The sequence below is a fragment of the Nycticebus coucang genome, chromosome 23 (assembly GCF_027406575.1).
Source record: "Nycticebus coucang isolate mNycCou1 chromosome 23, mNycCou1.pri, whole genome shotgun sequence".
NCBI classification, from domain to species: Eukaryota; Metazoa; Chordata; class Mammalia; order Primates; family Lorisidae; genus Nycticebus; species Nycticebus coucang.
In genome coordinates, this window is record NC_069802.1 from 17,804,432 (window position 1) to 17,876,520 (window position 72,089).

Below are 72,089 nucleotides of genomic sequence, written 5' to 3' on the forward strand. Positions count from 1 at the left end.
CTCTTCTTGGGCTATGGTCATATGGCTTTAATTTACATGAACACAACTAAATATTAGTCCCAGCCACCTTTCACTATTTCACTATTTCAGATATTCATGTACAGTTTTGCTCATTTTTTAATTTCAGAGTATTAGAGGGCTACACATGTTTGGTTACGTGCATTACTTTTGTACTGCTTAAGTCAAAGTTCTAAGCGTGGCCATCACCCAGTTAGTGTACATCATACCCGGCAGGCATGATTTCAGGCATTCTCTCACCCCAAAACATACTTGATTTACATTTAGGTTTACTCCCACCTGTACCCCTGAGTGCTGATAATTTAACTCCAATTTACTGGTGAGTATATCTGGTATTTATTTTATTAGTCGTTTTTCTTTTTAGGCAGAGTTTCTGTCTGTTGCCCTGGGTAGAGAGTGCTGTGGCATCATAGCTCACAACTACTTCAAACTCCTGGGCTCTAGTGATCCTCTTGCCTCAGCCTGCCAAGTAGCTGGAAATGCCAGCAGATGCCTGCTGCACTGCCTGGCTAGGTGTTCTTGTGGGGAGATGGTTTCTATTTCTAGTAGAGATGAGATCTCACTCTTATTCAGGCTGATCTTGAACTCCTGAGCTCAAATAATCCACCTGCCTCAGGGTCCCACAGTGCTAGGATTACAGGTGTGAGCCACGGCGCCCAGCTGGCTTTGCTATTCTTGAAATACTTCACATAGGATTATGGTCTCCAGTTCCATCCAGATTGTTGCAAACAGTATTAGTTCATTAATTGCAAAAGGCTGAGAAGTATTGGAGGTATTTCACATTTTATCAATCCACTAACTAATTGAGGCTCACTGGGGTTGATTGCGCATCTTTGCCATTGTGAAATACGCTGCTATAAACTTTTGAGCACAGGTGTCTTTTTAATAAAATGACTTTTTTTTTCCTTTTGGATAAATACCCATTAATGGGATTGCTGTGTTAAATAAGAGGTATACTTTCAGTTCTTTGAGGTACCTCCATACGACCTTCCATAGAGGTTGTCCGAGTTTGCTGTACCTCCAACAGTGTGTAAGAGTTCCTTTCTCTGCATTAATGCCAATACGTGCTGTTCGGGGATTTTTTTTTTAAAGCCATCTTTACTGGAGTAAGATGATATCTTATTGTGGTTTTAATTTGCATTTCCCTGATGATTAATGACACGGAGCATTTTCTCATGTTTATTGGCCGTTAATTAGTCTATCTTCTTTTGAAAGGCTCCTGTTCATGTCTTTCTCCCACTTTATAATGAAGTGGTTTGATTTATTTATTTATTTTTATTTATTTATTTTTGATTTACTTTTTGATGATTTGGTTGAGTTCTTGTGTCGATCTGGTTATTAGCCCTTTATCAGATGTCTAGTATGTGAAATATTCTCCCATTCTGTAGGTTTTCTATTAGCTCTGTTTACTTGGCTGTGCAGAAGTATTTTTTTTAAACTTAACCAGGTCCCATTTATTTATTTGAGTTGTTGCTATGATTGATTTTGGGGTCTTTTTTATAAATTTGGCTAGCCCAATGTCTAGAAGAGTTTTTTCAACATTTTCTTTTATAGTTCTTATTTTTTTCATGCCTTAGGTTTAAGCCTGTAATCCGTCTTGAGTTAATTTGTGTTCGTGTTGAGAGATAAGATCCAGTTTCAGTCTTTTCCATGTGACTATCTAATTTTCTCAGCACCATTTACTGAAAAGGAATTTTTTCCTCCAGTGTATGTTTTTGTCCACTTTGTCAAAGATGAGAATACAATACATGCATGGATTTAAGGTGCTTATTTTTATAACAATTCCAGATTCATGTGTCTTCTTGAACACTGAATAAACTAATTCTGCTGGTATTTTTATTAAGATTTCATAAAAATCAGTGGACATCTCTGACAGCTATGTATGCGTACAAGTAGAAGCAATCTTAACTTTGATTCAAATAAAAATATTTCTTTTAGTAGCATTTCAAATATAATTTATACATCTGTTGCAGGTATTGTTATTATATAGAAATATTTTCCTGTTAGTATAGCCGAGTTATTTAATCTTTTATTTTTTGCTCATAATAGTAAATTTGCTCATAATAGTATTTTTTGCTCATTTTATCTCTTATTTTCCTTGTATTTAAATTTTTTTAAGTGAGTATCTACAACTATAAATATAATATTGCTTATTGTGATTCACCATTCTTTTGTTCCTGGTGGATCCAGGTGGATATTCTTTTGAATGACCTATTCAATCAATCTTAATAATTTTTTTAGATTAAAAACCAAATGTTGGGTGGCGCCTGTGGCTCAAGGAGTAGGGCGCCGGTCCCATATGCCGGAGGTGGCGGGTTCAAACTCAGCCCCAGCCAAAAAAAAAAAAAAAAAAATCACAAAAAAACAAATGTTACACATGTAATTTAGCCAGAAGGTTATTTTTCATGACATCTAAATCAGATAAGGTTTTGATAACAACTTAATAAAATTATTTTGCATTTTTATATAATCTGGAACATTTTAAATACTTTGGAATTTTCTTGCTTTTCCAAGCAAATGATGCTTTGGAAAAGCATGATGCTTTGTTATGGAAAGTGGGAGATAACTGTCTCTTTGTAATACATGGAAAAGTAGTTTGTTTACATCTTTTTATCTTTTGGAGAGTCAGTTTTAGAGGAAATCATTTTTTCCCAAGTTTTCAAAATGTATGCATTATATTGAACGAATTGGTCTGTTATTCTTTTATCGATGATGATTCTCAGTTCTTTGTATATTTATAGATGCTCTCTTTTTTAATTTATTAAATTATTACTTTTAATTCCAGAATTCATTTATGGGTATATTTTCTTTTTCTTTTCTTTCTTTCTTTCTTTTTTTTTTAGACACAGAGTCTCACTTTGTCACCCACAGTAGACTGCTTTGACATCACAGCTCACAGCAACCTCCAACTCCTAGACTTAGGTGATTCTCTTGCCTCAGCCTCCCGAGTAGCTGGGACCACAGGCACCTGCCACAATGCCCAGCTACTTTTTGTTGCTGTTTGGCCAGGGCCGGTTTTGAACCCGCTACCATCAGTATATGGGGCCGGAGCCCTACTCACTGAGCCACAGGTGCCGCCCTATGGGTATCTTTTCTTTGGATATCTTTATTCTATTTGGTGGCAAGTTAATATATTTTCATTTCTGCTATAACTTTTTAAAAAATGACTTGTAGGGGAATTAATGCATCATTCTTTTCTGTTTATTAAAACAAATGTGTAAAAAAAAAGAGTTTAAATTGTCTCTGCAGACAACATTTTATAAATAGAAAACTCTTAAAAACTGCATAAAAAACCTCATTAGAACTAATAAGTGAATTCAGTAAAGTTGCATGATACAAATTCAGCAAAGAATTGTGCTGGAAAACCTGTATGTTCACATGCAGAAGATTGAAATTAAACCCTCATCTGTCACCATTTATAATAATCAATTCAAAATGGTTTAAAGACTTAAATGTAAGACCAAAACTATAAAACTACAAGTATAAAAACCTTATGACATGTATAGTTTTGAGATTTTGTGATGTGGGCTAATCTTACTGGAGTTAGTTGGTGCGGATGTGAAGAAAAGGGAACACTTCTGGTGGGAATGTAAACTAATACATTCCTTTTGGAAAGAAGTTTGGAGATCACTTATTATTTTAGATCACAGGATCTAAAAATAGACCTGCCATTCAATCCTGCAGTTCCTCTACTAGATATATATCCAGAAGACAAAAAATCACTTTATAACAAAGATATTTGCACCAGAATGTTTATTGCAGCCCAATTCATAATTGCTAAGTCATGGAAGAAGCCCAAGTGCCCAATGACCCATGAATGGATTAATAAATTGTGGTATATGTACACCATGGAATATATCCTTAAAAAAGATGGAGACTTTACCTCTTTTATGTTTATCCGGATGGAGCTGAAACATATTCTTCTCAGCAACCCATACCTGAAAAGGCAACTTTCCTTCTGATTAATAGGCTTTTCTTTAGGTCAGCCTCAGTCTGCAAAGTTGGGGCAGTTTAGATCATCTTCTGGTCAAGACAAATGTCTTTTTCATGTCCTACAAGAAGCACCTTCCCAAAACACAATAAACAGACAAACTATGTTTCATCACAGTAAAATGTAGAAATATACCAAAAACAAACAATGAAAACCCTTCTGACACTGATCTGGACAATGTTATGTAAAAATTAAAAGGTAAAACAAGCAAAAATATGCAAAGGGAAATGTAATAAACTAAAACGAGTCTGCAGAACAACAGAAATGGTAATAGGAGTGAATAGAAAACCCCTAGAAGTGGAGGAAATATTTGATAATCCTACAACTGATAACGGGTTAACACTCAGAATGTATAATTAATAAAAAGAAAAAAATAACGCAATTTAAAAATGAGTCAAGAGCAACCTGCAAGCAAAGGAAGGCCTGTCGTTTACACGAACAAACCTGTAGGACGTTGTATTAAATGAAATAATCCAGGCACAGAAGGAAAAACAGCACACATCTCACATGTTACATCTAAAAAGAAAGTTTAATAAAAGCATAGAGTAGAACAGTGATTGCCAGAGGCTGGGGAAGGGGAGGCTGTATTTTGTTCAAAGGACTCAAAACTTCACAGTTAGGCAGAAGAATAATTAAAAGAGATTTATGATACGATGTGGTGTCTACAGTTCACAAGAATACTATCCAGCCATAAAAAAATGGAGACTTCGTGTCTTCTGTGTTTACCTGGAAGGATCTGGAGAACATTCTCCTAAGTGCTGAATCTCAAGACTGAAAATTAAGCACCCCATGTACTCAATACTAAACCGAAACTAGTAGATTACCAACTGCAGGCCCACATGAGAGAAAAGCACGATTTAAGAAGGAGTTATAGAGGGGGTTAAGTTTCCTCATAATGGGTACAGTGCGTAAGTACATGGGACAGTTTGGAGGATAAGGGTTCAACTACAACTCCCACTTTACCTTAAAAGTGCAAACAATATAACCTAGTCACATGTACCCTCATATTAAGCTGAAATGGTTAAAAAAAAAAAAAGTGAATTGTTTGATTAAAAAAATTTGCTAAGAATAAATTTTAATTGTTCTCATTACAAAAAAAAAAATGAGGAAACATACACCAAATAGCTTGATTGAAGTTTTCCACAACATACACACATACCAAAACATGTTATACCTAATAAATGCACGGGGTGAACATAAAGTTCGTGTTCAATTTAAAACTATGCAGTTTAAAGGTGTCCCTTTTCTAGATGCCACTGTGCATATAATTTTTACTTGTCAATTAAAGTAGAAATGAAACAAAAAATTATACAATCCATGTATGTTAGTCTGAGAAAGTTATTTTGAGACTTTCATGATGTACATGTGGGTGGTAAAGACTAATAGGCAATGCTTTCTTTAATGTTTGTATAATAATACTTTCTCCAACTTCTCCTTTATTTTACTTATTACTTTCTCTGCTTCTCAACTTAATTTTATTGCATCATATTATTTATTTTCAACATTATATAAATATATGTATATAAGAATATAAATTACTAATTTAAATAAAGTACTAGTCATTTTATTTCAAAGTTTACTAATTTTTGACTCTAATGATTTAATACACAATTATATTAATGTATTCAAATTAATGCACATATTTAAATATATATTTTGATATCCACCATAAATGAGAAATTCATGTACTTATGGTGCTCATAAAATCTCCCCTATTCTTTCAGAATTGCTTTATCAGCCTTGATCTTCTTTGACTTATGTTATTTATAGTTTGTTCAGTAGAGATTCCACAGCTGCATTAGTGTTAACTTCACAGTTAAACCAATTTAGTGTATAGTACCAGTGTTCTCTCCACAGCATTTGTGTTCAGTTATTTTGGTGAAAGTTCCTTCTCCAGAAATATGCTTCAAAAACTTTTCATGAGAAATATACATATTTATCCTTCATAGACTTCAACCAACATTTAAGGACACATGGAAATAAATCTCATTGCAAAGCAAGCCGAGGTGGGAAAGGGTAAATTCATACCTGTTGGGTGCAATACACACAGTCTGGGTGGGGCCACAAGTATAACCTTCACTCAGTTAGTGTAAAAACAAAGTATGTGAACAAAACTCATACCTTTAATATTCTGAAATTTCAAAAAAGATGTATAGTTCAAAGGATATACATTCTAATATTTTCCCCCTATAATTCAAATATCTATTAATGCTATTTAAATCAACAATAAACACATCTCAATAAAGTCTTAATATAATACTCCTTATCTCTATAAAACACTATACAGGCTATACACAAATTTTTTTTCATGGCAGGCATGATTCTCTCTGTCATCTTCTAAAAGCCTAGGATCTACCTTAGGAAGTGCTGGGATCAAAGAAGATGGCCAGAGGCCCTTCACAGGCAGAATTGTTTCACTTATTTTCACTTGCAATGGGTAATGTTTGTGAATGTCTTTTTTTCTGTAGAAGTTTCTCTTTTTTTTTTGTATATATATACATATATACACACACACGTATATTATATATGTGTGTGTATATATTTAAATTTATATATAAATTTCAGGTTAACATGAGGGTATAAACAACTAGGTTACCATGTTTGCGTTTGTTACATAGAGTCCTTGTTGTAGTTGTTTCCTGCACCCAGGGGGGTGTACCATATACCTTTACATTGTGCCCATTTAGTGGGAGCACACCAATACTCTCCCTCCCCGTTGCCCCTCCCCACGACTTGAATTGAAATTTTCTTTTATGTGGACATGTATTAGATCATCTACTGGCTTTAGATTAGTGTTGAGTACCTTGGATACTTGCGTAATAAGAATGTGCTTCAGCTCCATCCAGGTTAATAAAAAGGGGTAAAATCTCCATCTTTTTTAATGGCTGAATAATATTCCAGTATACATATGCTAGAATTTATTAATCCATTCCTAGATGGGTAGCAGTTAGGTTGTTCCCATATCTTGGTGATTGTGAATTGAGCTGCAATAAACAATCCAGTGCAAATGTCCTTATGATGAAATGATTTTTTTTTCCTTCTGGGTAGATGCCTAGTAGTGGGATTGCAGGATCAAACAGGAGGTTTAATTTGAGTTGTCTGAGGATTCTCTATACTTCTTTTCAAAGTGGCTGTATAGTTTGCAGTACCACCAACAGTATAAAAATATTTGCTTCTCCCTACACAATGTCAACATCTGTAACTTTGGGACTTTGTGATGTGGGCTATTTTCACTGGAGTTAGGTGATACATGAGGGTGGTTTTGATTTGTGTTTCTCTGATGATCAGGGATCATGAGCATATTTTCAAATGTGTGTTAGACATTTGTCTGTCTTCCTCAGAGAAGGTTCTCTTGCCCAGCGATAGGTGGGATTGTTTGCTATGTTTTTGCTGAATAACTTGAGTTCTCTATAGATTGTAGTTATCAAGCCTTTCTCACATTTGTAACATGCAAATATCTTTTCCCATCCTGAAGGTTGTCTTTTTGCTTTACTTGTTGTACCCTTACCTGTGCAGAAGCTTTTCAGCTTAATTAAATCCTGTCTGTCCATTTTTGTTGGGATGGCCACTGAAGACTTCCTTATAAAATCCTTCCAAGGGGGATATCACCAAGAGATTTCCCCACACTTTCTTTTAGGATTTTCATCACTTCACATCTTAGATTTAAATCTTTTATTCATCTTAAATCAATTTTTATAAGTGGCACCTTCACTGGAGAGCTGAGTAAGCTCTGTTGGCGACGCTTGAGATCTGCAGGGCAGATGTCTACGCTAGGCATTTTGCCACTTTTGTGCAACCTTCACGACATTTGGCAAGTCTTCTTCATATATCATGGTTTACTAGATAATTGGAGATGGGAATTAAGTTAACATTTCTGATCAAACTTGTTATTTGGGGATAATATCCAGAAGATGAAGGGAAGCGGGCCTTCTTCACTGTGCCTTCCTGGAATTGGAAGTTGTTCTTGTTTGTTGTACATGTCATTTTTATTCTTCACTTACTGCTTCATTGAAGTTCTATTTGTTAGAGATATTATTAGTTAGTTGATACGTTAATATTTGGAAATTTCTGAGGAGAATAGTGAATGATGGGTTTGATCAAATGCTACACTGGGTATTGCTGTAAAGATATATTTAGATGAGGTTGACATTTCAATCAGTAGATTTTGAGTAAAGCAGATTAATTTCCATAGCAGGGGTGTTCCTCATCCAGTCAGCTCAAGACCTTATTTAAAAAGGACTGGGTCCCCTGAAGAAGAGGAAAATCTTAGCTCCTTGTATGCATGCCTTTTATTACTCATGACTTTTCAACCCCTCCTTTCTCTACTCCTTGAATCTGGTTCCCCTGAGATTTGATTGGGCTCACTATGAAAGAAGTAATATTTTGCTGACTTTGAGTATAAGCTTCAAGGTATCTTTTACACTCTCACTCTCTCTCTTGAACCCAGTCCAGCCTACTTTGTGGACAAGTCTGGCTAGCCTACCACGTAATGAGTGACTTCAGCCTACCCCTACAACCCATAATCCGGATTGCATTGGCCATCCACCTTGAAACAGCACAATGTTGCCTTCCTGCAGCTGACTTTAGAGATGGGAGGTGACTGGATGACACTCTCTCAGTGTGATCCACATTCGCATAGTCAACCACCTGAAGACAGCCCTACTGTCAACTATTAATTAATACAGGAGATAAATTATTGGCAGATATGTTAGCCCTTTAACTTTTGGGGTGATTTGTGTTACCTCTTTAGACAATTGATAGGAAGTGATGAAGTTTTAGCTTCTCATTTAATTAGTGGTGTTTGGACATATGATTCCTAGAAGTCATAGCATATCACATAATTACTTGTTCATAATTTAAGAATCCATTGAAATGTGTTCCATATGCCAGTGATAAGAAATAAAACACCTCAGTTTTACCTTTGGGAGACCTGGGGAATTTCAAGTGAGAGTATAAAGTACTCTCACTTGAAAGTTCTGGGGCAAAAAAAAAAAAAGTTCTGGGGCTATAATAAAATAGACACTTAAATGAGAGGTTCTTTCCTTCAGCTGGATATAGGAAGCATATTTTCTTTTAATTCCAGAAACTATTAAGCAAAGTCATTTTGCTTTTTAGTTGATATTCTTCTCTGGTTTAATTATTTTATTCATGTTAATAGTTATTTGTTTTAGAAACTGGTTGTCAATTGGTAAATGTGCTTAAATTGTGATGCCCTAGCAAATGAATTAAAATGAAAGCATATTTCTCTTCTGATGAAACACTGTAAGATTTAGTAAAGCTACTGCTTTCTCAGCTGATTCATTAATTGACTTCAGTTAGAAGTTTTGCCAGGAGGAGTAATGACTGCACAATTTTGACCTTGAAATGATTAATCTACAAAAGGGCATAAAAGCAAAGGCAAAGAAGAAGATAAAGGGAAAAAAGAAAGCCTTTGCTTCTTCCCTTTTCTATTCACTGGCTATTCACCTTTAGGTCAGCCAGGCAATGAGGATCTCTTACTTTTCAAACATAAAACTAAGTTTTAATTTGGAAACAATTGTTTAAAGCAAGCAGTTTGTTTAAGATGAGTAACATATAATCTGATTTATATATATTTTAAAAATATTTCTAAGGGGACAAATAAGATGTAAATTAAGTGTATTTAATTTGATAAAAATTGCATCTTCAAAAATATTTCTATCCTGTATTTATATTATCTTACTAGTTTTTATTAAATATGGTTAGTTCTCTCACTATAATCTTATGATTATATATCATAAGTTGTGTTTCTAAAGAAAGGGTCAATATTGTTTAATCAATTTATTTACTTATTCATTGTTTCTTCCCTGAAATCATGTATGTATCTGAGCTGACAATGGAATTTAAAAAAATAAATAATACATAATTATACCTATCCTCTGGAAATTTAGTCACAGAGTAGACATGAACAGATAACACATCAATTACAGTAGTTGTTATGAGTGCTACATTTACAGTCACATAAAAATACGTGTAATGCCACTGATGATCTCAACTTTTATCTTTCTGGAATATTAGCAAGAGCTCTATAGGTCAGAATGCTAAAAAGAAGGCTTCACATTTGAATGTAGACACCAGTCAGAAAGCAGGGAAGAACATTCTAGACCACAGGCCTATAAATGCAAACACAGGGAGTTAAATTACCATGACATATTCTGAAAATTACAGCCATTATTTTAACTAGAGCACAGTGGGAAAGATTAAAGATTGCTTACGATGATGATGAATTTAAACTTTAGGTAGAAGCTGTGCTGCAGTCGAACTAATGGCTGTAATTTTCAGAATGGACCATCCTATGTTTTACATGTTTTGGCCGTGTCTGTGCTATACACTTGTCTGAGCTCTGTAACCGCTGAACATACCCTCCCTCTCCCAGATGAAAGCTGATAGAATTACTATTGTGTTAAGTTGAAGAACTGATGTTGAAAAAGGGAAAATAATTGTCCAAGATAGGAAGTGGAATAGCAGAACTTTGAACCTGTGAAAAAACTTTTATATTTTAAATCTCGACATTATTTTTACTGTCCACATAAGGTTAATATAAGAAAATATAATTCAAGATCGAATGAAACTCCACTAGATCAGAACTATGTCCCCTTGCTTCCCTGAGCATAAGACTATTGATTAGACACTGTAGGAATTTAAAACATATTTTTTCAGTGAACAAATGAACAAAGAATCTTCTTAGAATATAGAACTGAAGATATTAACAAATATAATTAATTTCTCAGCTTTTTCCACCATGAATCACATTTACATGCAATCTGGTTTTTATGACATTTTCTTCAGTTATTCATCTTCAAATTGATTGTTGATTCTGATTGAAAACTTGGTTAAAGTAGCTTTTCTATGTATTTAAAGCTTGACAATCAAGATTTAAATACTTGAAAAAAGTTGGTTTATATACGTGTGGAGGAATAGCCTTGATGTAAGGAAAAAACAATTTCATATTCTAAAGTTAATTAATGACAGGTTATACCTACATTATCTAACCAATATATATTTTTAAAGATGGACATAAAGGTAAATGCTATTATAATTTCTTTTTGATGTAATGCACAAAGACTTCACTGAAAGACTGCTTTAAATAATTTAAAAGAGGACAGATGGATTTGGGGAAACTATTTGAAAGGCATGTGAAATTGAGTAAGGCAATTAATGGTCCACATGTAATGCATATTAGAGCTAAGTATTGTTTAAGGAATCATTAAATCAGAGGTAAAGCTGCTGTGTGTTATTATGTTAAGGAACAAGAATAGTGTCATTATTTTCTTCCACGTGTTTTGCTGTAGATAATTGCCCACACTGCTCACACCAGTACCAACCTCAGTTTTACTAGACTCCAGAATATTGAGTTATGACTTGAGAAAATGACCTTTATAGACCATGTTTATTCATTCATTCATTTTTTTGGTTTTTTTTTTTTTTTAGTTATTTGGGGTATAACAAATTGTCACAAACATAATGGCTTGAAACAACTCACTCGCTTGGCTAAAATAAAGGTGTTGATAGTAATTCACTCTTTTATGGTGGCTGTAGGAGAAAATCTATTTCCTTATCTTTTTTATTTTCTGGAGACCATTGAGAATCTTTGGCTTATGGCCCCTTTTCTCCCTTGTTAAAGCCAGAAAAGTTGCATTTCTTTGTGCCTGTCATCTGTACTCACCTCTCCCATTAAATAGAACTTTATGATTATGTTGAAGCCTCAGATAATCCAGGATAAGGATAATCCTTATCTCAAGCTCCTTAAAACAGTTGCAAACCAATGGGGTGAAGGTCATGCAAAAACCAACTGCCCCTGACCCCTTCCATCCCCCACCCCCACTTGGTATGTGACTATTAACCTTAATTATGTTTGCTTAGTCTGTTTTCTCCTGCTATAACAGAATACTTAAGACTGGGTAATTTACAAAGAACAGAGATTTTTTTCTCACAGTTCCAACAACTTGAAGTTTTCAAGATTCTCGGATCCATATTTGGTGAGGGGCTTTGTGTGACATCATTCCATGCAAAAGGGAACAGTGTCAGAGAGTTTGGGAGAGAAGGGAAGGGGCTCAACTGACCCTTCTCCTAGGAATCCCTCCTGTAATAGCTGACCCACTCGTTTGATCACAGCATAAACCCATTCATGAGGGCAGAGCCCTCATCACACTATCACCTCTGAAAAGTACTGTAACCAGCTCCATGAACCCCTATGCATTTTTATAATCTCCTACCTTAACTAACTTTTGAATTGAATATTCAATTCACTATTGAAGTATTTGAATTATTTCCCAGAAATAGTGTCTTATGCAAGACAAAAGAGTTGAGATTCCCAAGGCCTCTGAGTAGGATTCCTAATCACCATTTAGGAATCACCATTTCTCATGAACTCCTCCAATACACATACCTGGCCCAGTGCATTTAGTCCATTATCCATTATACCAGGGGTCCTCAAACTCCACATGAGGTGGTGTGATTGTATTTGTTCCCATATTGTTTTTTACTTCAAAATAAGATATGTGCAGTGTGCATAAGAATTTGTTCATATTTTTTTTTAAAACTGTAGTCCAGCCCTCCAACAGTCTGAGGGACAATGAACTGGCTCCCTGTTTAAAAAGTTTGAGGACTTTCTGCTACCATGACCTGCCCCAAAGCACACAGCTCTTCCTCACAAAACCCATGACATCCCCTAGTCAGGGAGGCAGATTTGAGGCAACTTCTCCCATTTCTCTCATCAAAACATCCATCATATCAAAAATTATTTATTTTTTTTCTTGGTTATCCTCATTGTTTCAATAATTGGATTTTTATGCAATGAGAAACTTGATCTAGAGTGAAACCCCCATATGGTTTCTATCATAGTTCTACCTCCTAACCCTGAAGCATGGGGGTAAGGTTCCCACACATGGTCTCTGGGAGATGTATGTTCACACCATAGGATTTCTCCCTTGATCTCCACAATCACATCTTTCTCATGTGCAAAATACATTCATTCCATCCCAATAGCCTCAAATTCTTAGTTCACTCCAGGATCAACTCAAAAGTCTAGAGTTTCATCTGAGTCAGATATGGGTGAATCCCAAAGTGTGATTTATCCTGAGGCAAATTCCTCTGTAGCTGTAAGCCTGTTCAATTAAAGTTCTGTACTCTAAAATACAATGACTATGGGGTAGTCATTCCTATTCCAACAGGGGAAAGAAGTAAGAAAGTGTAATAATATGTATCAATTAAGTGCAAAACTCAATAGAAAAAAATAAAGATAAGTCTTAAATTTGGAGAATAATCATCTTTAATTCTATGTTACACACCTTAGGCACACTGGTGTGGAGAATGTATTTCCAAAGACCTCAACAAGCTCCACCTCTGTGCCTTTTCTGTGTTGGGTCCACCTGCAACAGTGTAGGGATAGGACTTGGGCCTTACTTCTGAACAAGAGAGGCAACATGGGCCTGCATGACTCAAACTAATTATCAAAGAGCAAAACTCAAGTAACATTCTAGCCACTAGAATTCAGCCTATACTCTTATAAGGAGGGGGAAAAACTATTTGTCTCTTGAGTTATGTTTTTCCAAGATCATTGAAGCAAGAAGTTCAGCTGATAATCCGTAAGCAAAGAAACCAGAACTCTCTGAATCTAACCACCTAAAGGCAAAAATATCTCATATTGACCTGAACCTGACTTTTCCCTCATTTGTAATCTCATTTTAATGTTAACTATAATTCCCAGGGATGAAGATTTAACATGCTAAAGAGACACGTGGCACATGAAAGCGTGCAATAAAACTACACAGGCACGAGGAAATCTCCACCTCTGCTTGCTGACGCACCATCCTTTCCCACTGGAGTCTCTTTAAAACTCTCCCTGAATTCCCCATGGGAGTCAACCTGAGGAATTTTCCATTATGCTGCCTACTTCAAATTCAAATATAAACTCCTATTGAGTTTTTTCCTGTCAACCCTTTTAGCCTCTGGTTATTTTTATTTATTTATTTTTTTTGCATAGCAAGCCTGAGGGGCTATGTTGGTAACATACTTAGTGGCTGTCATTGGGGGGAGTTCCTCACCTAGAGCTTTCCCCGGCTTGAGTTGCATGCTGGTGGCCCTAAAGTTTTGGGGCCTCTGAGGTACCCTCACTCCTACAACCCTGGTAGGTGTTACTCTAGTGAGGGCTTACCTGTCCCTGAGTCCTGAGGCTGTCCTTAGAACACTTGAAACTCTGAGTGGAGCCTGCCATGGCCCCACAGCTCATGCACTTTGTACATGATTTGGGGCTTATGTGTTGCCTGCCTCAGAGTAGCACCCCAGCTGCACCAGGGCCCCCACTTCAGCCACAGCTTGGGTGGCCAAGGGACACTGGGAAGGAGTGTAGGGAGCAGAGTTGAGGAAGCACAGGGAACTGAATGCTGAAGTCCCAGTGGTAGTCTGTCTAGAAACTAGCCCTCAAGGTCCTAGCTTGCCTGGGCAATCTCCGAAATGCCTTCCCTACCTTCCTTCCATCATCCTGCTGGACACTACTTGATTCCCTTCTACCTGCACTAATCTCATTAGCAGTCAACTGGTTATAATCCTGTTTGTTCTCCTAAAGATGCCTTTTTAATGTTATGTGGCTGGGCAGTGAATTTTCCAAATTTTTCCACTCTGCTTCTCTTTCATTATAAACTTTCTCTTTAAATTGTTTCTCTCCTCTGTCATCATTAGATTGCTCCTTTGATAATTTGCTTAGATACTTCTTCTGTCAGAAATCCTAGTTCATCAGTCTCAGTAAAGTCCGAAAGCATAGCTATAATCTCACCACATAACAAGAATGCCCCTTACTCCAGTTTCTAATACCTTGTTGTCCAGTTCTATCTGAGACCTCATCAGGAGGCTCATGTATTTCTACCAGTGTTCTCATAACAAATGCCTAAGTGATTTCTAAGAAATTTAAGACTTTCCCCACATTTCCTGCCTTCTTAGACCCCATCCACTTTACCCATATTGCTCTACTCATGGTAAATGAGGCTTTTCCTAGCTGATCCTCAAATTGGTACAGCCTCTACACATTACCCAATTTCTGTGCTGCTTCCACATTTTTAGGTAGTTGGTATAGCATAGCCCCACTTTCCAATACCAATTTGTGTCTCAGTCTGTGCAACAGAGTACCTAAGAATGGGTAATTTATAAAGAATAGAGATTTATTTCCTCAAGTTTTGGAGACTGGGAAGTTTGAAATGGAGGGGCCCACCTCTGGCGCAGGCCTTCCTGATACATCATCTCATGGCAGAGGGTGGAAAGACAAGCTAGATGATAGGAGAGACTGGGGGGGGAGCCAAGCTCATCCTTGTAGGAGAAGCCCACTCCTGCTGTAGCCAGCTCACCTTGTGATAACAGCTCTCACCTGTTCATTACAGATGAGCCCTTACAACACTAATCTGGCTCAAATCACCTCCTAAAAGTCCCACCTCTTAATAGTGTTGCACTGGAAATTGAGTTTCCAACACATAAACTTTGTAGAACACATTAAAAAATACAGTATGCCAAGTCCCTTTTGCTATTTCAAGCTCCATATGGGTGGGTTCTAGGGTAGTCATCTATGGAGAACTGAACCTCTGCCCACCCAGGGATGTCAACCTGCAGCTCATGGGACACATGGAGATTTTTTTTGAGAACTGTTTTATCTGTAGTGTCAGTTATGATACTGAAAATGATGCAAGGACCTTTACTCATCAACTTTCGTTAGTGTTTTTGTATTTAATGTGTGATGCAAGACCTACCCTAAGTATCTTATTATAAAATAATTTCGTTTTGTATAAGATGTGAATTTCCATTCATATGTTGGTAAAGGAAAAGTAAAATGATTATTAAGGACAGCTACTTATATTGTACAAGGAAATATATAACCTGGAAAAAGAAGGTAGAGTAAGGAAGAGGAAGAAACCCTTGTGTAATGGTGATGTTTGCCGACTTGACAAGGCCATGGGATGCCTAAATGAAGCATCATTTCTGGGTGTGTCTACAAGAACAGATAGACTAGGAAAAATGGATTGCCCTCCCCACTAAGTGGGCTTTATCCAATCCTTTGAGGGCCTGGATAAAACAAAATAGCCTAGAGAAGAGGAATTTGTCCCTTTGCTTCTTGCCTGCTTGAGATGGTCCATCAGTCATCTTCTGCCCATACACTTTGATTTATATTATTGAGTCCCCGGGTTGTCAGGCTGAGGACTCAGACAGGAATTACAGCACGGCTTTACTGGGTCTTTAGTCTAAAGATGGCAAATTTCAACTCTTCTTTGTCTCATAATCACATAAGGCAATTCCTCATTCTCTCTCTCTCTCTCCAGTCATGCATTGCTTGATGACAGAGATATGGCCTGAAATAAATATCATTTGGCTATTTTGTCATTATGACAAAGATATTACAATTCACTTATGCAAACCTATATAAGCACAGTCTGTCACACGGTACTGCTCCTAGGCTACAAATCCTTACCTCCTGTTACTGCACTGAATGTTGTAGGCAAATGTAACACAATGGTAAGTATTTATGTACCTAAACATAGAAAGAGTTTGGTAATAATATGGTATAAAAGATAAAAAAATTGTTATTCCCACGCAGAGGACTTAAGGACGACGTTGCTCTACATGAATCAGTGAATGTAAAGGCCCAGGGCATTACTGTCTAATACTGTAGACTTTATAAGGACTGTATACTGTTGTACTACATTTATAAGAAAATACGTTATGCTATGGCATAGTAACTATAACATCACTAAGCAATAGGAATTGTCAGCTACATTAACTTCTTATGGGACTGTCATTGCATAGGTGGTCCATCATTGACCAAAATGTTACATGGTATAAGACTAGCTATATAGGACTGAGTTTATCTACTTATCTTTCTTTCAATTATCTACCTACCTATTTTCTTTTTTTTTTTGTTCTTTCTTTCTTTGTTCTGTTTCTCTAGAGAACTGCAGCTAATAATCCACAGGTGTTTTTCTTATTTTTTTAGCTTTTAATTACCTTTGTACACACATCTACTTTCAGCCTTCCTCCACTTACGAATAATATGTAACTTTTGATCATTATACAAGGTAAATTCTCTCATATATTCTTTCAGCAGAATGAAATGAATCAGATTCATTTTGCAAACATTATGAAATTCTTCCTAATGTTTATAGTATGATAGTAAATAATACTAAATGAGTATAATTTTACTTTTATCATAAATGAAATGTACTCTTAGTTTACTGATTCTTGAGAATAAAAACATCAACTAAGATAGTACCATATGGACACTCAAACCATGAGATGTGCTTTTATGATCAATTTCACCCTAATTATTAGAGATAAGCATACAGTGTATATTGCTATCTTTGACTTTTTCTAATAACAATGATGTATCTTTTTCTTTCAAATTTCCACTTTTCTTTTATAGCAAAAATTAAAATTCTGATTTCTCACCTCTATATAAGCCTAAACATTCAATAATAACACAAATATTATCTCCAGAATTTCCTTATACCTTTTTGAAAGCTTACGCAAAATCAGGGAAAAAATAACAGGAATAGATATGGATAATTAAAAATGATGATTTATTTCAACATTAAATCACCTTCTAGGAAATTTCATCATTTTCCAATTATGCTTTTAGCATATTTTAGCATAGTTGTAATATTCACAAATAGTAAAGAAATAATTCTTAGTATAATTAAATAACAAAGTTTTCAATATAGAGGAAAATAATATGACTAAAATTTTATGTTGTTTTTCAGGTTTATAAAATCATACAGTAAGTCCATAAGAGAATTGAAATACTGAATAAATTTTACTTTTTGTTTAAAAGTTTGTTCTTTGTATTTAAAAAAAACTCTAAGAATAAAAGCAATAAAATGTAGATCCTTATGAACAGTTATACAGACTCAAAAGAAACTGAAATTGCAAGCAGAAAACTTTGATAGTATGCCAAGGATTTATATTTTCTGCGATGGAAAATGATTTAAAATAGATGCTTCATTTGTAGGCCTATCCCTGCTCTTAATAAAGCTGAGACATACTGCCTTTTAAATTGCCTATTTAGTATGGAAATAGATACTACAGATCGAACTTTATGTATTAAGTAGAACACTTTGTCTTTAAGTGGCACTGACATTGAAACTATATGAAGCTAAATCCCCATTTTACATTTGGAATGAATGTACAGATTGCAAAAAAATACATATTTATTCTGAAATCATAAAATCTTTAAACAATTATTTGCAGGTAAATTTACCTTAGGGTATCCATGAAGTTCATGTGGAATTTAAAATTGTACATGAATTTTATGGACATGTAGCATTTGATATCATAATATTTTTATTTCACATATAATCCACTCATATATACTATATATGCATTTTGAAATGGGTTTATCTCAATTTCCAGACCTTTATTTAAGTAAAATATGGTTTGAAAACAAACGAGAATTAATAGGCTCAGGTAAATTAATGTGCTGGAAAAATGCCTTGGGTTTTTTTACTCTTAATGGATTTCTGCTGAAAACATTTATCTACAAAATAAGACATAGGCATCTGTAAGCTTATAGGGCAGGTACTAACTTGAAGGTAAGTACTTTAAAAAAGCATTGCATTAATTATTCAGGTAAAGCCACTCTTTGAGAACTATTCCATTTAATCAGTTCTAGAACTCATCAGTAAAGTTTCATCTGATCTTTGTGAATTTGTATATATGGTCAGTTTCATCTGGAATTCCTAGGAAAAACAAAGATAGATATAGAGGCAAAAAGATTGATGATTTCCCTATATTTTTATAACATCAGATAAATATATTATTCCACAGATAGACTATAATTGGTACGTTTTATGGGAACCAGCATTAATAGTCCTGTATTCAAAACATATAGACTAACTTTACTGAGGTGACAGTCCAATAAATTTGCTCTCTACAATCTCATGAGAATACAGTATCATGGTGAATACAGAGCTCTAATTCCTCTTCTTCCACCTTCCCCAGCAGACAATTGATTACTTTCAATATCGAAACTTTTATCAAAGCTCTTCAAATCTTCTCAGGCAGTCATTGAAAATTGCCATTGGTAGCATATTTCCCAAATTCCCATCACCCTTCAAGTTCTGCTAGAAATAGCTGAAGAAAACAGGATGTTTTAAAAGTTAAAATGTACAAGTTAATTAAAACATTTCAGAATAAGGTTGTGAAATATCACATTCCTAGTAACAGCCAAAACATAACCACTTATTTCTCCATAATTTACACATACCCTAAAGTACAGCACCACTTCCAGGGTGCTCTTCCTGGTGCCCTCATAGTAAGCATCACACCTGTATTCTTCCTAAGGTCTATGGAGGCCTCTATCACAACATTGCATCTCTTTTTACCCCCAAATAAAGGACAAACCAGGGACCTACCTGATCATCTCTATGTAGATCTACAAGAAAATTAGAATCTAGTAGTACACATAAAACTCGTAGCCCAGTAAGAGCTAACGCGCACAAGTTCAAATGACAATATGTGGGAATAACATCAGCCTCCTGGAACAACGAATTTCAAAACCAGCTCACACCTTTTTGGGGCGGGACACAATTATAAGAGGGACTTTACCTAAAAAAATGCAATCAGTGTAACCTGGTTCTTTGTACCCTCAGTGAATCCCCAACAATAAAAATAAAAAATAAAATAGCCAGCTCAAATTTGTAGATGTCAAATAAGTTGGAAAGAGGTCAGGGGTGGGCAACCTTGAGAAATTACCTTAATCTTAGTAGGTTTTTAAGTCTAAACTTCTAGGGTTGGTTATTATGCCCCTAGGAGAGCTCGGCACGGCAAAGTAGAATGAAACACAGGATCTAGAGCGGTTAGGAGTAGCACAGAGTCAGGGCTGTGCCTTGGCTCAGTGAGTAGGGCCCCTGACCCCATCTACCGAGGGTGGCAGGTTCAAACCTGGCCCCAAAACGGCAACAAAAAAATACCCAGGCATTGTAGTGGGTATAGGTCCTAGCTACTTACTCCGGAGGCTGAGGCAAGAGAATCGCTGGAGTTGGAGGTTGCTGTGAGCTGCGTGACGCCAGGGCACTCTACCAAGGGCGATAAAGTGAGACTCTGTCTCTAAAAAAAGGTAGCACAGAGCCCGGGAAGATGAAAGGAATTTGTATTTGCAAGGCAATGGAAGGTAGGAGGCAGTGGATTTGATTGATTTAAATTTTTTTGACCAGCCCAAGCAAGCAATCTTTCAATTTTCATCAGAAGCAGGTGTTATGTGAATGTGTCAGCTGGAAAACCAGGTGGCATTTAGAAATCACATTTTATCTCTGAGAACTCAATTCTATCAGCATATAATAGGTTACCTCCCTTGACATATTGTCAGGTGTCCAATCGTGCCTTTTGTGTGCCTCAACTCTCACTCAATACCTTCCCGGTACCGATTGAACATTGATGTTTGATGGCAATCTTGCTGCAGAAAAGTAGTAGCATGGAAAGTACATTTACTATGAATGGTTTTTAAAGAGTACAAGTATATGTAGTGATTCGCTATAGGAAAACATTGTCATGGCCAGAGAAAAGTGTGGGGCTGGTAGTTTTCAATTTCATTTTAATGGATTTGTGATAGTGTAGACATTTTCCCAAAGTTCACTTGACATGTCTATATAGCAAATAGAGTAAGAATAATGATTAATGGGCCGGCGGTCCCTGGTAGGTATAATGTTGAACATGATTTTTCAATGTCATAACTCGGAATGACTATGATAAAACAGTTATTGGAGACAGACAACTTCTTTGATATAAAATATAAGTTTTATAAATTTACTGAGATGAACCCAAGAGATGATGAATACATTACTACAGAGGATTTATTTTAACAGAAATAATTAGTGGGATTACATTGATTATACATTTCATTGTGATAATATCATACAGCCACATCGTATATCAACGGATACAGTAACTTTTAAGCCTATGAATGTCTAAGACACCCAGATAGCAGGACATGAATATATTCTACATGCAGAGCCATCAAAAGATCTAGTGAAGCCTATTTAACATTTTAAATATATTGACTTCAGGGGATACGTAGTTCTTGTGAGTAAATTGATGAAGTACATTTACACCATTACGTGTAATTATTAAATCTTCATTGCATGATTTCACTAGGCCGTTTTGGATCTAAGTCAGGAATTGGTAGGCATATAGTTTTATTTTATGGTATCTTTTGTCATTTGTGGTTAAAAACTACTAATTTTTAAGTGTGATGATTCCTTGATGTTTTTGAATATTCTATTACATTTGAATGAAAAAAGATCTCTTCAACAGTCTTCTTCAGTGATCACTACTGGGAAGAGAGCACATACAATGGGAAAAATTATTCACCTTGTAAGTCTGGAATTTCTCCTTTGCTTATATTATTTCCAGTTTGTAGGTTCCAGCGTTATAGTAATTAGGCACACCTATACCTCAACAAAGATGAAATGTGTACCCAGCATGGCTGGTCTTTGTTGTTTTCATTTGTGGTGATGTATTTTTTGTTTGTTTTGTTTTTGTGGTGGTGGGGTCAGGGAGGACTAGGCTTTTGCAAAATAGGACTCAGCTTCACCATAACTAGAAGCCTTTGGTGTTCTCAATAAGGGCTCTGGTGATATTCAAACTGATTTCAGTGACTTCATAGAAGGGAAAGGGTTTTGATTTCTTCTCCATTCTTGCAAACATTCTTGGATCTTTGTTGTTACGACATTTCAAAAATACCTTTGTTTTGTCATTTTCTAGTCAAAATGTTATGTTGAATTTCCCTTCACTTCTCTTTCAATTGATGTAGTACCTTGACTCTTTATATTACGCTACTGTGACATCTGGCTAAACCATTAACTACAAATTACAGAATAGCTTAATTACAGAATGGGATTCTTCGATGTTTATTTAGATTGACTATTATCTTCTTGGGGAATTAGGAAATTAAAAATTAATTATCGGTAACTTTTAAATGCAGTGGTGAGTAAAAATGACAAACTATAATATTTCTAGCTAAGAGAAAAAATTCGCTTTTCAGCCATGGAGAATAGACAGGGACAAGATCTTCATATTATTACATAGAAGAAAGAACATCCCTGGATCTAAAGAATGAAGCATGATAAGATGGAGCTCTGGGAATACAGAAATTGTTTATGGAAAGCATATCAGAATTAGGAGGATAATAATACTTGCTACATGTACTTCACTTTGAACAGCAGTCACATATACAGCAACAGGTTGTTATTCTTCCTGGGAAATGTCCATGTTTGCCTCACAGAAGGTACATCAACTGGGTAAAGCATAATCAAGCAGTCTGTACATGTGATCCCATTAGACTATGTTGTAGGAAAATTAGCTGAAGAGATACCTCCAGATTTTTCATTCAACTCACTGGGATCATATAACAACTTTCTGGGTAGAAAACAAAACAATGAAAGTCACCAGTACCTTTGTTCATTTTTCTTTTATTTTTAATTAACACTATTTTGGTAATTTTATACTTATGGCCAATGCATGTTTGAACAGTAACTTTCAAAAACTTTTTCATCAGAATATTTTGAGGCAATAGCCACCCTCCAAAATAAAAGAAAAGCTACGTTGGTTGAATTAACACTGGGAAGGAAACAATCCTAAGTACTCTTCATTCCTCTCATTCGCTATAGAATCAACTTTTTTTTTTGTTGTTGTTTTGCAAGGGCTGGGTTTGAACCTGCCACCTCTGGCATATGGGGCCAATGACGTACTCCTTTGAGCTACAGGTGCTGCCCAGCTACAGAACCAACTTTTAAACTATTTCTATGAATCCTAGAATTCACTGGGGTTCACTTTGGAAACCACTCATCTGCAAGATCTCAAAAGGACAAAATTAATGAGTTATGATAATGATCCTTGCAGCTAGAAAAATAGTATTAAATTACTCAATTATTGGGCAGAATATATTGCAATGTTTAAACTCTGAAGTTCTTGACCAGCATGCCCATTTTCAGAAATATGTTACAGCAATTACAAATGATGTATATTTACAAATCTATGATCTGGCTTTAACTGGAGTATTCTTCAACTCTGAATTGACAATACTGCAGTGCAACAATTAACTTATTTTAAGTAGACGCTATGTTTATGGATTGGACCTGGATGCATTCTTGATGTGCTAACTGCTTCATTTACTCTTTCCATACACGTTTTATGACTTGCTCACTACTTTCTGACTCCTTGTTTGATTTTGCAACAAGATCATGATCAAACTCCCTGTTTAATTTTTGCAAGAAGATCTGTGGAAGAAAACATAAGTGTACCTGAGTCAGAAAGATTTGATTCCCGTTTCATAACAGGAATTGCTATGACACTCAGAATCATGAACAAATTACTAATCTTGGAGCCCACCAGGATAAAATAAAACATGTTGGCATGTTTCTATGAGAAGTACATAAATAAGTTAACATGTTATGAATAAATTGTATTTAGAAGGAAAAAAATGGAGATGTTCCTTTTATAACAAATCCGAAGTTCCTCACTAAACATGAATATTTACTAATATAAATTAAGCATTAAAAAGTGAACTTGTTAAGGTTACATACTTCACCATTCCTGCATTTCTTACTCCCTGACACAATGCTTTGGAACATGTTATAAACCTTACATAAAAATCTCAAGGAAATGTGTACAATGTATTCTCTAGTTTGGGTACATGCAGCTGGATTATCCTGCAATTACCTCAATATTGATAGTTTTACTGAGCTACTGGCTGGTGAAGCTTTGCTATGCCCAGAATCATGTTCTTGATTGAAGTTGTGCTATTCTAGTAACCTTGACCAAAGGACTTTAAAATTGAAAATCAGATAACTTATAAGATGGAATTAACTACTTTAAGTACTCAACAGCCAATTAACTTCGGGACCTTCTAGGCATGACACCGGGAGATTGTGTAAAAGAATGCGGAAGGCAGGGAATATTGGACTAATGCCCTTTAGTATTAAAGAAAATTCTAATGATGAGCATTATGAAGAGCATTTCATTAGCAGATAATTCATGCATTTGATATATTACCAATTAATTGACTAGAATAATTACTTGGCTTTGACTTTTTAACTTTCTCTTCTTTTCCGTGGCTTTTAAAAGCATAGTTACTGCTAAGATTCCTTGAACTCTAGTTTATATTATTTATGTGGCCTTAATTAAAGACTGTAGGCAATACACAAAAGGTAAATTCTAAGGACCACTTATTATATGTTAAATTATTTTAAGTCTTATAATGAATTTTTAATAAAAAAGTGGCAATCAAAATTTGTTATATATACTTATTAACACTTCAAAAATACCAACTAAACATCCATTTTATGGCAAGCACTCTTCCAGTAAACAAAAGACACAAGAAAATACTCCCATCGTGAAGAAGGCATTTAAGGACAGAGGAGAGTTAATAAGTAAGTAAAACGTAGTATTTATAGGTGATAAGTATCATGGCAAGCCAATAAGTTAGAAAGGAATGGGGTTGATTTCACATCCTTTTGATTCGAATACATTCAAATACAAGAGTCCTATTGATAAAATGGTTTTCTTTCCAGGCGGCGCCTATGGCTCAGTGAGTAGGGCGCCGGCCCCATATGCTGAGGGTGGCGGGTTCAAACCCAACCCCGGCCAAACTGCAACAAAAAAATAGCCAGGCGTTGTGGCGGGTGCCTATAGTCCCAGCTCCTCGGAGGCTGAGGCAAGAGAATCGCGTAAGCCCAAGAGCTGGAAGTTGCTGTGAGCCGTGTGACACCACGGCACTCTACCGAGGGCAGTAAAGTGAGACTCGGTCTCTACAAAAGAAAAAAAAAAGGGGGGGGAATGGTTTTCTTTCCCTGGGAGGGGATGAGTAAAATCATGCCTAACAGGTGCTATGTACAGAATCTGGGTGATGAGAACACTTACATCTTTGACTTAAACTGTGCAAAAGCAATTCATGTAGTCAAAACATACTTTAAAAAAGGTTGTGAAATTTTCAGGAAAAGGAAGGGATGGGATTACTAGTGTGTTAGCAGGTAGAAGGCTAAATTTCAAATAGATTATTAGTCTTTGTAGCGAAGATGACGTGGAAGTAATGACTTTAATGTGATCAGGGAGTAAATCGTGCGCACGTTTGGACCTGTTAGGTGTGATTTTACCCATCTCTCCTGGGGAAATAAAGCCAGTTTACCAAGAAGACTCTTGTACTTGAATGTCCAGCACAATTAGAGAAAGCAATCAAGCTAGATGGAAAAGTTCTAAGATTAAAACAGATGGGTCATTTCAGAAACAGCAAAAAGAAGGCCAAGTGTGGTACCTTATATGTATAATCCTAGTACTTTGAAAGAACAAGGTAGGAAGATTGGTGGAGTTCAGAAATTTGGTAGAAGATTTGTGAATAGTATAGCAAGACTCTCATCAAAAAGATTCAAGGTCAGACAACTAAGTTCATGAAACATCCTAGAAAAAGTGCTGCATACCTCATTGCTGGATATCACTATGGTCACCTTTAATGTCCTCCCCTTAGGAAGCTACGTGCTGGACCAGTGCCTAGTCCACCCTTCAAAGCACTTTTCCTAGGATTAGCCACAAACTTAATTGTCAGACCTCATACAATGACAGCTCTCATGAACATTCCAGAAGAAGAGTTCCAAAATTGCCTTGAAGGGTGGACTGGGAGCTGGCATCCATGCATAGCTTCCCCAAGGTGACCATTCTGATACTCAGCAATGAGGTATGTAGCACTTTTTCTAGGATAGGTTTGCAAACTTAATTGTTTGACCTAGCAAAATGGCAGAGAAAGGAATGAGAAAAGCTGTGAGAGTTTCACTCTGGGATTGTCCTCACCTCTGCAATCTATGGCTGCTTTCATCTTAATGAAGATAAGACATGATAAGGATATAGATCCCATAGGACATTTTAGATACCACAGAGCCTTTGGCTTTGAGACAGAAGGTCATTGAGTAGAAAACAAAAACAAAACCATCTGACCTTTCTTATATTTCAGAACTATTACCCTGGCTGTCATCTTGCAAATAGCCTCTGAGTGGCAAATTTGGAAGCAGGAATACCATCTTAAATTGATAGTGCATGGTTACAGGCTGGTCAGGGTAGAAGCATAGAGACATAATTTTATTCTAAATGAGGTTTGCAGAGAGCCAACAGGAAGTGAGTATTGAACATGGGAATTGAGAAGAGCAGAGGAGTCCATGCGGTTCCATGTTTTTTTCATTTGTGCAAATAGATTAGAAATTGAAAGTGCCAATTACTGATCAAATAGTCTGTTTGTCTTAAAATATGGTTCAGAATTTCACTTATAGATAGATCTGATTGGTGAGATATGTAGTGACACAGTCAAAGAACAATGTGCTATTCTTTATAATAAAATCAATTTAAAATTTTCTAAGAGTCAAAGAAAAAAATCGACTAAAATGCTTGCTACATGTATTCTTAATTGTCTTAAATTCTCTCTTTAGTAATTTTGGTAAACCTTAACTCTACAGATCTCATTAATAGGATATTTTGCCCTCATTGCCTATTTCTTTTTTAATCTTCTATCTCATACTTAGTTGAACTGTAACAAATTAGTTTCTACTTCTGGAACTAAAACAAAGGCCTCAATGCTTCCACATACCCACTTCATTTAAGAACTTAATATAATTTAATGGCATATAGGAGTACTGAAACAATGCTTCATCTGTTTTGCAGATGTGACAAAAATACTTCCAAGCATTTTTGCTAAATGTAAAATAACCTCAGAGATTGGAAGATAGTTCATAAGAAGAAAAAAGTAGAATATTTATATAATTTGCCAATGGGAAAAACAAAAAACAAAGAAATTTTAGAGCTTTTTATGCTTTGGAAATCTTTTTAATGGTACAGTTTTAAACCTATAACATGTGGCACTTTATTTCTTGCTTATCCTAATATCCAACTGGTTAGATTAATGGGGGAAAGCTGCCACTTTGAGAATAATTATTCATTTTAAAGAGCTGCTTTTCAATTCTGCATTCTAAACAGTACTTGGTATGGAAATCAGCACCATATTTTATGGTTACGCATACATTATGAATTATGTTTTAGAAAACCACACCTATTATTTAGGATTGCCTTAATAAACCCTTATTTATACAACCAGAAAAATAGTCTCATGAATGATGCAACATTTATGATCAGTTGTGATTATTTTATGTGTCAACTTGCCTGGGCTATGGGATGCCCAGACAATTTGGTAAAACATTGTTTTGGGGCGCATCTGAGATAGTGATTGGTAAAGAGATTAGCATTTGAATTTGCTTGGAGACAGGGTTGAGACTAGATGCAAGGACTTGCAGAGTGGGTAGAGGGGCTAATGTCTCACCAAGGGAGTTAATAGCCATAGAGGAATATTGGCTCTAACTGGCTTGTCAGCTGTCTAGGTCACCTTACATAAACGTTGCCTAATTACAATATTACTCCTATTTGTGTAGTGGTTTTAAAATTTCTCTTCCTTTGAATTCATCAGGATAGTTCCAAAACAACCATGTAAAATATGAAATGGGAGGGAACCCAATTCTAGGAATTACTATCCAAATCCACCCTAAGAGCCAACCCTTTAGCCTTGAAGATTTCTCTCCTCAAAAGACAAAAGCTTTCTTCCTGGCCTCACACATCAGAACTCCAAGTTCTCTGTCTTTGGACTCAGGCTAAAACTAACACTGTTGTCCCTTTTTTCTTTCCTTCCTTTCTTCTTCCCTTCATTCCTCCTTCCATCCTTTTCCTTTCTGCCCCAATCCCTCCCTGTCCCTCTCCCTTCCTCCCTCCCTGTCCCTCTCCCTTCCTCCCTCCCTTCCTCCCTCCCTCCCCTTCCCCTTCCTCTCCCTCCCCTTCCCACCCTTTCCCACCCCCTCCCTCCCCTCTCCTTCCCACCCTTTCCCACATGCTCTCACCCCCTCCCTCCCCTCTCCTTCTCTCTCCTTCTCTCTCCTTCCCACCCCCTCTCTCCCCTGTCCTTCCCACCCTTTCCCACCCCCTCCCTCCCCTGTCCTTCCCACCCTTTCCCACCCCCTCCCTCCCCTGTCCTTCCCACCCTTTCCCTCCCCTCCCTCCCTCCCCTCTCCCCCTCCCCTCTCCTTCCCACCCTTTCCCTCCCCTCCCTCCCTCCCTCCCCTCTCTTTTCCTCCCCTCTCTTTCCCTTCCCTCCCTCCCTTTCCCACCCCCTCCCTCCCCTCCCCTCCCCTGTCTCCCTTCCCTCCCTCCCTTTCCCACCCCCTCCCTCCCCTCCCCTCCCCTGTCTCCCTTCCCCACCCCCTCCCTCCCCCCTCCCTCCCCTCCCCTGTCTCCCTTCCTCCCTTCCCCCCTTCCCCTCCCTCTTTCCCTTCCTCCCTTCGTTTTGCTCACTTCCTCCCTCCTTCCCTTCCTTCCCTCCTCCTCTCCTCCTCCTCTCTTCCTCCTCTCTTTTCTTTCAGGTGAGGTCTCAATACTCACTGTATGTTGCCAGGCTGGCTCTCCTAGGCCTGCTGGATCTTTTACCTCAGATTGTTGAACTTCTTAGTCTCCATAACATGCAAGCCAATCCCTATGATAAATATCCTTATCTATCTATCTATCTATCTATCTATCTATCTATCTATCTATCCATCTATCTATCTATCTATCTACCTACCTACCTACCTACCTATCTCTCTATCTTTCCATCCATCCTATTGATTCCTTTTTTGTGGAAACTTTTTTCCAATGCATTAGTGCATCAGGTAGGATGCAGTGGGAAGTAACTGAAAACACAATTCATTTTAGCCTATATAATAACGGGAAATTATTGGCTTGGATAACTTGGAAGGCCTAGGTTCAAGAGATGTATTAGTAGACTTCTTGGAAAGTACAATTTAGTTAGCTCATGGGAGTGAATGCACCTGGACATCTTGTTGGAAGCCATCTCTAGGGAAAACTCAGGGATAAGTCAAAAATATTTTCAACATATTTATATTTGTAAAAGACTCCATTCTTAAGACCTGGTTTTCTCGGATTAATGATGCAGCAGATATTAAAATTTAAAAAAAGAAAATAGAAAAAGAAAGAAACCCACAAGGTTAGCCATGTCAGTGCAGTGATAGGTACTTCATAATGGAAAACTGTGGCAGTCTCTTTTATTCGCCCATTATTGCAAAAATAATTTCCTATCAATAGATATCAGCATTTTGAAAGGGAAAATACAGTAAATAAATTTATATTTCTTAGGGACTTAAAAACTTAAAAAAACATTCAGAATGATATCATTCAATGACCTATTGATAAACCAGGATAAACCAGGATGGGCTTTTTCATTCATTTCTTGGTACTAAACCCACTCTCCTCACCACTACAACCATTGATACAATTTCTGTCTATATAATTTGATATTCCCCCCAAAATTCAAAAATTGGAACAATTCAGTATTTATTCTTTTGTGTCTGATTATTTTAACCTTTCATAATGCTTTTGAGATTTCTCTTTGGTGTTGCACTTATCAGTTTATTTAAAAAGTTATTTTTTGTAATAGTTTCATATATCAAGGAAAACTGTGAATATGGTACAGAGATTACTATATACTTCTCAGCTCCCATATTATTAACATAGTACATTGATATGGTGCAGTCATTGCAGTTAATGGGCCCTATTAAAACATTATTATGAAAGTTCACACTTCACTCAGGTTACCTTATTTTTTTTTTTTATTATTATTTTTTTTTTTGCAGTTTTTGGCCAGGGCTGGGTTTGATCCCACCACCTCCGGCATATATATGGGGCCAATGCCCTACCTCTTTGAGCCGCAGGCGCCACCCAGATTACCTTAGTTTTAACCTTTCCTTTTTCTTTCCATGATCCCATCCAATATCACCTTACATTTAGTTGTCATGTTGCATTAGTCTTGTCTGAGTAGAGATCATTTCTCAGACTTCCTTTGCTTTTGATGACCTTGGTAGTTTTCAGGAGTTCTGGTCAAGTATCTTATAATATACACCTTAATGGCTGATGTAGTGCTGGTCAGGTCTTTTTTACTATAAAGTTATTCTTCCCTCATCTCTCTTCCATACTCTACTCTTTGGAAGGAACTTCCTATGAGCATCTCACACTTAAGGAATGGAAAGTTGTGTTCCACTTCCTTGAGATCAGGGAATCTGTGTATGGCCATCTCTGATCCATTTGTCTTAAGTTAATATCGCGTTAATTAACACACTGAACTCATAGCTAGATGTAATTCTGAATACTGATCAATATTTTTTCCTAGCCCAACGTCCTCTTGCCCTACTTTAATGGCATTGTGTGAGTGTAGAAACCACAAGTTTAATTTGATTTTTGCCAGTGAAGTGTGCCTGTGTTCCCAAAAGGTTTTAAATTATATTTTTATTATTTAGAATTTAAAATCGTAAGCTTTTTCAAAGATACAAGCTTCCATATTTATGCTCATTTATTTCTATTTCCAAATGATACAATTCTCTCTGGAACTAATCTCTTTCTACCAACACCTTATTAGAAAAAAATAGCACATACTCCACGGGCATGCTTTTTGTCTTTAACGTTATGATATATAGGCAACCAATTTTTTGTTGTATATTTATCGAAATCTTTCTCAAGGTATAATGTTTCTTCAAACTTCATATATTACTTTTTTTTTTTTTTTGTCAAACTTTCACTTGCCCACTAGACCAGTGTCAGAGAATTAATTTTTTTATTACTATAGATCCTACTTTTATCAAAAGCTCCAGATTTCCATGCTTGACATATCAAAAGTTTACCTCTTGTTTACACAACAGCCCAGTATAGAAGTTCCTGAGAGCAGATGGTTTTAGCATATATTCATTAGATAATATTTCCAGACATTGATGATTGGGGTCTGGAGCTGAGGGACTCTGATACATCAGAATTTACTGTGTGATTTCTGGTTTAAGCACCTGGGTATCTGACAATACCCTTTACTATGGTGAGGAACCACAGAGTACAAATACAAGTTCAAATTAAGGGAGTTTACTAAGAATTAAAACAAAACAAAAAGGAATTAAAACAAAACTAAGAATTAAACAAACACAAAAAAACCCAGAATGTGAAACCATAAAGTCAAAACCCAAATCTGTATATAAAATTCTCCGTATGAATAAATTGAAAAGGGATATATTAAAAGGGAGAGATTTACTATTAATACTTCATACGAGAAGCACAAACCCATTCTGAAACAATCCAAAAGAAAGATCAGTAAATGATAAAAGATAAGCCAAGTGTAAACTTCAAAAATTTTCTTTTGCCCCAACATATGAAATAGAGATCATAAGAACAAAAAGAAGTAAAAAGTAAAGTAGAATGATGCTGTTTATCTATTTGACAGTAATAAAAAAATGACAAATCAATCGGAAAATTTTTTAAAGGTGACAAAATGACAATATATAATGTATCCGTTTTCTATTATTGGATAAAACATCACAATAATGAACTACACAATTTATTATTTTTAAGTTTCTGTAATTCAGGACTTCACTGGGTCCAAGTTAGTGGGGTTCATATTTGAGGTTTCATAAAGCTTGAAAATCAAGGGACTAGAAAACCTTCATTTTTTTATTTGGTTATTAGAAGAATGTGGTTTCTTGTCAATGTAGGATAGAGGACCTTCTTTTATTTTAGCTTATTTTAGCTATAGTTGGGGATCACTTTTGTCTTCCAGAGGCTGCCCTCATCTCCTGGCCATGTGCTTCTTTCTCTTTAGTAGTTTATGATGGGGCTATTGGCTTTCTTCCATGCTAGGAGGGACTACTCACTTTGATTTCTTCTGTTCCTCCAGTCAGCTGCAAGATAATCTTCTATGTGTAATGCAATGTAATCATAGACGTGACTATCCCATCGCCGTTCACCTTTTAAATGCCGTCTGATCAAGCCAGGCACTATTCCATTTTATCCCTAAGCTGCATTAGCACTTAGGTGTAGGAGAGATACGAGAGTTGTGCACCAGGGGGCAGGGCTGTTGGAGTTGCTTTATAATTTGCCTCCTACAGCAGTTGTCAAGGTTTAGTAAACAAGAATAGTCACTTCTTATGAGATTATACATTGACTTTATTTTTTTGAGACGGAGTCTCACTTTGTCTTCCTGGAGAGAGTATAGTGGCTTCATTACATCCCACAGCAACCTCAAACTCTTTAGCTCAAGAGATCCTCTTACCTCAGCTCCTGAATAGCTGGGACTACAGGCGTCTCCCACAACACCTGACTAGTTTTTCTATTTTTTACTAAAGACCGGGTCTTGCTCTTGCTCAAGCTGTTGGTCTCCCAGAGCTCAAGCCATCCACCCACCTCAGCCTCCCAGGGTGCCAGTATTACAGGTGTGAGACACCTTGCCAGGTCCATAAATTGACTTAAAAAAGTTTTCTGACATAAAATACGTATCAAAATTCTTGACTTTTTCATCTAATTTGATCAAGTAATTCTACACTTTAAGTTCTTTTTTCCGAATTAATAAGCTACTATGGTGCTCACCAGTGTTATAAAAAGTAAAACAATATTTAAAAAACTGTTCGAGGCTATGTGAGATTATATAGATAGATTTTTGGTACTATATGATAGGGTACAATAGGATTTTATTAGATTGTATAGATTATATAGAATTTTTGGTATTCTACTATAATTAAAATGTGAATATTAATGATGTGAAAGAAAATACTGAATGATGGCTGATCTATTCAGTTGTATTAATGGCCATTTGTTTATTTCTTGTTTACTAGATGTAAAAATTTTAAAAGTTTAGTACTTGTTTAGGCTGTTTTAATTAGATAATTTGGCTATAATTACACAAGATAAATGCACATACCCATTATAGTTCCACAGAATTACACAAAAATAAAATGTATTATTGTTTAGAAATGGTCTGTATTGAAAAATACCAGGATGCTGCCTTTTCACATTTATAATACTGCAGATATTCTATGACTATATAAATTGTTACAAATACAATTTAATTTTTTATTTTTTTTCAGTTTTTGGCCAGGACTGGGTTTTGAACCTGCCACCTCCAGTATATGGGGCCGGTGCCCTAGTCCTTTGAGTGACAGGCACCCTACAAATGCAAATGTTAAGTTGTGGGGTGAGTGAAGGGCAATGCCTGAGGTAAATCATTATCAGAGCTAACGGGGAGCCCTCCCTATACCTCATGTTTCAACAAATTCCTTTATGTGCTCTAAGTTACAGAGGTTTTTATTTATTTATTTATTTTTTGTAGCAAATAGATTTTTGCATGAAATAGACGTCCCTATATTGATTATCTTAATACATATTGGAGAAACATGCTATTAACTTGTACTTAACATGTAAAAATTCTTCTGCAGTTTTAAAAATCTTTGTCTTCACCATAAAATTTTTCATTCATTCTACATTAATGCCTTTAGAACATTTAAGTATGAAAAAGCAGGAACTTGGTATCATTTTGGATTGATGGATGTCTGAAATAATATTGGTTTAGAGTAGTATTAATAATACAGATTTCAAATTCATTTTTAGATTGTGGTTATTGGGTATACTCTGAGTTGGTATGGGCCAGATGGATTGTAATACTCATTAAACTGCTGACCAAAAAATGGGACTATGCTTGATGGGGATGCTTTTTATTCTGACCAACATCTGCATTTCTAATTTGTCTTAATTACGTACATATACAATTTGGCCAACGTTTTGCATTTCAAAAATTCATCCTAATTTCAAATGTATCCGATAGTTCATAAGAGCAATTATGTATTTAAATGAGACAATCATTCTCTAATTGGCATATTTCAATTTCTATTGCAATGTGCTAATTAACTAGAATCCACTGTAGACCATAATATCTCCAACAGAGAATTTGTAGGCTATCAACTAAACACAGCAGTTTTGAAGCAACATATCCTAAACTTTATTTCCTATAATTACTTTCACAAAGGGGTTTGTGCTGAAATGCATAAATTGCACTTAAATTAAAACATATATCATCTTTGGCTGTGCTTTGTTCACCTCTAGATTCAGTCATTTTGTTTAATTCAAGCAAATGTAATGAAGTTAGGGTATTGTAATGATAATTGATCATCACTTTTTCATTTAATATATTATGAGACTGTACTAACTTTTGAAGACTCCTAACAGGCAATGCAAGATATTGACTTTATATTTCTAAAAACACCCAAACCAGTGATGATTTGGTCTACCTACCTAAGTGTCATCTATCTGGCTAATTATAATTTGCTTTATATGTTGTAGTTTATGATTAACCATGACAATGATTTATAGAGGATATTAGAATTATTGGATTTCAAATAAGATTGCCTTCAGGTTTTTCTCTTAAAAGGGGTTGAGGTATTTATTTAAACCACTACAAAATATCGAATTATGAATTCATAAAGTCAAGGATATTACAAATTTAATAGAAAAGATTACTAAATGTTCCATGGCCCTGGGAATTATAATTTATATTTCATTGAAGACAACCCTGTTGTATAGATTCATGAGACATGACCATTGTCAATTTTTACCATCATATTTTGGAACATTTTCTTAGTGTCTTTTCTTTTTTTTTTTTTTTTTTTTTTGTAGAGACAGAGTCTCACTTTATGGCCCTCGGTAGAGTGCCGTGGTGTCACACGGCTCACAGCAACCTCCAACTCCTGGGCTTAAGCGATTCTCTTGCCTCAGCCTCCCGAGTAGCTGGGACTACAGGCGCCCGCCACAACGCCCAGCTAATAATGTCTTGTCTTTTCCTTTTTGTCACAAGTTTCATTTCTTTTTGACAAATTGGTTAAAAATTAAATTAATGGCCTTTTAGAGCCCTCAAGCTTGATCTTAACTCATCTTCAGTTTGATTGAAAAAAATATATAAATTCTAAAGGTTAAATTAATAAAAAAGTTAAATTACATTATTTAATTAGGGCTTTCCTCAACTTTAACATTATTGTCATTTTTCATTTTCCATTTTCCATTTTTTATTGAAATAAATAACATGTATTTAAGTTTTTGAATAGTTAATATGTTCATAACAGTAAAAATTCTTTCTCCTGCCCTTGCCTCATCTGTCTAGTTAAAACCATCCCCAAATCAAGTAACCAGTTTTTAACTCTTTATTTGGAAATAATTGCAAAACTAGTAATATTGATAGAACTTTTTTTTTATTGTTAAATCATAGCTGTGTACATTAGTGCAATCAAGGGGTACAATGTGCTGGTTTCATATACAATCTGAAATATTCTCATCAAACTGTTCAGTGTAGCCCTCATGGCATTTTCTTAGTTATTGTATACAGACATTTGTATTCTGCATTTAGTAGGTTTTGCCTGTACCCATTCTAAGATGCACCATAGCTGTGGCCCCACCCATTACCCTCCCCCCTCTCTTCCCCTCCCTTGGATCTTTCCCCATATTCTTGTGCTATAGTTGGGTAACAGCTTTCCTATGAAAGCTATAAATTGGTTTCCTAGTAGGGCTGAGTACATTGGATACTTTTTCTTCCATTCTTGAGATACTTTGCTAAGAAGAATATGTTCCAGCCCCATCCATGTAAACATAAAAGAAGTAAAGTCTTCATCTTTAAGGCTGCATAATATTCCATGGTATACATGTACCACAATTTGCTAGACCATTCATGGGTCGATGGGCACTTGTGTTTCTTCCATGAGTTAGCAATTATGAATTGGTCTGCAATAAAACTTATGGTACAGATGTCTTTGTTACATTGTGATTTTCGGTCTTCTCAGTATATACCTAGTAAAGGAATTACAGGATGTAATGGCAGGTCTATTTTCATATCTCTAAGTATTCTCCAAACATCCTTCTAAAAGGAACGTATTAGTGTGCATTCCCACCAGCAGTGTAGAAGTGTGCCCTTTTCTCTGCATCCACACCAACATCTCTGATTTTGGGATTTTGTTATGTGGGCTACTCTTCCTGGGGTTAGGTGATATCTCAAAGTAGTTTTGATTTGCATTTCTCTGATTAAGGATGATGAGCATTTCTTCATTTGTCTGTAAATTGTGCATCTATCTTCCCAGAGAAGTTTCTCTTCAAGTCCCTTGCCCAGTCTGCGATGGGATCACTTGTTCTTTTCTTGCTAATACGTTTGCGTTCTCTGTGGATTCTGGTTATTAAACTTTTATTGGAAGTATAACCTGCAAATATTTTCTGCCATTCGGAGGGCTGTCTGCTTGCTTTACTTACTATGTTCTTGGCTGTGCAGAAGCTTTTCAGTTTAATCAGGTCCCAGTAATGTATTTTTGATACTGCTTCAATTACTTGGGGAGTCCTCCTCATAAAATAATCACCCAGGCCGATTCCTTCACGAGTTTTCCCTGCACTTTCTTCAAGAATTTTTATAGTTTCATGTCTTAAGTTTAAATCTTTTATCCAGTGAGAGTCTATCTTAGTTAATGGTGAAAGGTGTGGGTCCAATTTCAATCTTCTACGTTTCCAGCCAGTTTACACAGCACCATTTGTTAAATAGGGAATCTTTTCCCCACTGAATGTTTTTAATTGGTTTGTCAAAGACCAAATAACAGTAAGTAGCTGGATTCATCTCTTGGTTCTCTATTCTGTTCCAGATATCTACTTGTCTGTTTTTGGGCCAGTACCATGCTGCTTTGATCACTATCGATTTATAGTATAGTCTCAGGTCTGGTAGCATGATTCCTCCTGCTTTGTTTTTATTTCTGAGTAATGTTTTGGCTATTCGAGGTTTTTTCTGATTCCATATAAAACGAAGTATTATTTTTTCAAGATCTTTAAAATATGACAATGGAGCTTTGATAGGAATTGCATTAAAATTATAATTGCTTTGGGTAGTAAACAATGTTGATTCTTCCCAGCCATGAGCATGGTATGTTTTTCCATTTGTTAACATCTTCAGCTATTTCTTTTCTTAAAGTTTCATAGTTCTCTTTATAGAGATATTTCACATCCTTTGTTAGATAAACTCCCAAATATTTCATCTTCTTTGGCACTACTGTGAAAGGAATAGAGTCCTTGACTGTTTGTTCGGCTTGGTTATTGTTGGTATATATAAAAGCTACAGATTTGTGGGTGTTGATTTTGTAGCCTGAGACATTGCTGTATTCCTTGAACACTTCTAAAAGTTTTGTAGTAGAATCCCTAGTGTTTTCCAGATATACGATCATGTCATCTGCAGAGAGTGAAAGTTTGATCTCTTCTGACCCTATGTGGATACCCTCGATCGCCTTTTCTTCCCTAATTGTAATGGCTAAAGCTTCCATGACAATGTTAAAGAGCAGTGGAGACAATGGGCAACCTTGCCTGGTTCCTGATCTAAGTGGAAATGATTTCAATTTAACTCCATTCAATATGATATTGGCTGTAGGTTTGCTGTAGATGGCCTCTATTAGTTTAAGAAATGTCCCTTCTAGACCAATTTTCTTAAGTGTTCTGATCATGAAGGGATGCTGGATATTATCAAAAGCTTTTTCTGCATCAATTGAGAGAATCATAAGGTCTTTATTTTTTAGTTTGTTTATGTGCTGAATTACATTTACAGATTTACGTATATTGAACCAGCCTTGAGACCCTGGGATAAATCCCACTTGGTCATGGTGTACAATTTTTTTGATGTGTTGTTAGATTTTGTTTGTTAGGATCTTATTGAGTATTTTTGCATCAATATTCATTAGTGATATTGGTCTATAATTTTCTTTTCTTGTTGAGTCTTTCCCTGGGGATCAAGGTGATGTTTGCTTCATAGAATGTGTTGGGTAATATTCCTTCTTTTTCTATATTTTGGAAGAGGTTTAGTAATATAGGTAATAGTTCTTTAAAGGTTTGGTAGAATTCTGACATAAAGCCCATGTGGTCCTGGGCTTTTCTTTTTAGGGAGATTTTGTATAGTTGATGCTATTTCAGTACTTGATATAGGCCTGTTCAACATTTCCACTTCATTCTGGCTAAGTCTTGGTATGTGGCATACTTCCAGGTATTGGTTGATTTCTATCAGATATTCCTATTTCTGAGAGTAGAGTTTCTTGTAATATTCATTAAGGATCTTTTGAATTTCTGATGGGGTCTGTTATTTCATTGTTACCATTTATGATTGATGAAATTAGAGATTTTACTCTTTTTTCCTGGTTAGGTTGGCCAAAGGTTTATCTATTTTTTTGACCTTTTCAAAAAACCAACTTTTGGATTTATTGATCTATTGTATAATACTTTTGTTTTCAATTTCATTTAATTCTGCTCTGATTTAGGTTATTTCTTTTCTTCTCCTGGGTTTGGGGTTGTAATGTTCTTCCTTCTCCAGTTGCTTGAGATGTCCCATTAAGTTATTAACTTCTTCTCTATCCACTTTCTTGAGGAAGGCTGGCAGTGCTATAAATTTCCCTCTTAGGACTGCCTTTGCAGTATCCCAGAGGTTCTGATAATTCGTGTCTTTTTTTTTTTTTTTTTTTTTTTTGTAGAGACAGAGTCCCACTTCATGGCCCTCGGTAGAGTGCCGTGGCCTCACGCAGCTCACAGCAACCTCCAACTCCTGGGCTTAAGCGATTCTCTTGCCTCAGCCTCCCGAGCAGCTGGGACTACAGGCGCCCGCCACAACGCCCGGCTATTTTTTGGTTGCAGTTTGGCCGGGGCCGGGTTTGAACCCGCCACCCTCGGTATATGGGGCCGGTGCCTTACCGACTGAGCCACAGGCGCCGCCCGGTAATTCGTGTCTTCATTGTTGTTTTGTTCCACAAATTTGGTGATTTCCTTCTTAATCTCATCTATAACCCATCTGTCTTTCAGCATAAGGTTATTTATGTTCTTATATGGGTATGCAGATTCCTGTTATTGAGTTCAACTTTTATTCCTTGATGGTCTGAGAAGATGCAAGGGATAATTTCTATTTTTTTTTTTTTTTAATTTGCTGAGGTTAGATTTGTGGCCCAAGATGTGGTCGATTTTGGAGTATGTTCCATGGGCTGATGAGAAGAATGCATATTCAGTTTTGTTGGGATGAAATGTTCTTTAGATGTCTATTAAGTCCAGATGTTGAATGGTTAAGTTTAAATCAAAGATTTCTTTGCTTAGCTTCTTTTTGGAGGATCTATCCAGCACTGCCAAAGGAGTGTTAAAATCTCCAACTACTGTGGAACTGGAGGAAATCAAGTTGCTCATATCTGTTAGAGTTTCTCTTATAATTTGAGGTGCATTCTGGTTGGGTGTATAAATATTGATAATTGAAATCTCATATCGAGTATTACCTTTAACAAATATGAAGTGTCCATTCTTATTCTTCCTTATTTCGGTCGGTTTAAAGCCTTTTTCAACTGTGAATAGAATTGCAACGCCTGCTTTTTTGTGCTTTCAATTTGCCTGGAGTATAGATGACCATCTCTTCAGCTTGAGTTTATATTTGTCTTTTAATGTAAGATGAGATTCTTGTATGCAGCAGATATCTGGCTTGAGTTTTTGTATACAGTCAGCCAACCTGTGCCTCTTTAGAGGACAGTTTAAACCATTCACATTCATTGAGAATATTGATAAGCCTTTCGAGAGGCTGGTGGACATTTTTAATCCTTTTGCAACTGTGGAAGTTGGAATTTGATCAAAATTTTCTGGGTGGGTTTACTTTTGTGGTGATGGATTATGTTGGTCTTTATGGAGGATAGGTCTGAGAATATACTGGAGAGCTGATTGTTGAGTTGTGGCAAATTTCTTGAACATGTGAATGTCATTAAAGTATTTAATTTCTCCATCATAAATGAAACTCAGTTTAGCTGGGTACAGGATCCTGGTTGAAAATTATTTTGTTTTAGGAGATTAAAATTTGATGACCATCCTCTCCTAGCCTGAAACATTTCAGCAGAGAGATCTGCAGTTATTCTAATATTCTTCTCCATGTAGGTGAGGGTTTTCTTTCATCTGGCTGCTTTCAGAATTTTCTCCTTCATATTAATTTTAGTGAAATGGATTATGATCTGTATGGGAGATGTCTAATTTGGGTTGAGTCATGCTGGAGTTCTGAAACTGTCTGCTATCTGAATTTCAGAATCTCTTGGCTTATCTGGAAAGTTCTCCTTTATATCTCATGGAGAAGAGACTCTGTGTCTCGTGAATCCACTTCATCACTTTCGGGGATCCCTATAAGATGAATATTGGTTTTCTTCAAATTATCCCAGAGTTCTCTGAGTGATCTGTTTTTTTTTTACTTTTTATTTTTATTTTTTTATTGTTGGGGATTCATTGAAGGTACAATAAGCCAGGTTACACTAATTGCAATTGTTAGGTAAAGTCCCTCTTGCGATCATTTCTTGCCCCCATAAAGTGTGACACACACCAAGGCCCCACCGCCCTCCATGCATCCCTCTTTCTGCTCCCACCCATAACCTTAATTGTCATTAATTGTCCTCATATCAAAATTGAGTACATAGGATTCATGCTTCTCCATTCTTGTGATGCTTTACTAAGAATAATGTCTTCCGCTTCCATCCAGGTTAATACGAAGGATGTAAAGTCTCCATTTTTTTTAATGGCTGAATAGTATTCCATGGTATACATATATCACAGCTTGTTAATCCATTCCTGGGTTGGCGGGCATTTAGGCTGTTTCCACATTTTGGCGATTGTAAATTGAGCTGCAATAAACCGTCTAGTACAAGTGTCCTTATGATAAAAGGATTTTTTTCCTTCTGGGTAGATGCCCAGTAATGGGATTGCAGGATCAAATGGGAGGTCTAGCTTGAGTGCTTTGAGGTTTCTCCATACTTCCTTCCAGAAAGGGTGTACTAGTTTGCAGTCCCACCAGCAGTGTAAAAGTGTTCCTTCTCTCCACATCCACGCCAGCATCTGCAGTTTTGAGATTTTGAGATGTGGGCCATTCTCACTGGGGTTAGATGGTATCTCAGGGTTGTTTTGATTTGCATTTCTCTAATATATAGAGATGATGAACATTTTTTCATGTGTTTGTTAGCCATTCGTCTATCATCTTTAGAGAAAGTTCTATTCATGTCTCTTGCCCATTGATAAATGGGATTGTTGGCTTTTTTCATGTGGATTAATTTGAGTTCTCTATAGATCCTGGTTATCAAGCTTTTGTCTGATTGAAAATATGCAAATATCCTTTCCCATTGTGTAGGTTGTCTCTTTGCTTTGGTTATTGTCTCCTTAGCTGTACAGAAGCTTTTCAGTTTAATGAAGTCCCATTTGTTTATTTTTGTTGTTGTTGCAATTGCCATGGCAGTCTTCTTCATGAAGTCTTTCCCCAGGCCAATATCTTCCAGTGTTTTTCCTATGCTTTCTTTGAGGATTTTTATTGTTTCATGCCTTAAATTTAAGTCCTTTATCCATCTTGAATCAATTTTTGTGAGTGGGGAAAGGTGTGGGTCCAGTTTCAGTCTTTTACATGTAGACATCCAGTTCTCCCAACACCATTTATTGAATAGGGAGTCTTTCCCCCAAGGTATGTTCTTGTTTGGTTTATCGAAGATTAGGTGGTTGTAAGATGTTAGTTTCATTTCTTGGTTTTCAATTCAATTCCAAGTGTCTATGTCTCTGTTTTTGTGCCAGTACCATGCTGTCTTGAGCACTATGACTTTGTAGTACAGACTAAAATCTGGTATGCTGATGCCCCCAGCTTTATTTTTATTACTAAGAACTGCCTTAGCTATATGGGGTTTTTTCCGTTTCCATATAAAATGCAGCAAGGGTATATGTGAATCCTAGTAAATGTGGAATGTAAAGGTCTTAGCAAAATAACTAAGAAAATGCTACAAAAGCTGTGTTGACTAGTGTGATGAAAATGTGTCAAATGATCTGTGAACCAAGTGTGTGGTGCCCCAGGATCATACTAATGTGCACAGCTATGGTTTAATAAAAACAAACAAACAAACAAAGACCGCAGAATCATTTTTTCAAAATCTTGAAAGTACGATGTTGGTATTTTGATAGGAATGGCATTGAATAGGTAGATTGCTTTGGGAAGTATAGACATTTTAACAATGTTGATTCTTCCTGTCCATGAGCATGGTATGTTCTTCCATTTGTTAATAGCCTCTGCAATTTCCTTTCTGAGGATTTCATAGTTTTCTTTATAGAGGTCCTTCACCTCCTTCGTTAGGTATATTCCTAGGCATTTCATTTTCTTTGAGACTATGGTGAAGGGAGTTGTGTCCTTAATTAGCTTCTCATCTTGACTGTTATTGGCGTATACAAAAGCTACTGACTTGTGGACATTGATTTTATATCCTGAAACATTACTGTATTTTTTTGATGACTTCTAGGAGTCTTGTGGTTGAGTCTTTGGCGTTCTCTAAGTATAAGATCATGTCGTCAGCAAAGAGGGAGAGTTTGACCTCCTCTGATCCCATTTGGATTCCCTTTATTTCCTTGTCTTGCCTAATTGTATTGGCTAGAACTTCCAGCACTATGTTGAATAGTAAAGGTGACAAAGGACAACCTTGTCTGGTTCCAGTTCTAAGAGGAAAAGCTTTCAGTTTTACTCCATTCAGTAAAATATTGGCTGTGGGTTTGTCATAGATAGCTTCCATCAGTTTTAGAAATGTGCCACCTTGTCTGACACAATTTGAGCTTGCTATAGCAAGAAAGTCTAACATATTCCGGTGTTCTCTCTTTGTGGGATAAGCCGTTATATAGACTTTAACGGTGGAAAAAAAAAAAAAAAGAAATGTGCCACCTATGCCTATACTCTTCAGTGTTCTGATTAGAAAAGGATGCTGGATTTTATCAAATGCTTTTTCTGCATGTATTGAGAGGATCATGTGATCTTTATTTTTGCCTCTGTTAATATGGTGGATCGTTTATGGACTTGCGTATGTTAAACCAGCCTTGCATCCCTGGGATGAAGCCTACTTGATCATGATGAATGACTTTTTGATCTGTTTTTGCCCTCCATTTCTCTTCCTCTCTGAGAGTGTGGGAACGTTGGAAAGCTTTGTCCTTAATGTCATAATTTTTTTCTTCTGCTTGCTCCATTCTGCTACTGAGGGATTCTACTGTGTTTCTCAGATTTTGAGTACTGCAACTTCTTGTCTCAATTTGTCAAAATCTTTGGTTATTTGGTTTTTGAATTTGTTGAACTCTTGAGACATCTTTTGGGTTACTGCTTGGAATTCTAATTCGGTCTTATTTGCTATCCAGACTCTGGATTTGATTTCTGACATCTCAGCTATTTGTTTGTGCGTGGGATCTTGTGCTGTGTCTGCCCCATTGATCCTTGGGGGATTTTGTCTGTTGTGATTATTCATATTGTCAGAGTATTTCCTTTGATTTCGCCTCATCATTGTTTTTCACCATTGCCTCTGGCTGTTCTCAGAGTTGGGGTGTTTTTTCTCCAAGATTAGACCCAGAGGCATCACTCTATTGTTGCTGAATCTTTGTAGGGAGTGACCCTGTGTAGCTCTTCTGGGGCTGCCCCAGCCAGGGAGTTCTGGTTGTGGGATCAGCTCCAGAGTGTGACACCCCTGGTTCCAGCAACAGGGTGGGGAGTGGTGCTCATGATTCTGTGAGTGCCTGGCGCCCCGTGACTTTGGCACAGAGGGCCCAAGCCTCCAGCAGTCTCTGGCCAGGAGAAGGGCTCCACGCAGAGGCAAGGAGGGCTCCAGAGGGCACAACGGCTACCAGATTCCCTGGCCAGATGAGCGTGCATTGTGGAGGGAGGACGCATGGTTGTGCAGCTCCTGGAGTTCCTGGTCAGGGCGTGGGGAGGCCTGGCGGGCAGGGTATGGGATGGCATGGCTTTTTTGGAGGTTTGGGAGGGTCCTGGTGCAGTTCTTTCTGGGTTTCAGGAGGGTGCCAATCGCAGGTCCTGGAGCAGCTCTTCTGGAGGTGGGAGGGTGCCTATCATGGGTCACTGCGCAGCTCTTGTGGATGTCCAGGAGGGTGCTGATCACGGGTTCCAGCACAGCCTCATTTCCATTTTTTATAGTGATTTATAAGGTAGTATAATATGTCGCAATTATTCAAAATAATGAATAAGCATATGTGTGTTGCTTTTAAATGATGTTAGTGGTAAATGTTAGTGAGAAAAATAGATTACAAAATATTTGTACATGACAACAGAAGTTATGAATATGTGTAATAATTGTAATAATGTGGATCTCTCTGTGGTGGGACTGAGATGATTTCTTTAATTATTTTTATTTATTTTTCTAATTTCAGATTAACAGGGGTTTATAAATGTTTTATTTAGCTTTTTCTTTTTATTCTTGTATTTAGTGTGGCATTGATAAGTTCATCTTGTGTTTGTTAGTAACAAATTCCATATAGCATTTGACCTCATCCAATGGATTGTAACTGTGTAAGTAAAAAAGGTGTAGATCTGAATTCCACTTCAAGAAAGTCCAGTCTGCACTCTTAAAGTAGGTCAAAATAAGTTGGATATGAATAAAACTTTGATATCAGTGATCTGAGAATCATGTTCTGTGAAACTCTAACCTATTCCTATGTAGCCTTCAAAGAACCCTATAACTGTAAGCAACATTCTCATATTTATGAATACAGAATGACATTAAATTAGGTGTTCAATTAAAAAAAGTATCATTCTGGGTGGTGCCTGTGGCTCAAAGGAGTAGGGTGCTGGCCCCATATGCCAGAGGTGGGGGGTTCAAACACAGCCCTGGCCAAAAACTGCAGGGGTGGGGAAGTATCATTGTCAGAAAGTCTTGATCTTGTCCAATTTCAGAATGAAAAAATATAAATTTCTCCCACCTGCCTATCTAGCAGGTTGGGCCCTCAGGCCACATGCAGATTATTTGAAGACTGTTTTACTTATCTGTAGCATTGGATATTGTGATAAGTATGCACGGACCTTTCTGTTAGTGTTTATGTTTTTAATTTGTGGCCTAAGACAACTCTTAATCATCCAGTGTAGTGCAGAGAATAAAATAGGAGACCCCTGGGACCCTCTCTCTGCTTATTCACAGAAAACTGTTCATGCACATAAGCACAGGATGAGAAAAACTGTTGAGGAAATTCACACTTGAAAATCATACATTGAGGGCGGTGCCTGTGGCTCAAGGAGTAGGGCGCCAGTCCCATATGCCAGAGGTGGCGGGTTTAAACCCAGCCCCGGCCAAAAAATCACAAAAAAAAAAAAAGAAAATCATACATTGAAAATGTAACTAAAAAAACAGCTTCTTACACAACTACAGCTTAAAAATATTAATGTGAAATTTTATAAAAACTAAATTCTGTATTTTAAGAATGGACATGCTAAACCTTGGTATATCGTTCACAATCTCAACTAATGATGTCACTTGCCTTCTAACACATTCTCAAAAATTCTTATAGAAGTGTACTTTTCTGATCTTTTTGTCTTGCTATGTCCCTGGAATTTCACATGTAATTTTTTCCACATAAATCTAAGTCCTAGCTCAAATTCACCTTCCAATGCACTTTTTGTGCTGTTTTTCCTCCCCATCTATACTTTCTTGAGAAGCAAATTCCTGATATTGTATCTCTCAGGAAAAGGACAATATTTTTGTCTCCCTCTTCATTCCCCTTCTATGTTTCTCCCTGTTCTATTGTCCTATCCCCATCCCTATCCTCACCCAGATCCCATCTACCTAGGTCAGCTAGAAAGTAAGACACTTGAGTTCTTCTACCAGCTTGACAAACTTCTGGAATTCCACGCCTTTCCTCACGTATCCTCTGTCCTCTGCTAGCTTTCGATAGCTAAGTACACTGAATTCATGCAACCAATAAGATTTCCCATTCTTGTTTCTGACATAGTTCTGCCAGAAGCAGACTTGGTCATCCCTAATGTCCATTAGTATTTAAAAATAAATAATTATTTACCTTAAACCAGCACTTAGCTAATGTCCATTATAAATTTACTTAATTGCAAATATGTTTAATGCATATTTCCACTATAAAAGCAATACAATTGCCCTTAACTGGACATTTATTAGATTTGTTTTCAAATAACAGTTAATTCATGCATGCTCTAAGTGGTATAATCTAATAATGATGTCTACACTGTTGTCTTAATTCATTGCCACAAAAAACAATCTTGAATTTAACAATTTTAATTAAAAGCGTGAGTGCGTGTACACATCTCTGTGGCCATTCATTCTAAGGTGACAGGAAAGCATCCATGAAGTGATGGACGCAGATACTGATGCTTAGGGTTCTTCAGTTTAATGATGCGTCTACCTTGCTCTGGATATAAAAGATGTGTGGTATTGTCAGAATTTACTGTTTTTCTGAGTCATAGCAGAATCCTGCTTTGCACATGAGCCACTCGGGCATCTTTTTTGACCTTGCATTCAACATATGACTTTTTAGCTATTTTTTAATTATTATTTGTCAGGGTTCTACTCAGAAGGAGTACAAATAGAAAATTTGCTATAAGGAATTGGCTCATTTAATTATGAAATTAAGAAATCTGGAGTCTGAGGGCCTGAAAACAAAAAGAGCTCATAGTGTAAGTTACAGATCAGTGTAAAGGGAGGATAAGACTATATCCAGATTAAAGAGCATCAGAGAAAAGGAGAAAATTCTCTCCTGCTAAGCCATGTTGTTCTATTCAGGCCTTCAGTCATACTAATTCAAATGTTAATCTCTTTCAGAATCACCCTAATAGAGACACACCTAGAACAATGTCTAACAAAATATAAGGGCACCACATGGCCCAGCCAAGTTGACAAACAAAATAACCACCACAAATTTATTTAGAAACTTGAAAAAACATGTGTGTATTTCCTTCTTTTTATAGCCAACCTGAAATGCAAAACTGTAGTTGTGGACTTTATTAAATAATTCATCTATTTCCTTGGTATTTTCTTTGCAGTGTGGTCCTGTCTTTGTCTAATTAATAATCCTTGGGACACTGCAGCTTTGAGTTAAACTGAATTTTGTTCTTCTAACAATGTAGGAAGTACCTGCCCTCCTGCCTCTAGTTCTGGGTTCTGCCTGGTTTTAGTCAACTTTGAGACCCCCAAATTTGGTTCCCATAGACAGTATAGTTTTGGATATTCAGCTGAATAGTAAGAACTAACAAATCCTCCTGTGCCTATTACACTCCCAGAAGAATCTCAAATAATTTCCTCCAAACTTGAATAAAGCTCCAGTAATTTCTGGTCCATAATTATTAATGAGTCAAATTTCACTTTTACTTTTTCTGCTATATTAGCCTTCTCTGATGTTAAGAAAGTTGTCCTAACACCCACTAACAAATTAGAAGGCAGGGGAAAATGGTAGTATAATAGCTTTTGTTTGTGAATATCAAGTCCCTTTCACCCTTTTCTTGGTAACAGAACCAACACATTTGACCAAATAGGTGGGCTTGTGATTTAAGATGAACTAATCATAGGTTATATTTCTATGACCACTGAGATAACATCAAATCTGGGAAGATGATATTAACTGGCTACCTCTATTTTCTTCATCAAAAAAATTTGTTGAGTAACTATGGTGTGGCAGAAACTGTACTAGACAGTGATTAGAATGGTTGGCAAAACTGATCGTGTTTGTTCTTACAGAGCTTAGATTCTAGTTTTGGGAAGATAAAAGTAAATGAAAATAGAGAGCACATATGAATAAGGGCTGTCTGGGAAGGTCTCCATTAAAAAAAAAAATAAAAAGCACATTAGTGTGGATAATGCTTTTCTACCGATAACCGATTCCTAATTCCCAGTGCATATAAACTCGATGAGTAGCTCTTGACAAACGCTAATGCAATATAGACTTGAAACATGGTTCTCAAATGTAAACGGCTCTATAGTTAATGTACTAAAGAGATAGACATCATCTTCCATTCGTTGCCTACTAGGATTATGCCTAGGTTCTTGGTTAAGCACTAATATTGGAAAGAGAGTTTTGTGTCCCAGCATCCTCCTGAGCCTGTCCTACATACTTATTTGTTGTATGTATGACAGTTAAAGAGGGGCAGCTCTGCCGGCACATGTGCTGATGAGCTGAGATCCCTTCCCTGTTGGTATGTGGCCCCAGACTTCTCAGCTTATGTTGATTCACAAGACTTGATGAAATTCCAATACAAGGTTTTAATCCAAGTGTTTTTGGTGTTATTTCCATTAGCAAATTCAAGACTAGAGAATGCCGGTTACCTACATATTTTTTCTGTTGGCATTTGATAATTTTGCAGGTATAAATAGCTTTTACTCTGGCCCTTGTGGTCTAATATGGGAACAGATGTTAAGAACTTGAAGGAGCATCTAACTTTTTTTTTTATTATTTTAGCAGAAACTCTGTAGAAGTCACATATTTTGACAAGCAATGTAATGCTTAATAATTTGACCATTAAAAAGTACCTTTTTCTTATTAGAAAAATCATCCAAAAGCCTCCAAACTTAACTACTAATAACGTTCTGTGTACATGCCTGTCACAATACAAATTCTGTTATTTTTACTTAACTGAGTCCATATGTGTATGTTGATACACTGTCTGCCTTTCATTTACATTTAAGATAATTCCTATGTCACTAAATTCTCTAATTGCTTTGTTTTATGTTTTCTGTTTGCAATAACTTTCAGATAATTCATGTCCAATGTTGAAAGAATAGAAAATCTTAATTATTAAAATTCCAGGATGTAGGCCTGGTATGGTGGCTCCATCCTGTAATCCGAACACTCTGGGAGGCCGAGGCACACGGTTCACCTAAGCTCAAAAAAAATTAAAAAAAAAAAAAAAAAAAAAAAAAAGAGTTTGAGACTAGCCTGAGCAAGAGCAAGATCCCGTCTCTAAAAATTACCGGATGTTGTGGTGGGTACCTATAGTCCCAGCTACTCAGGAGGCTGAGGCAAGACAATTACTTGAGCCTAAGAGTCTGAGATTGCTGTGAGCTATGATGGGATGGTTCTTTCCCTGGGGGGCAATAAAGTGAGACTCTGTCTCAAACAAACAAAAAAATGCCATCATATAATTACTGTTAACATTTGGTAACAGTACATATGTTAATGCTTGTATACTTTATTGTATACATCTTTATTGCAAAATTTAGGTTATGATTCATATAGCATTTTATATTTTTAAAGTATAGCTAAGGTATGGTAGTATAGCTTAAATTTATTTTTACACTAAATTTATACATCTTCATTGTTAGATTAAGATTCAGTTTTCAAGTCTGCTATAATTTATACAACCAATTACTGATCATTTATATTGCTGTAAACATTTTGTTCTTGCCAACAGTGCTATAAAGGGCACCCTGGAACTTTCTTTGTTCTTTAGTACATATAAATGTAAATTCTACATCAAATTTTGCAAAACAACAATGTTCCGCTCTCAAGTTTTATGTTGAAAACAAAAAGAGTTTCTTCTCTTTTACTATTGCCCTTATGTGTTTTGTTTAGAACATTTTATGGAATTTTACTTATTTGTCTTTTTCTCATTATAAAGCCCAAATGACTCTTAAAAGTTGTATCTTCATCTGAAGCTGATACTGACATTGAAAGTGACATTGAAACAGTTTTAGACTCAGAATGCCCTTTAAATGTCACTAGGATTTTTTTTAAACATTGGATTAAAAGGATTAATAATACTTCCACAAAAAAATTTCCTGGTGTTACTTTTACCCTCAGTGCACGTATAAAAGTAGATTTTAATAGAGTCAGTTTAAGTATCATAGTTCTAATTCAATAACTTTAATAGTTCAATAATGGAACAATGTTTTCTACTTTGGAATGTATATACATATCAATATCCTAAATTTCATGCCTATATATTTATAATATTTAATGTGTATTATGATGATACTTTTCAGTTCTTCAATTAAAATTGTGGTTGGAAATCATTTATGTTGGAAACAATCTCCATCTAATCACTGGATTTTTAAAAAAGATATGTACACACATGTTTACATGTTCCTAGTGCAATATCACACACATATATATATATGTGATATATATATGGAGAGAGAGAGAGAAGTAGAGAGGGAGACAGAGCCTCGCATACACCTCTATGGTTGAGAGCAGGTTGTAGCATTAACTGCAAAGTGGCCCTCCATGGCCAAGGTCTCCTCCTTTCATAATAACAGCATATGACCTGAAGATCTGCTTGGTCAGAATAAAGACTATGTCCTCCATCCTCTTTTTCATGAAATAATCTTAAGTTTGAATTGGAGCAAAAGGGGTGCCAGTGAGAGCTGTGAGTGTAAACTCCACATCTTTAAAGCATCTTTAAAGGTCTGAGCATGCCTTTCTTCTTTATGCTTTGTTGTCTTGTTCACATGAATGGGGATTTTAGTAACTGGAGCTATGGAAGCCGTATCAGGCCACTTGGGGAGGGAGGTGCGCCCATGGGGAGGGAGGTGCGTACAGGGGGAGAGATGACACAGGAAAAACTGGAGCCTCCAACAACCTAGAGCAACATGTCAGCTTTGAACTATTCACCCAGACATTTATGTGAAAGAGCAGGAAAAATCTATCTTGGGTTTTCTGTCGCTCAAAGCTTAAACAAAAACTACCTATGCATAGGGGAAATACAAAGCATTTATTCATAATACTTACGTTAGCCATAACTTTTATCATCTGTGAAATAGATACATATAATCACATCTATACCCAGAATATGTATGTATATATATAAAAGCTTAGTACTTAAAACAATAATTATACAAATAACTGAAAAATTCCCCCCAAATTTATATTCTAAATGTAAGATCTTAGAACATTTTTATGAATTTTAGTATAATGCTATGATAACTTTAAGGAGAGGAATTTTTAATCCGTATGTCCATCATTTTAATATTTTCAGCTTGTCTATATGTGATTATTGACCATGGATGACATTGTTTTCTTTAGATATTAGGTTTGGTTTTTACGTTCAGACCATGAAAATGCTCTAGTGCCAATCATTTTCTTTATGCAGAGGTAATATTGAAAACTTTAAAATAAAAAATATAGATGTAAATATTCCAAACTTCAAAATTCTCCTTGAGTTTCTGAAGAGGGCTTTTAAGAACTGACTTGGGAGATGCTGTAGAAATCTCTTGAAACATAAACATTCACTTTTGTTCTATTTTTCTGAAGCAGGAACATTGCTATAAAAGAATTTCTAATTTACCCCAGTGGACATGTTAGTGAATGTGGAAAAAAGCCTTTTCTTACCTGCTACTGTTTACTTAGTTATTGCCTATTAAAAATCATTCAGTACTATAATTCCTGTGAATGAGACACTATTTCTGTGTTATTAGAAAACTTTCAAGGGCAACTCAATATATTTAAAAAGGAGCTTTGCTGAGAACTCAGCTTTCTGTAAAGCTAAACCTTCTAATGACTCACACGGTTGAAGGAGAATAATAAAAAGATTGCCTGGAAAATTAGAATTTGATACAACTTCAAAAGAAACAGAATTTTAACCTTGATGATGAAATCATTGCTTATTTCTAAGTAAGTGTGTATCCACAGCATGGCCGGTTTTCCCTATCTTTTGCCTAGTGGCTGAGAATACCCGTTGTCAAGGTTTGCCAGACTCATTCCAAAGTGCTCTTAACTCCAGTAAGATGAATGCACTTGTTAAAATTTGCACATCATACTTAGAGATGACCAAGTTCTAGTGGTCATTAGTTCAGGATCAAATTAAAATGAAATTCTTTTCTTGACTCTTGGATGTTAAAATTGTGTGCCTGGTTCTACATACATGTTTTCGCTGACATCTTTACATCTTTCATCCTCGGATGTATTTTCTCTCCCTCTTTCTTCCTTTCCTTTTTTTTTCCTTTTCTTTCTCTCTCTCTCTCTCTCTCTTTTTTTTTTTTTTTTTGGGTCCTTCTATGCCTGAATTTCCATAACCCGGTGTTCTTTCCATTCAGCTAATTCCTGGTTTTGGTCTTCTTTACTGGACCATTACCATTCATGTCCTCAGATTAGCCTGGAGGATACTTGTGGGTTTTCCTTTATTATTATTATTTTAATTTCAGATTAATACAAGGTTACAATTGAGTAGGTTACATTCTTTGCATTTGTTAGGTAACCTCCAAGTTGTAGCTGAGCTCTTCACCCAGGGGATGTCCTTTATACACCCACATTGTACCCATTAGGTAAGAGTTTACCCACTGTTAAGCTCTTTTATTCTTTGTAAATGGGGGATATTATTGAAATATTAATTCTGACATCACGTTCTCTAAACCCTGAAAATTTCCATGGAAAGTGTGTTAACGCTTCCTAAAAATAACAAAGAAATAGTCTCTAATCTGTAAACTACAAGAATGGATTACATTGTGTGAACAGGGCTTATCTTGCGTCTGAGGGGAGGCAAAATGTGTTCACTATTCTAGTGAAAAGATCAGTGCTTATATAATAACATACCACTACACAGACAACAGAATGGCTAAAATTTAACGACTGATAATACTAAATGTTGTTGAGATATGAAGCAGTTAGAACTTCCATACAATTCTAATGGGAGTGGCAACTGGCACCAATATTTTGGAGAATCCTTGGGCCCCTGATACTACAGATGGCTTGATATAGCTTATGTTCCAGAAATTCTACTCTAAGGGCTAAACCCAATAGTATGTGTAAATATTCACCAAACAATACTTCCAAGAATATTTCAGTAACAATACAGACAGTTCTCAACAATTTTTTGACTTAATGTTGATATACAAGTATATATCACTGAGTATCTTCTTGAATGTCAAGATAAAACTCATTGTAAGTTGAAAATATAAGTGAAAAACACAATTTCAACTTGCGATAGTTTCCCTTTATGATCAGAACTTAATGCCATCGTTAAGTGGAGCAGCACCTGTATTAACAATACCCCCAAACTAAGAACCCAAATATTCTACAATAGCACAATTAAAATTAACTTCTGGTATATTTATATGATAGAATATTATATGCCACAAGATGAATAAAACACAGTTGTAACACAATGACATAACACAAGATTGAATTAAGACACCATTGAATTAAGACACAAGATTGAATTAAGACACCATTGAAAAGAATCCCACATATTTGATCATTGAAAAGGGTAGAAAACTAATATAGACACTTTAAAAGCAGGATAAAATTTCTGAGGAGGAAAAGGTAGTAACTGGGAAAAAGCAATAGAATAGCTCATAGGAGAGTGATAATGCTGATTTCCTTATCTGGGTCATGATTGATGGTAGGGAAGATCTTTTGTAATTCGTCAATGCATACTTATAATTCTGCATTTTTTATATTATATTTTACTTTTAAAATCATGGAATATTATGCAGCCTTAAAAAAGATGGAGACTTTACCTCTTTCATGTTTACATGGATGGAGCTGGAACATATTCTTCTTAGTAAAGTATCTCAAGAAGGGAAGAAAAAGTATCCAAGGTACTCAGCCCTACTATGAAACCAATTTATAGCTTTCATAGGAAAGCTGTTACCCAACTGTATCCATGAAGAAGGGGTAAGAGGAGAGGAGGGGGAGGGGAGAGGATGGGCTGAGGGAGAGTAATTGGTGGGACCACACCTATGGTGCATTTTACAAGAGTACATGTTAAATTTACTAAGTGGAGAGTATAAATGTCTTAACACAATAACTAAGAAAATGTGAAGGCTCTGTTAACCAGTTTGATGAAAATATTTCAAACGGTATATAAAACCAGCACATTGTACCCCATGATTGCATTCTTGTACACAGCTATGATTTAATAAAAAAATAAAATGTTTATCAAAAGAAATTATATAGTGTTGAATGATTTACTCTGGTTTAAATATGAGTATAGGGGTAAACTCTTTCCCACAAATCTTCAGATATAATTAACTTTAAATATAATATTAGAGGATTCCAGAAACATTTTCTTGATACATTTTATTACTTCATGCTATGCCTGAGAGACTGTTGAAATAAACTCTTCTCAACTGCAGAATTAAATTCATAGCCTCTATGAAGGAGGTACACCTTCCCTACTCATACCTCAGGAACTGACAACCAGGACAGATAATATATTATTTCTCAAGTTCAGCCCATGGTCCTCTTGCTGTCCAGGTGACTCCTTGGATATATACTGAAGACCCAGTCGCTCTGTCCTCTTCACAGGTAATACACACAGTACAGCACGATGACTCTTAAGCAGAGTAAACTATGGGTGAAATAATAGCTTTACTTAATACATGTAGTTTTAACATAATGTCTAGTTTTAAACAGATTTATAGCATCAATGAAAGGAAACAGCAAGAGTAAAAAAAGATAATGTTCAGAACATGCATTCAAATTCTGATGATCTATATTTTTGTTAGCTAATTATAATTAATGATTACTTTGCATGATGAAACTTTAAAAATAAAGAATCCCTCATATTTGACTAATGGCAGTACTTCTGCACTCATGCAAATGTGTTCTCCACAGTCTTTATATTAAGACTTCTCACAAATCATCAAAACACTTTTGGTCTTTACACACAGCAAAGAGCCTCAGAGAAACATCTGCTTAATTACAATTTTTTTCCACAGAAACTGCCTACGCATAAAGCAAAAAACTGAATTAATAAATAAAACTGTTTCTTGTGTGTACTATCCAGTGACCCATAAGAAAAATTGCTTTTGATTTATAGTCAAAATGGCATCAAATACAGAATGTTTACTAAGAAATGATGCCGTCTAAATTATTAGGATATTTTGATTTTCTCCAAATTTATTCAGGTTTTTAAAACTGTAAAACCACATTAAAAGCTATTTGAAAAATAAGCAATTGCTTTGTTAGCTTATTTATACGTCAGTTGGTATATTTGAAATCAATAAGTAAATTCAGTCATATTTTTTAAAGATAAAATGATAGTGTTTCCTGATGGATTGGGAATGTGGAAATCTGACCCTTCCAGCTGTGTAAGCTTAGACAAATTACGTATTTCAGAATTTAAGTCTTCATTTAAAAAGAAAAGGGTTAGAATGGAGGAGATGTAAAATAAATTACAAGCATAAATTTCTATGAATCCAAATATAAAATATTTGTGGGTTTGGATTCAAGGGATTGGGAGATAATAATTTTGAATTTTAAGATACAATGGTTGATTTGTTTCATGGAGTCATACAAATCTAATTTTTATATTCTCTAAAAATATAAGCATCAAAGCAAATATATTTTCACATAGTCTTAATTGTATATGCTAGTATCAGCAAAAATAAAAACAACCTACTTGTTATTTATCATAATAAAAAATGCACACAAGCTGGGAACAGTGGGTATGAATATAGTCTCAGTGCTCGCGAGCCGAGGTGGGAAGATTGCTTTATCCCAGGAGTTTGAGACAGGCCTGAGCAACAGAGCAAGAATCCATTGCCACAAAATAAAAATATAAACAAGGATTTAGTAAAACACAAGTGGAAATTAAAACATAATAATTGTATGATTTTTATATGTTTTTTATTTGCATAAAATGACTTTAGATTCTCTGAATAATAGAAAGACCGGATCATTAGCAAGACATTCAATCTAATCAATAAAAATGCTGAAATTTTGAAATTAAATTTAATTGACAATCTATTTATAGACGGCCGGTTCAAATATGTATTTACCGAATGTTATCTAATGTTTAAAATACCTGTATATAGTTCGTCATTGTTAAAAGTAAATTAAGCACCATTTTGTAGTCCACGGACTTTTTAGTTCAGGTGCTTTTATGGTGGGGAGCATTTGGGGACCAGAGAGAAAATAAGAATGAGATTTTGACTGGCTGCATGATAGAGCTGGGCACTCTATAGAACACAAATCGTGTTGCTTTAGCTTTTTGTTTTCATGAAGGAACGTGAGCCCCACACTAATGAATGGACTGATTTTTAAGAGGAATCAGGAATCGGAAGCGTCATAATTAAAGAAGAAGTCTAATAGGCTTGGCACCTGTGGCTCAAGAGGCTAAGGCGCCAGCCACATACACCTGAGCTGGCGGGTTTGAATCCAGCCTGGGCCCGCCAAACAGCAATGATGGCTGCAACCAAAAAACAGCCAGGCGTTGTGGTGGGTGCCTGTAATCCCAGCTACTTAGGAGGTGGAGGCAGGAGAATCGCTTGAACCCAGGAGTTGGAGGTTGCTGTGAGCTGTAATGCCATGGCACTCTACCTAGGGTGACAGCTTGAGGCTCTGTCTCAAAAAGTAAAAAAAAAAAGAAGGCTAATAAACCATCAAGAGAACCATAAAGAATGCACCTATAAAAACTCACTTGTACCCTTGTCCTCTCCGTTTCTATAATCTATCCCTAAAATAGTAGCCAAGATTATTCTCCCAAATTTAAATCAGATTATACCTCTGCATAGAGAATCTTCAAAGGTTACTCCATCCCTAAAGTAAAATCCAAGGTCCTGACAATTTCTGACAGAGCTCTGCCTTACTTCTCCTCCCCACCACATGGCTCTCTGACCTCATCTCCTGTGTCTTATTCTTCCATCACATGCTTCTAACTGAGCTGAGATAAAGATATGTTTCCATTTTCTGGCAGGTTCTTCCTCAAGTGTTCCTCTACGCTAACTCCTTCATTTTGTTTACATTTTTTATCTAGCCTTATTTTCTCATGATGACAAGGTAAAATCAACCCCCACTGACATTCCAGATCACCTTTACCAAGTTTTACTTTTTTCCATTTTCAATGCTCTTCGAATTGATTTGAATCAGATTCTTCAGGTAACATTAATTTTCAAGCCACGGCAGTCAGAATTTGATAACCATGTTTTGTTGAAAACATGCTCCCTGGAGGCGCTTTTAAGCTGCCATCTTTCAGATCTTAATTTACTCAGACAATTCTGTCTTGACTTTCAAATATAAATTAGGGAACTCCTGTTATTTTCTAGTCCTACGGTTCTTTTTCTATTTAACATTTCACTAGAAGAAAAGAAGCCAGTTTTCTTCACTACTGTGTTGGTGACTACATGGCACATAGCAGCCTATATACTTAAGTGTATATGTGTATATTTAGCAAAGGAGTTAATATCAAGTCTCAAAGTTATATTGTGGACTCATTTTTTGTTTCATTTTACCTTTGATTACTAGATTACTAACCCTTCTCGGTCTGTACTAAATTTGTATCTACCACTTATGCTTTTGTTTTACAAAATTCTATCCAAAGCTAAATGATTTTTCATTCTACCTCTCCTATGTGTGATTGCAGCTAAGTCCATGCCATAATCTAACAAGCAGGTGTTACTATTTCTCAACTATACGTTTCCCTCTTAGTTTACGCTCATGATATCAGAGACGTGGAATCCTTTCTCCCTTTCAGGATCCCCCAACTTAAGTTGGGAAAACATGGATTCATTTCTTTTTTTATAATTTTCTTTCTCCTTTCATGCTCTAATTTGTCAGCCCTACTATCCACTCAAGTTCATTCACATCTAACAAATCTTTTACTGTTTTCTGTCCCTTAATACTTCTGTCTGTTTTACATGTTTTTGTACTTTTTGTGCATTAAATGTCATATTTTTCCTTCACTCATGATACATGTGCGAGGTCAGAGACTATCTGCCACACACCCTCATGACTCCTCTTCCTGCTGCACACATGTGCAGAACTCAGTCTGATACGAGATTCTGTTTTAACACTTAGAAGACACAGCTACTCAATAACTTTAACTCTGGGTAATAGCTATCTTGCTCAGAGTTTATGACAGCTTCAGTGCTCTCAGAAATTTGTTGGTTAAAATATTACCTTCCATGGCAGAGTGCAACGGCTCATATTTAACAACCTAGCACTTTAGAAGGCCAAGGCAGGAGGATTGTTTGAACTCAGGAGTTCAAGACCAACATGAGCAAGAGCAAGATTTTGTCTCTATTACAAATAGAAAAGTTAGTCAGCTAGGACTTGGCCCAGCTATGCCAGAGGCAGAGGCAGGAGAGTCGCTGAAATCTAAGAGTATGAAGTTGCTGTGAGCTGGGCTGAGGCTGTGGCAAATTAACGTAATAGTCTTTAGTATAGATTCCAATATGATGGCAAACCAGAGGCAACACACATAGTAAAGTTACACAATAATGAATTGCATGACTCACATAGATACCATTTTTCTATAATTTGAATGTGGATTCAGAATAAAAAGGGAGTAATTTTGACAAATGTAGTTGTAATACTGAAGGGAGTGGTTCATTAAATAGTTGCAAGAAAGCGAAAAATAGAAGGTAGGAAATATTTAGAAATGATCCAGGCCGTTCTGTCCATTCAAGTTCATTTGCTCTTAGTCCTACAATTGTAAATTGAAGATGTGTCTCATTTCCCTCAGCCTCTGCATTTTTTTAAGACATTTTCCCCAATATGTTACCCTTACCCTCCATTTTTATTATTTGCTTTTGAGAGGAAAGAGTATTCCTTGACTTTTCTATGGATTTCATAGAGAATAGATGTGCATTATCACTTGAAAAATCTTTGTACAAAATTTAAAAATCAGGAAAATAAAATTAGGGTAAGATTATTTTCATTCTAATACATTATTTATTTATTTTTTAAATCATAGCTGTGTACATCAATATGATCATGGGGCACCATACACTTGGTTCGTAGACCATTTGACACATTTTCATCACATTAGTTGACATAGCCCTCCTGGCATTTTCTTAGTTACTTTGCTAAGACATTTACATTCCACATTTACGAAGCCTCACATATACCCTTGTAAGATGCACCACAGGTGTGATCCTTTCAAGCCCCTCCCTCCACCCACCTCCCCACTCTCTTCCCCCTTCCCCCTTCCGCTATTCTTAGGTTGTGACTGGGTTATAGCTTTCATGTGAAGGTCCTAAATTAGTTTCATAGTAGGGGTGAGTACATTGGATACTTTTTCTTCCATTCTCGAGATACTTTACTGAGAAGAATATGTTCCAGCTCCATCCATGTAAACATGAAAGAGGTAAAGTCTCCATTTTTCTTCAAGGCTGCATAGTATTCCGTGGTGTACATATACCACAATTTATTAATACATTCGTGGATCGATGGGCATTTGGGTTTTTTCCATGATTTAGCAATTATGAATAGGGCTGCAATAAACATTCTGGTACAAATGCTCATCATCTTTAATCATCAGAGAAATGCAAATCAAAACTACTTTGAGATATCATCTAACTCCAGTGAGACTAGCCTATATCACAAAATCCCAAGACCAGAGATGTTGGCGTGGATGTGGAGAAAAGGGAACACTTTTGCACTGCTGGTGGGAATGCAAATTAATACATTCCTTTTAGAAAGATATATGGAGAACACTTAGAGATCTAAAAATAGATCTGCCATTCAATCCTGTAATTCCTCTGCTGGGCATATACCCAGAAGACCAAAAATCACATCATAACATTCTAATACATTTTAAGAAATTTATTATGTTGTTTTGGATTATCCATTATGCAATGATCAAATCACTAAAACTATTTGCTTTCCTTATTTTGTAGCTATTCTAACATTCATTGTTTTATATAGCTTGATATTTAGACCTAAAACTAATTCTTTATTATTTTTTTTTTTTTTTGAGACAGAGTCTCAAGCTTTCACCCCGGTAGAGTGTGTGGCATCACAGCTCACAGCAACTTCAAACTCTTAGGCTTAAGCGATCCTCTTGCTTCAGCCTCCTGAGTAGCTGGGACTACAGGCACCTGCCACAACACCCAGCTATTTTTCTGTTGTTGTTTGTTTAGCTGGCCCAGGCCGGTTTGAACCGCCAGCCCTGGTGTATGTGGCCGGCACCCTACCTACTGAGCTATGGGCGCTGCCCTTAAACTAATATTCTAAGGTAAAATAAGGAGTGATATTATTTACATTTTTTTATTTTACCTTTCTTTTTCTTTTACTTTGAATCTTTCTGTGGACAATTTTTTAGGGTGAGATTCTTGTTTCTTGTTTTGAACAGCAAGAAACAATAACAATCTATTAATTCTATTAAATTGTTGAAATACTACTATAAATCTAATTATTACCATAGCTGATACCTGTTGCCATTTAAGACTTTTTGTGTGTTTTGATTTGCTTTAAACTTTGATTTCATACAAGTAATAGAATGTGTTGGAAAGAATACTGAAACAGGAATCACACGAAATGTATTCAGGAACTTAAAAATGTAAAAATGTGAGTATCTTTTTCAGTTACAGAATATATAAATATATAAAAAAATATTAGCTTCAGTTTTCTTATAAATTTTTTTTCTGTACTTGCTCCCTCTCACAAACTTAGAATTATGCATCACATGATATTTAACAATTTGCTTCCTGGTTCTCAATGACAAGGGCATTATTTTAGGTGCTCAGTGGATAGGGTTTTATATCAGATTTCAAATGTAAAGTTCCCAGGGAAAACTAAATGAATTCTTTAAAAGAAAAAGATAGAGAAAAACAGTTCTTCGTAACATAAATCTCCCCAAATGTTTCAGAACATTTAGGTTTAGCTGAAGTATTAAGAACAGCCTGGAGCTATAGGACACAATGGGTTTCTTCTGTGTATGAACAGGTATCGGCAGTCACAAGTTCAAGTTTGTATTGTTTAAACATTATTTTATGAACTTCAGAGACAGTCTGTTTTGTGTATGTGTAAGGGATACTCTTTATGAGCTGATGCTTCAGCCTCAGAATTTATACTTCTCTATTCCCTTTTGTTAAGTTTATGAAACAAAAGATAAGGGGAAAAGCTCCGACATTCTCTGATGAACCATCCTTGGATCAATCCACCGCCTTCCTATATGCCATTTCCCCCATTTAGCTCATCCCTCCCTGTAATAGAAAATCCCTCTCTGCCTGGCTTTCGAGATGCTTGTCCATCTCTCTGGGGCAACAGTCTTCCTCCTCTAATACACATGTCCCTTTCCCCTTTTTTGCACCAGTCCTCTCCAATAAAGTTTCTTTTTATCTATGTCCAAATTTGACTTTTTTTGAAATGTTTTATTATTAAATAATATAAATATGTTCATTATGCTTGAGAGAAGATAATGCTGCCTTTATCAATGTAAGGGACATAATGACTCCTGTTTAACAACAAATACTATTGTTGAATCTGAATTGATGCAAGTTAGTTGCTTTCTTCCCAATTGGCCTTTTAAATACTTTTTTGTTGTTGTTAAACTTTAACAAAAATCTTAACAATGAACTTTAGTTTTCTAAAGACCAATTAAAAGCTAAGCAATACATTTTTCTGTAAGGATAATTTTTTAACTTGAATATATCTATTAATTATGCTATGAAAATTATATTACATGTTTGAGGGAAGAATCTAGAAGGACGATTGCCCTAAAGAATATTTTAAAGTCTCACTTCAATAATCTTTTTCTTCTAAAGCAAGTTTAAAATGAACCTTTCCTCAAGGTCCTCCCATTATTCCATACGAGGTTATGATACCTGAAAATTCCTCCTGCTCACTTTTCCTACTGTTAATTCTTACGTATTATTTAACTGGCTGTGCGGCAGAGTAGAAAGAGATTTTCAAATAGAAATCATATAAGCTTGGGTTCAACTACGGGCTCTGTCATTCATTTTCTGTTTGAACTTTGGCAAATGATAGAGCCTGCCTATTTTCAAAATGGGGGTAATAAATCAACCTTGCAAGATTAGTGAGAAGATTAAGATAAAGACGCAGGACTTGGCAAAAAGCAATGGTCCTTCATAAACAACGAGCCCGATCTCTTCCCTGAAATGATTTGCCAAAAATTTTATGGAATCACTCAAGAAGTGCTTGGTTCATGAAGTCTGAACAGAACGCCGTGAATACTGTTAAAAGGTAGGTTAGCCAATAAAATTTTTACTGTTCTTTGAGTGAAAGCATTCAGTTAATTTTCATTTTCCTATAGGAGGGACAGAGATGTATTAATATAAATCTGGACGCCTCATTCCAAATCACTTTCTGTATAACCCTCTTGCCATCAGCACCCTTCCCTCTATATTCTTTAAACATATGAAATCTAAGCAGTATATTTTATTTTTCACTTTTAACATCATTGGATAATTCTGTTTACTAAAATTAGCAAAAAAAAAAAAAAAAGAACAAATGAAAAAAGAGCAATATCCAGTGAAAACAAGTAGATGGCGTGTTTCTTAAGTATTAAAAGTTATATGCTGGCGTGGATGTGGAGAGAAGGGAACACTTTGACACTGCTGGTGGGACTGCAAACTAGTACAACCTTTCTGGAAGGAAGTATGGAGAATCCTCAAAGCACTCAAGCTAGACCTCCCATTTGATCCTGCAATCCCATTACTGGGCATCTACCCAGAAGGAAAGAAATACTTTTATCATAAGGACACTTGTACTAGACTGTTTATTGCAGCTCAATTTACAATCGCCAAAATGTGGAAACAGCCTAAATGCCCACCAACCCAGGAATGGATTAACAAGCTGTGGTATATGTATACCATGGAATACTATTCAGCCATTAAAAAAAATGGAGACTTTACATCCTTCGTATTAACCTGGATGGACGTGGAAGATATTATTCTTAGTAAAGCATCACAAGAATGGAGAAGCATGAATCCTATGTACTCAATTTTGATATGAGGACAATTAATGACAATTATGGTTATGGGGGGGGAAACAGAAAGAGGGAAGGAGGGAGGTGGGTGGGGCCTTGGTGTGTGTCACACTTTATGGGGGCAAGACATGATTGCAAGAGGGACTTTACCTAACAATTGCAATCAGTGTAACCTGGCTTATTGTACCCTCAATGAATCCCCAACAATAAAAAAATAAAAATAAATAAATAAATAAATTAAAAAAAAAAATTCTAGGAAGATAATCATGGTGTTTCTAAAAAAAAAAGTTATTTGTGTCACTGCTCCCTCCTTCACCCTTTTCCCTGAGAGTTCTTCCTTTTTGGGGGGAGGGGGGAATTACATGTCTGTAGGAATTAAAAGTATAGGGCCTTTAAGTGATATGAGATAGTAATAGATGTGATGTTTTAGATACTTACATTGTGAAATATGAGGTGATTTTCATTCATTCAGCTATTCATTCAACACCTGTTGTCTTCCAAACTCATTCCACTTCAGGGAGTAACAATCTGTTTTCCAACCTAGCTGTTCTGTAGCTGGCACGTCACTTTGTTGAGTTCTTGGGCCCAGAGATTCAAAGGACGAATCCATGCACCACCAATAAATGGAAAGACGATTTTATTGATGGATTGATAAATAAGGAAAAGTAGGGGACAGAACCTCCAGCTTTGGAGGCAAGACCTGAATGGGCAGCCTGTTTGGGCCTCTGTCTCAGGGATTATATGCTGATTTTCCTATCCTGTGGGCAGAGGGTTCTGGAGAAATGAAGCTTATGTCTGGAATATTTCACAATTTTTTTGGCACCAGAGGCCTGTGGGCAAAAGTTAATTTCAAAACTGCCATAGTCACTCCTTGTGTTACACAAATATAAAATAGTAGCTATTGTACATGAAATACCATGAAAAGAACAAAGCCAAGTTTAAAAATGAAACTGTATGTAAGAAATGAACAATATAAAACCAAATCATTATTTTCATCGTGAAAACAATTACTAACATTTCAAAGTTTCTACAGTAATTTCAGTCAAGCTTTTTAATATGTTTACAAGCACTTATTTCATTTTATGGTGATACATCTATTTTCTCTCATGGTTTATGCTTCCAGAGGAAGTTGAAAAATCAATTACTTCTGAACTGAAAATACTCAATGCAGTCGAAATAGGATTCACAAGTTGAGTTTGCGGCTGTAAGTGTATATGCTAAGAGATGATGAAATTTATAGTACATGTAATGAAAAGTAGTTGAGTCCTGCTAATACTTAGTTGTTGACATGACATTTTGCCCGCAGTGAATTCTGTTAGGAATTCCTCCTACTGCTTGTTAGCTAAGGTGCATGTGTACACATATTAAACAAATCTGCTGTTCTTTAAAAATGAAAATATATTGATACTGGTAAAGAATTATGTGGGTCACGGTGTCTAAAGATTTTTGAGGAGCTCAAAGAATAAAGAGTGAAAGTCCTTTGGACAGGTCTTCATAGAATGGCTGAACCTAGGCATTGGAATATCTGAATACAAAATTTCTGCTGCTGTATCTTAATCACTGCTAATACAGGCCTTTTACTCAATAGTTTGTCCCACGGATCATGATATTTAGAGATACTTCCTTTAAAAACATAAAAGCAATAGTTCTTAAAATACTATTCTTAAACTTCTTTTCTTTTTTTTTTTGTAGAGACAGAGTCTCACTTTATGGCCCTCAGAAGAGTGCCGTGGCATCACACAGCTCACAGCAACCTCCAGCTCCTGGGCTTAAGCGATTCTCTTGCCTCAGCCTCCTGAGTAGCTGGGACTACAGGCGCCCGCCACAACGCCTGGCTATTTTTTTTTTGTTGTTGCAGTTTGGCCGGGGCTGGGTTTGAACCCGCCACCCTTGGCATATGGGGCCAGCGCCCTACTCACTGAGCCACAGGCGCCGCCCCTTAAACTTATTTTCTAAATACAAATTTTGATTCAGATTTATTTGAATTACAGCTGAAGCTATTGGTGAGTTGGCAAAAAAAAAAAGTTACTTAGGAATTGGTATGTGTGACTTTTAGATTTCCCATTCATTCATCAACAGATTCTTTACCCGCTAGCTTTTGATCCAGTTGATAGGATATGAACTTAATGGAAAAGGAGGATGAGTCTTGCTGATGTTGTGTGTGCCAGGCATGGATCAGCAGGCACTGAGCATAGAAGAAGGTGCCTTTTTCCATAAAGTCTAGACTCTACAAAAAAAAAAGAATATATGAAAATTAAATTATTGAATTACAGAGCAGAGTTTCTCAAAGTCAGCTTTCTTGTTACTTTGGACCAGATACTTCTTTACTGTGGGGACCTGTTCTGTATAGCATTTCAACAATGTCCCTAGCTCCATCCACCAGATGATAGGATTCCCTTCCTCAGTTGTGGAAAAAAAAAAAATGGCTGAATATTATCAAATGTCCCCTGGGGAACAAAATTGCTCTCCTTTGCAAAACACATTTAAATAGTATATTAGAAGGTAGAAGGGTGGTTTTCCTTGATATGGTGACTTGTGATCACAAGTTAGGCTTGACCCAGAGCTCAACTTCTACTGAAGAATCTAGAAATAAGGGGGGGGGGGTTGGGACATAATCCTTAACTGAACAAATTGTTCCTAAGAACAATCCACACTACAGAAAAAGAGTATAAATTCTGCACAGAATATGAGCTATCCCTTCCTGAATTAGCAAGGACAGAAATGAGGTAGGAGGGTAAAATATCCAGTAATTATGTAGAACTTTGTAATGTTAGGCTATCCCAACTTCATTCAATATTGACATTTTTTCATGTAACATTTACTTTTAGACTTCTTTGTTTTTTCTCCTTTATTTACTCATAATTTCCCAAACAGTGATAGAATCTTTGAATAATTGGTGTAGTTCACATTAATTTATCTCTTTCCTTTATTGATGTCTCTCAGAAATAAGGCATCCATTCATAGGCCATATGGTCATGAGGAAGAGAGAATATGAAATGAGATTGAAATATGTATGAATTACATTAAAAAAGCCTTTTTCTAATAAACACATTGCCACTTGAGACTAAAATAATCAGCTTCACATTATCATCGTGATCTAGTGGGAAGTCATACAAATATTAATGTTCACACCTGAGGATGGGTGCAAAATATAAAAATAAAATGCACATATTTAATCATATATTTGGAATTAATCCTATTTTTCTTTTCAATGAAGGCATTCATAGAATTGTGAAAGCAAAAGGTATATTATCACATGTAGACAGTTGGTCCGGGAACAATGTGGGTGTGAACTGCGTGGGTCCACCTATATGTGGACTTTTTATGATGATTGTGTTGGAAATTTTTGCAAATCCATGAAAAGTTGAGAATTCGCAAATGAACAATTCAGCCCAGAAATATGGAAAAAATTAAATTATGTATCTCATTAACACATAAAATAAATGTAGAAACAGGACCATTTTATCACTTATTCCCATAAAATATGTGGATATCTGTAATAAAAACTTATAATTTATCAAAACTTGGGTACAGAAATACTCAAAGAATATTCATGTTGCCACTGGGTACAGTAAAGAGAAACATAAACAAAATCAGTATTACGACTGCATAAAGTTCAGTGTACTACATACCATACTACCATAATAATTTTGTGCATACCTCTGTAGCTACTGCAGGGAACTCACGCGTGTGAGCATCCACTTAAAATACCTCCGCATAGGAAGTTCATCTTGCTGGTGAACTGCATATTACAGTAAAAAGTGATCTCACGTGGTTCTTGTGTATTTTATATTGTGTTTAGTGCAATGCCACAAACCATAAATAACGCTCTAGGGTCCATAGGAAGGCATTAATAGCAGGGCTGGGAGTTCTCCCATGAAGTCCAGATATTACAAGAAAAAACTGAATTGCTTAATGTGCAGATTGAGGTTTGCAGCTATAGTTACCCTTTTCAGACAGACCCATCATCTTGTAAACAGATGACATGGTGTCAATACATACAATACAGTACAATTAATGTATTTTCTTAATATTTCCTTTTTTGTAACTTTCTTTATTGTAAGAATACAGCATATATTACACACAACATACAAAATATGTGTTAATTATTTATGTTATCACTAAGGCTTCTAATCAACAGCTTCTATGAGTAGTTTAATTGTGGGGGAGTCAAAGGTTATACACAACCCCTGTGCTGTTCAAGAATCATTTACACATCCGTGCCAACATCTCTGGTCTTGGGATTTTGTGATATAGGCTAGTCTCACTGGAGTTAGATGGTATCTCAAAGTAGTTTTGATTTGCATTTCTCTGCTGATTAAAGATGATGAGCATTTTTTCATATGTCTGAAGGCCGTGCGCCTGTCTTCTTCAGAGAAGTTTCTCTTCAAATCCCTTGCCCAGCCTGCGATGGGATCCCTTGGTCTATTCTTGCTACTAACAAAAAAAAAAAAAAAAAAAATCATTTACATAGTTTGTTTTTGTTTGCATTATCGTCATTCTGAGTGACATTATATGGCTCTACTGTACTTTTATTGATCTTTGCTAATTTTGATTTATGTTATTGCATCATTTCCTGTGTCTCTATGCTCAGCCTTAAATATTTCAGAATGAATAATATATACAAATTGAATAAAAAAACATACTATGCCATCTTCTAAAATTCAAACGAGAAACTGTGTATTAAATTATGCACATAGATGGGTGATGCCTGTGGCTCAAAGGAGTACAGCGCCGGTCCCATGTGCCGGAGGTGCAGGTTCAAACCCAGTCCTGGCCAAAAACTGCAAAAAAAAAAAAAAAAAAAATTATATACATAGAGAATATTGAATTATAGACAACAGAGATTGAAAGGGTAGGTTGGGGGGAGGGAGATGCTGAGAAATTACTTAATGGTACGTGGTATTAAAATGTTATTTGGGTGGATGGTCTAAATGCTCTGACTTCTTCCCTGTGGGTCTATGCAGGTAACAAAATCGAACTTATACCCTGTAAATTTTTGTAGGTAAGATAATAACTCAAAAATATATTATTAACTAAGCCAACATAATGAGGATCAACAAGAACAAAAAGTTATTCTCTGAGCATCATCGTTTGCCTCCAGTTAGCAACTCGCTAGTCAGTAACTAGGATTCAGACCCCGTCATAACAGCCACAATTCGTCCCATCCTCATTCTCACTTAGTTCAGTTTTCACCTTATTAGATATCAAACACTGCTACCAGATATTTCTTTTTATAATGAATGTTTCTTATTGTAAAAAAATAAGCCATATTCCAATTAGAAAAATCTAGATTATGTAAACACAAAAATCTAGAATTTTCCTCAATGCTATAAAACCTTCCAAAATGCGCTGTAAATACCCATATTGTTAGCAGATTGGAATACTGCATTTCATAGAAATTATAAAGGTAGTATCACCAATAATTTGTAATCCTCTCCTTTCATTCACTATCATTTAAAAAACATTAAGCACCCTTGCCATAATATGTTTACTAAATCTCCCGTTATTAGGTGATTTAAATGATTCAGCAATGTCTAAAAGTCTAAAGTTTGAGGAGAATATTTCAGAAAGATAAGTTGTGTGAAGTGGAATTATTGAAGCCAAAATTGTGTCAAATGCTAAAATTTTGACACAAGATGTCAAATTACTGGCAAGACTGCACCAATTTTTACTTCTTTTGCTCCAGATTGTTCTTCTTACACTGACATACTTATTATATTGTCTCTCAGTTCAAGAATCATTACTGATTATTTGAGGTCAAATTCATACTCTTCAATTTGCCACTAGGAAATATTTTGTGCAGACGTATTTTGTAGAGATTTACCATTTTGTAGACATTTATCATCCCAGCTGTTACATAAATCAGGAATAGTATTTTCCAATATTTTTATGCATTTTTGTGTATGGTCACGTTCACTCACATTGTCATTCCATTTGTACCTCAGACACACTGTAATTAACATTCTGTGTATCCACTAACCTTCCTCTCGATCAACGGAAAATACATCCTGTCTTATGAGAACTAAGCTACCTCTTACTCTGTTAATCTGATGGCGATTACCGTAGAGAACCTAGAATCACTAAATTATTAAGACAATACTAATACTTTTAATAGAGATTAGATTTATCAAGCTTATTATTTTGTTGTCTCTCTACAAACTGATTAGCAAGAATCAAACCCAAGAGCTCTGAGAGCAACCAACTTACTGATTGATTCATTTACATATATTTAATTATTCCATAATCTTTATTCAACATTTTTTTACATGTGAGGTTATGTTCTAGGTCTGGACTGCAATATTAAAACAAAATACTTCTTTCCTAGATTTTACATTCTAGAGAAGAGAATGTTGTTTTTATCCACACATACAGGCGAAGAAATGAAGGTTTACAGTGGTTTAATAATTAGAACTTCTAGCGCTGAAGCTCTATTGCATTCATTATACATTTATTGATTCTAAATGCTAACATCACCACTTTTATCAGCTTGTTCTTTTTGAGTTGGACATTTGAATATCACCTTTATTCACATAACCACCTCAAAATTATCATCTTTATAAACGATTCTTTGGTTTTTCTTCAAGTGAAAATTGTTTATCCAAAATAGATTAAGATGCTAGCAAGTATTCACCTACCTGTCCATACACACATACATATCCCTATGTAGGTACAATACACAGGAACTATTTCATTTATCTATATAGTGTGTACATATTCATTATCTGTATACAGAGGGTACCAAGAATGTACACGTTTTTAGAACGGCAATGACTGTATTAAAATTGTAACATTTTAACTTGATATCAATTACATCTATAACTTTTTGAACTCTATATGACTGGCATAGAATATTTATTTATTTATTTATTTATAGACAGAGTCTCACTTTGTCACCCTCAGTAGAGTGCTATGGCACCATAGCTCGCAGCAACCTCTAACCTTTGGGCTCAAGCAATCCTCTTGCCTCCGTTTTTCATTTTAGTAGAGATGGGGTCTCACCCTTGCTCAGGCTGGTCTCGAATGTGTGAGCTCAAGCAATCTACCTGCCTCAGCCACCCAGAGTGCTAGGATTATAGGTGTGAGCCACTGCACCAACCCAGAACATTTATTTTTAAATTAATTTTATACTGTATTTGCAAGCAGGCACCATTATCTAGAAGCACAGCACTCAGCTTTATCTAAATGTTCTTTTTGGCTTCACAATATCTAGCATAGTATCTGATGCACTAGTAAGTTCTAAATAAATATTTGTTGACAAAATCATGCATTTTAAGGTTATTTTTTAGGAGATAAAATCTTACTTCATTTATAAGTTTTATGTTGTGTGTCATTTCATTTGATACAAATTAAAACCAGAAGAAACGGTGATAAACTAGTCGCAAATTTGTCTAACTGGTCAACTGAGTATCTACTTTTTTATTTTTATTTTTTTTTAGTTATTCCAGGAAAAATGCATACATTTTGAAAATTATCATTTTTAATGATTAACTCCAGTAAAATGAAAGGAAATTACAAAAGAAACTTTTTCTTGAACAGTAATAGAAGAAAATGCTGTTACTATAACTTAGGCAACCCTTTAAACTGAGCATGAGTTCTTCTTGAACTAAATTCCAGAGGAAAATACTGTAAGAAGGGGACAACTGTGTACAATATTGTCATTTGATCCAACTCATTTGAGTGTAAAATGATTTCTTCAGCACAAAATGTGTTTAAATTAATTCATAAATATCTTGTAAATAGATTTATTTTTAAAAATGATATGAAATGTGAAAATCATTCTACTTTATTAAAACCTAGGAGGAAAAGAGGCACCAACCAATCCAGGCTGGCACACATCTGTGTCATAGTTCCCCGCAGAATAAAACACATTTTGTTTATTATTCCCACCAGCATACAATTTTTATATCTGGAAGGAATTTTTGTGACTATACTTATAGTCAGGTAATAGCTAAAAACACATAATTTGTTGATGACCTAACAATTATTTAAAACTGGTACTAGAGTCAGTATGTTAAATAAAATACATGTATAATTAGAAGTAAAAATGTATTTGGGAAAAGGTAGATTCATGATGCAACTTATTTACAACACATGTGAAATAAATTCTTGATCATTTTAAAGAAGGTATATATTTTAACACTAAATAGAGAAAAATATATACTATAAATTGATACTCATGATGCCTTAACTAACATTTTTGAAAACAATAAAAGAATTAACATTCTATGTATTTCTGTTACATGGGTCATATTAACATATTAATTTAACCTTATTAATTTTGTGAGTAACACATTAATATAAGATACATTTCATCATTAGTTTGAGCTAAGTTTTATGGTCAAATATAATGATCGCTTATACTAAAAGATCTTATATTGAAATGTGAAACTTTTCCATGTTTTTCTAAATAGTTTCAAAAAGAAATGAAGATCATGAATTGAATCGCCTTTTCTTCTTGTCCAACTTCTCCTTCCAACACAACATTTAGCAGTATCTTTATACATACACTAAACTAATATCACCGTTATACATTTACTACACACTTACAAAAACATACTCTTGTTTTCTAAAGTTTATCTGAATGCTATAATATGAATATGTTGTATATTTGTATGCATTTTGCTCTTTTTATTTAATTCCTATATTTTAATATCAACCCAGGTTTACATATAGTATTTGGTCATTCATTTTTGCAGCTATGTAAAACACACACACACCATTTCTATTGTTCTATGGTATAAATGCAAAGTATTTCCAATTCTCTGTTACAACCACTCAATAATTAAAAGTGTGTGTTTCTCTGTACATATGTGGAAATTTTTTCTCTAAATTTCATAGCTACAGTAAAATACTAGGTCCTAGGATATTTTTATCTTTAATTTTGCTAGCTGCTGGTAAAGGTCTTTTCATCGTCATTGTAGTAAGTCACATCTAACTAGTAAAAATAAAAATTGCTCATTTTTAATTTCCTCCAGTTCTTGCTCATGGCATAGATTACAAAAACATTAAAATGTATAATTTTATTGAATTGAAAAAAGTATTTAATTTTTCTTTTAATTTGTTCCTGATTATTAGCAGGGCAAAACATCATTTCACAACTTTATTAGCCTCTTGAATCTTTTTGTTTATTGTTTTTTTGTGTGCGAACTGACCACATATAATTTTTCCCACTTTTCAACTGAATTTTCTTCTTGTTAATAAATTTTAATCATTTTTTACATATTATTAATGCCAAATTATTTCAATTATATACTTTTACTTTGTCTTTCAACTTTGTGTGCCTTTTGTCATAATGAAATGTTAATTTTATTAAATCTTATTTTTGTACTCAAGTGCCTTAGGGAATAAATTCTTTTCTACATATAAAACATATAGATACATTTATTTTTTTCTTCTAAAATATTGGCATTGTACTTAACTTTTCAGTCTCTAGTATATTAGAAAATATCAGTGTATGAGGTGAAGAACTAATTTCCTATTTTCTGCATGTGATTTTCTACATTGCTCCCAAAGGGATTTACTAGGTAGTCAAGATCTTCCCCACTGATTTATAACTCACATCTATCACAAATGTTCACATGTATATGGTCTTTTCTGCTGATTTATTTATACCTGTGCCAGTAACGTAGTGTTCTACTTACTGTGCTATCCAGGGTTTGATCAGGATAACAGAACCCATACCATAGCAGGAATTTCATAGAACTATTTATGAAAGTGACAGAATGAAAGGGCAGACAGGACGGTGAGGTGACCCAGAGCTTAGCAGCCTCGTAAAGGCACTACTACCCCAAGGAC

The 72,089-nt window shown here is 35.7% G+C and overlaps 1 non-coding gene across 1 annotated transcript; it reads left to right on the forward strand.

Moving 5' to 3' along the window:
* The first annotated feature begins 42,458 nt into the window (after positions 1–42,458).
* Positions 42,459–42,585, forward strand: LOC128576148 (small nucleolar RNA SNORA28). Its single transcript, XR_008377262.1, has one exon. It is a non-coding gene; the product is annotated as a small nucleolar RNA SNORA28 (small nucleolar RNA).
* The last annotated feature ends 29,504 nt before the right edge of the window (positions 42,586–72,089 follow it).